We start from the raw sequence: 71,662 nt of genomic DNA, 5'->3' as shown, positions 1-71,662 counted from the left end.
ACTTGTGGGAATATTTGAGCCCCTTGCGTGTTGGCAGCTGTGAACTTTAAAGGGGGGGGAGTGAGCCAAGCAAAGGGGTGCACTCTGTGTTAGCCATGAACACCCTTCCCTTGGATGGCAGGGGAGCCAATGCGGCTGGGACGTGGCCAGCACGCACATCCTTAAAAAGGGGGGTTTTATTGGGAAATTCTGTAGTTTAACAAAAATACAAATATAATGGGGAAAGTAGTAGCAAGCAAAAAAGTGCATCTGTTGTAAATTAAATGCATTAGAAGTGTTACAGAAAAATCTAGGTGCGAGGCTGCTCAGTCACCCAGCTCGTCGGGCAGAGCCTGCGGGTCCCTGCGGAATAGAGGAAGGAGTCCAGCCACCAACCGGAGCAAATAGCTGTAGACCAAAGTTTATTGCGCAACAGGTTCAAAGAGGAATTTTGAACCCCGAGGGTGGGGTGACAAGGACTTTTAAAACATTCCCACCATATCCCAGAATACAGTTCGTACAGCAACATTGATACATCATTGGAACATCACTGACATGAGACAAAAGGGATGGGGTAGAAAGGAGTTACACTAGTTTAACCTTGGCAAACATGTCCAGAAATGTCCTTGGTAGAAGATTGGTACAAGCAGACATCAAAGAAAGACCCAGGTATAAGATTAGCATAGGCAAACACCTCTGAAGTCCCACCACTCAAAGTACAATAGAACCTCCTTTGCATGTCTGAAGCCTGAGACAAGTCTGGTGATGAGATTTGGCTTCCCTTGGAGAACAATGAGACCAGCAATTGTCACCTCTGGGTGTTTCCTGGGGTAGGAGGTGTGTATCCTGGCTTGGGGAGGTGGCAGGGGGGAAAGTCCTTTTTTCAAGGGCAAAATGGTGTTGGGTGTTGATTTTATCTGATTCATAAAGCTAAGTATATTCCCTGAGCTGTCAAATCGAAAGGATACATTCAGGCATAATATTTGTAACTGTTAACTGTTACCCTTCCGTAATTTCCGTAATTACCGTAACAATAATGAGATGATTTCTTTGTAAGTTAAGTCCTTAAACTTAATTTTTAAAGTTATTTAGGACCATTGATTACTGTCTAAAAATAATCTTTGGTTTCCAAGATAAGAGCATAATGAGAACCAGCTGGATCAAGCTAAAAGGCCCATCTAGTCCTGCCTTCTGCTCTCACAGGGGCTGCCCAGATGCCTATGGAAAGCCTGAAAGTAGGGCCTGAGTGCTAAATCACTTTCCCCACATACAGTTTCCAGCAACTGTTGTTCAGATGTAGTAGCAGCAGCAGTATTATTTGCATTTTACCCTACCTTTCCCTCCCAAAGTTCAATGTACGTAGTTCCCACGGACTGTCTCGCCAGAGTGCTGCATGTTCTGGTTATCTCTCGCTTAGACTACTACAATGCACTCTATGTGGGGCTACCTTTGAAGGTGACCCAGAAACTACAACTAATCCAGAATGCGGCAGCTGGACTGGCGACTGGGAGTGGCCGCCGAGACCACATAACACCGGTCTTGAAAGAACTACATTGGCTCCCAGTACATTCCCGAGCACAATTCAAAGTGTTGGTGCTGACCTTTAAAGCCCTAAACGGCCTCGGTTCAGTATATCTCCACCTCCATCATTCTGCCCGGACACTGAGGTCCAGCGCTGAGGGCCTTCTGGCGGTTCCCTCCTTGCGAGAAGCCAAGTTACAGGGAACAAGGCAGAGGGCCTTCTCGGTAGTGGCCCCTACCCTGTGGAACGCCCTGCCACCAGATGTCAAAGAGAAAAATAACTACCAAACTTTTAGAAGACATCTAAAGGCAGCCTTGTTTTAGGAAGCTTTTAATGTTTAATAGGTTATTGTATTTTAGTGTTTTGTTGGAAGCTTCCCAAAGTGGCTGGGGAAACCCAGCTAGATGGGCAGGGTATAAATAATAAATTATTATTATTCTCTCCCTTCTCATTTAATCCCCACAACAAACCTTGTGAAGTGGGTTAGGCTGAGAGTGAGAGTGAATGGCCCAAAGTCCCTCAGTGCACTTTATGACCAAGTGAGGTTTTGAACTCTAGTCTACCAGAACCTAGTCCAACACTCTAGCCACTGCACCACATAGCCACCATGGCTAGCAGCCATTGATAGCTTTATCTTTCATCAATTTATATAACCCTCTTATCCAAAGCCATCCAAACTGGTGGCTATCACTGGCTCTTGAAGGAGGGAGTTCCGCAGTTTAACTATGGGGTTCCATAGTTTAAATAATGTGTTCTTATTTTATCTGTAAGCTGCCTTGGGGCCCTGTCAGGGGAAAAGGTGCTGCATGAATAAATATATTATAATAACTGCAGCCAGTGGCAGAGGAAGAGGGAGCGTGGGGAGCGCACCGCCCCCAGAAACATGATCCCGGTGGGGTTCCATCGTGGCCACCTCCCGCCCACGCTTGGTGCCACGCCCCCGCAGGCAACACCTCCCGCCCCAGGACGCACACCATCCCTGCCCCCACCTGCTCTCCGCCTCCAGTGCCGGAGCATGAAGCTCCGCCACTGACTGCAGCTGCATGAATAAGTACTGTCTTTTTCCCTCTCCTGAACCCTCTGACATTCAGCTTCACCACCTGCCCATGAGTTCTATCCAGCATTATGAGCAAAACTTTTCTCTATCCACTTTCTCCATGCCATGTGTAATTTAATAAACTTCTACCGTGTCCCCTCTTGCTCATCTTTTCTCTAAACTGTTGTTGTTGCTTAGTCGTGTCCGACTCTTCGTGACCCCCTGGACCAGAGCACGCCAGGCTCTCCTGTCTTCCACTGCCTCCCGCAGTTTGGTCAAACTCATGCTGGTAGCTTCGAGAACACTGTCCCACCATCTTGTCCTCTGTCGTCCCCTTCTCCTTGTGCCCTCCATCTTTCCCAACATCAGGGTCTTTTCCAGGGAGTCTTCTCTTCTCATGAGGTGGCCAAAGTCTTGGAGCCTCAGCTTCAGGATCTGTCCTTCCAGTGAGCACTCAGGGCTGATTTCCTTCAGAATGGATAGGTTTGATCTTCTTGCAGTCAATGGGACTCTCAAGAGTCTCCTCCAGCACCATAATTCAAAAGCATCAATTTTTCAGTGATCAGCCTTCTTTATGGTCCAGCTCTCACTTCCATACATTACTTCTCTAAACTAAGAAGATGCAAAGCTGCAAAATATCATTGGGTATATGACACCCCCTACACACAATTCCAAGCAGATATTCACAGTCATTTTTTTTAAATGATATTTATTAGAATTTCAAATAGTACATAAAGACAAAAAAAGAAAACAAAAAAGAAAAAGAAAAATTCAACGTTTGCAATCCATATTTTCAATACCTTTTTTCCGCAACTTCCCCTCGCCTCCCCTTCTTGTATTCCATGACCAAAAATTTGTTCAACAAGTTCTTATCCCTAAATTTTTAACCTTAGTTTGTTGTTATATTAAATTCGATTTATATATCAAATATTAGCTTATATACATCAATCATTATACTTAAAGACTTTTTCTAAGATCGACCCAGTTTCTCTTCCACGAATTCCCCATTTTAATACTAGTAACAACACAAAAAGAAAAAAAGATAGAAAGAATCAGATTATTTTTGTACATCCTTTGGATTTCCAAACCCCACCCTCCCTTCCCCGGTTTTGATCCCCAAACCATTGTCCATTAGTCCATCTATTATCAGCCTGGCAACCTCACGTCTGAGATATTCACAGTCATGATGGCATACAAAGCGGCTTCTCAAAAAAAAAAAAAAAGGTCAAAAACTGAGATTCTCAGGGATTGAGATTATGTGTGCAAAATTGCAGTCCCCTCTCATTTATTCTTCCTTCTTTCTCTCTTTTTTATTCACATTTCCATAGAATTACAGCACACACCGGAATTACAACCAAGAGGAATTTCTGCCACCCTCTGGTGTGAAACCATGGAAACTAGATTCTGTATTGAGGGTGGAATCCTAAACACACTTGCAAGGGATTAAACTCCGTTGAACACAGTGAGGCTTTCTCCTGAGTAGGGTTGCCCAGGATTTGAGCACGAGCTTTCCTTCAAGGTGCATGGTGTGTTTTTTTAATTGATCATTCATGACATCGTGTGTCATTGATGATATCAAAGCTGTCACACATGTTCCTGCTTTCGGTACTGTGTGTACCTGGGAAAATAGCAGAGGACATTCTGCTTCTTTTCCAGTTTCGACATGTGCTGCAACTTCTTGCTGAAATCCTGGAACCTTTTGTGCCACAAATGGTCAGGGCTTTTTGTTATCTGCCTGCTCATGTTCTAACACAATACCCTATTTTTCACTCTATAGGGCGCACCCAACCATAGGACGCACCTAGTTTTAGAGGGGGAGAACAAGTAAAAGAAATTATCTCCCTCTCTGTGCAGCGCTGTGCAGCGAAGCAGCAGGAGAAACGGAGCCCCTTCAATTTCTCCTCCCACTTCGCTGAAGGGGCGCTGCGCAGAGAGGGAAAGCTGTGCAGTGCCTCTCCAGGATTCAGCGAAAGCAATGCAAAGCCTCTGGAGTGCGGCAGGAGCTCCCGCTGCGTTCCGGAGGCTTCAGGCAGCTATCACTGAAGCCAAGGAGCCTGCATTCACTCCATAAGACGCACACACATTTCCCCTTAATTTTTGGAGGGGGAAAAGTGTGTCTTATAGAGTGAAAAATACAGTAGTTCCTCTCTGCGGTAACAGTGCAGAAGCATCACAGAACGACTAATAAAACAGTATGTTGTACTGTATAACAGCTCTCCTGGTTCTCAGTAATCTCTACTTGGAGATGCCAGAATGAGGTCACCTTCTCAGATGAAAAGCATGCCTGTGTTATCTGAGCTGGGTGCCAGTTTCAGCAAGAACAGGGTGCCTGCTCTCTATCACTCAAGGCGGGGTTTGACCTGCATAAACATTCTTTACAGATTCTTAATATCTGTATTCTAGTGTTAGAAACTGAGATATGAAAGCTAGGAGCTAAATGGCACCTTAAACCGAGGTTACGGGCACAATAACGGAATGTCTCCCCACTCCCCTAACATTTTTAAAATGGTCTCTTCTCCAGTCTTCAAAGACTAGCTAGAAGTGGGAAGGCAGAAAAAGGTCCTCCTTTCCTTCCACTCTGCAGTTTTAATCTGAAATCGTAGGCGCAGTACTGCACCCAGAGCTCACGATAATGAAATCCCCAGTTGCAAAATGCGCCTAGAACAATGGGAGTTTTGAACACTGCTATATTCTTATATCTAATATTCTTAATATGCTTTGAGAAAGGTGATTCTCCTAATAGCCTTTCACACTCTTTTTTTTTTTTACAGTTTTTACATCTCTTCACATTTAGTCTATCAAAGTGTATACTATAATTCCTGTCCTGTCTATTTAGTTCAATGGATATACTCTGGATATATGCTGGTTTTGTTGTCTTTGATGCAAACTGCTCATCTAAGTTTGCGTCTTGGGGCGGTTTGCTGCTAAGAGACAATAAAGCAGAAACAAAGCAGTTACAATGGTGTCTTCTCCTTCTTTGTATAATGCTTTTAGTGTGCATGACACACTTCAGGATATAAGGACAGTTTCCTGCCCTGGGGAGCATACAATTGAAAATTCATAACATGGTGCAACAACAGGAGAAAGGGCGGTACAAGAGCGAAAATATTTTCTCAGCAGCAGCTGGGGAAAACCCAATGTCTCCCTCAAAGCAGGAAGATCTCCCTCTTCATCCAAAAATGAGCAACAATCTCAAAAAAGCTTTCTGGGTTAGTTGTAAATATGAACTTGGCCACGAGGTGTTGCTCAAGGTTAAATAATGTCTTGAACTGGAGTTGTGGGGAGCTACAGGGACTAAAGTTTATTGTGGGGGGAAGGGAACACCTGGGGCTTTCCAAACAATGTTTCTGGTCTCCTGCTCCCATTAGCCCCAAGCCAGCCTGACTGGTGGCCAAGGGTGAAGGGATTTGTAGTCCAGAAACACCTGGAGGGGCACGGTTCCTCCCACCCCAGTCTCGTTGTTATTTATTTAATGTATTTATATCCCACCTCTCTCCCAAGCTGGGATCCAAGATGGCTCTCAACATCTCCCAACCTTACAAAATCTAATGTTATAAAAACAGACCGGTTAAAAACAACAATTATAATGGCAGCCTGGTTGTCAGCATCACCTGCACCTTAGTTGTCAAAAGTGTGTCTTGAAGAGGAAGGTCTGAGCCTGCCGTCAGAAGAAAAACAAAGAGGGAGCCATCCTCTTGTGAGGAAATCTCACAATATGGAGGGAAAGCACGGAATAGCCTCTTTCTCATGTCGCCACCAACTAAGCATCTGATGTAGATGGGCAGGGGTGCCAACTTGAATAAAATATTGCGGGGGCCCAAGCAGTGGTGTAGCGTGGGTTGTCAGCACCCGGGGCAAGGCAAGTAATTTGCACCCCCTAACCCTTGGATTTGCGCTCCCTAACCCGTGGATTTGCGCCCCCTAAGCCTAATCCCCAGATGTTGCGCCCGGTGCGGCCGGCCCCCCCTACACCCCCCATGCTACGCCACTGGGCCCAGGTAAGCCCCGCCCTCCATAATCAATCACATGATGCAGTGCACACACACCATTTGAATGGGAATGACCATCAACTTTGTGGGGGCCTGGCCCCCTCAAATAATTTACTGTGGGGGCCGAAGACCCCACAGCCCCTAGGAGTTGGTTCCTATGTTGATGAGACCAAGATGAGATGCTGATCCAAGGATCTTAGCACTCAGGCAGTTTCATATAGGGAGTTTGATCTTTCAGGTAACCTGGGCCCAACCTTGCCATCTCTCCTCCTCCTCTTCCTCCTCCTCTCTCTCCCTCTCTGTGTGTGTTTCCCTGAATACCTCCATGTACACTTTGAAATGGATGTATACAAGAAGTATGCTCTCTCTCTGTGGGTTCTTTTACTCCATTATTGTTTACCATTTAGGGTAATTATGTCCTCCCATTTGTTAAAAAATTATATGGTTCTGATCTCCATAATCAATCAACACCTTTTGCTGTGTTTCATGGCATTTTTATTTCTTCAGCTGCTATTGTTAGGAGGGATAAGGGAGACATTTAATTCAGTTCACATTTAAAGGCAAACCTACCTAAGTCTGCAATGTTCAAAAGAAATATGTAAACTAGAACACAGCCATCCAAAGTTCACTCCAAATTATGCAGTGCCATTCTCCAGTCAAGCAATATAAAAACACATACAGTGGTACTTCAGGTTACATACGCTTCAGGTTACAGACTCCGCTAACCCAGAAATAGTACCTCAGGTTAAGAATTTTGCTTCAGGATGAGAACAGAAATCGTGCTCCGGCAGCACAACGGCAGCAGGAGGCCCCATTAGCTAAAGTGGTGCTTCAGGTTAAGAACAGTTTCAGGTTAAGAACGGACCTCCGGAACGAATTAAGTACTTAACCTGAGGTACCACTGTATTAATGAAAACCTTTGTCACTTGAGGCACAGGAGGCCTTGATGGTTAGGAATGCAATGTCTTATTGCTTTTTCTGTTTTTCTTGTTTTTTCTATTTTATATAATTATTTGAAAACTTTAATAAATATCTTTTTTTAAAAAAAGGAATGCGTTCTGCCAGCTTTGGCTGGTTAAGATTGCTAGGACCATTCCTGGACTGAGATGGTTTGGATGCTGTGTTCTTGGCATTGCTAACCCCAGAAATGGATTATCACAGCACGCTATATGTGGGGCATCTCTTGGGCTTCACCACTGAGAGTATCATATGCCCCAGAGGTGCACCTTGCTTGTGCTAGCAACCAGGCTTTTAGTGTGGCAGCTCCAGCCTTCTAGAATCAATTGCCAGCTGAAATTAGACAGGCACCCAGAGTCAAAACATTTAGGCAGCTAATGAAGACGTCAGAGAGAGGAGAGGGAGCCCAACAGTAGGTGGAGCCAGAGCTAAGGACAGGCACAGCCAACTCATTCTAGGGTTGTTGTTTTTTTATATTTTATTTACTATTGCATTCCTTTTACACCTTACCTCCAAGAAGCTCAAGGCAGCACATATAGTTTCCCGATTATATCCTCACAACAACACTGGGAGACAGGTTAGGCTGAGAGGCAGTGACTGGTCCAAGGTCACCTAGTGACCTACATGCCTGAGTGGAGATTTGAATCCTGTTCTCCCAGGTCCTAGTCCAACACTCTAACCACTGCACCACACTCCTCCTCCTTGCTGCTTTGTACAAGGGCAGCACTGACACTAAGAAGGAGGAAACTGACAGTCAGGGCCACCCCCTGGGTTGTTTGTAAGAAAGAAGGCAGGCAAGTAGGGACAAGCTAAGGGCAGGCTAAGGTTGGTTGGGGAGTGCCCCATTCACCCTGGTGCATCAGCCTTCACTGGCCTTGGGTCAACTCTGCTCCTGGATACAAGCACATGTATTTATATATGTGGAGGATTAGGTTGGGAAGTCCAGGGTTGCATCTTCTGGCCCAATCCTCTGACTGCAATTGACTGACACACAGCATAGTCTCCACCTGTCCAGGCAATGGTGACTCTAGGGCAGGCATCCCCGACTTTGGCCCTCCAGATGTTTTGGCCTACAACTCCCATGATCCCTAGCTAACAGGACCAGTGGTCAGAGATGGTGGGAATTGTAGTCCAAAACATCTAGAGGTTGGGGATGCCTGCTCTAGGGCCTTACAGGTGTTTGGATGAGATGTTGTTGGACCACAGTTCCCATCATCCTTGATCACTAGCAATACTGGCCAGGCCTGATGGGGAATGGAACTCGGTGACACTTGGAGGACCATGGCTTTATTTTGCATTGTTCTTTCTTTTCTTTTCTTTTGTATTTTAATCCCACCCTTCGTCATCCTATCTCAGGGCAGGTTAGGAAGCAGTTAGAAAAACAAACAATAAACCTAAAGCAAACTGAAGAATACACACACACACACACACACATATATGGTGTGTTGTGGGTGTGGGGGTATATATATATATATATATATATGCAGGTTTTGGTGTCCTCGGGTGTCTTCCCGTGTAAAAGTTGGGGTGTCTAGGCGACGTTTCGACGAGGTCTCACTCGTCATCTTCAGGCTGGTGCTTTCGGCTTCTTGTTACTGGAACAGAAGCCGAAGTAACAAGAAGCCGAAAGCACCAGCCTGAAGATGACGAGTGAGACCTCGTCGAAACGTCGCCTAGACACCCCAACTTTTACACGGGAAGACACCCGAGGACACCAAAACCTGCATTCCTGTACCCGTGAAAATCTACGAAAGCATATATATATATATATATATATATATATATATATGACCCAAACCCAGTACTTCCAGCAGCAGAAACTAATGCTATGAAGTCGAAGAGTCTGACCAAACACATAGGTCTTCTAAACCTGCAATGGAGGTTCCCAATCCCTGATCTACAGACACACCTAAATGCAATGAAATCTGATCCATTGTGCCAAATAGGGTGAGACAAATCCGAGCAAATCAGGATTAATGTGAGATGAAAGCTCAATGACCTATAACCTTCCTGAAAACAAATAAAAACAAATGCTGAATAAAGAGCAGAAATTGCCTAAGCTCCATGTAAGCTTTGGAAAGGGAAATCTGGGGGGAATGCTCAATGAATGTGTCATCTAGAGGAGCCCTCACAGAGAGGAGAAGGAGGGGTCCTTGAATCAAGTCCACATCCACCCCCCTACCCAGTTGCAAATTGGCATAACAAAATATAAAGTGTGTGCTAACTGCAGTCACACAATTTCACAATCTCATCTAGTTTGTCTCAGAGTCAAAGCAAAGCCCAGCTTGGCCTGTCCAGCCATGATAATTGCCCCATTTGCACCAAGCAGCAATTAAAGGCTCTTTCCTAATGATCGCAGAGCATTCTAATTAGGGTCTCTGTAGATGCAAAGAAACCACAAGTGTTCCTTCCTGCCAAGTAAGGAAAAATGGGGGGAAAGTGGGTCAGACCCACAGCTCATGGCTACAGTGCTTTCTTTTCTTTTTTAAAGTACATAGATGTGTTTCTTTGTGAACCACCTGCTGGAAGGGGAGTTGTGCATAAACCCACATCTACAGACACTGGGACAGCACCCTGCTGAAAGTGGTGGTTAGAAATGAATGGGGCAGTGAGCAGAGTAGCTAACAGGAGCTAGAGACAGGGGGTTCACTGGAGGTGGAGTCCTCTTATTCTGTTTTTCTCCCCCATCCACCTCCTCTACAAAAACACAGGGGATGCTTAAGCAATTATCAGATGCAAGCATCAGATATTTAAGACCCAAACACCAAGCAAAACAGCCAGACACCAATGAATTTTAGAGTTCTACAAAGTCGGCATCAAATGCCTAGATGTACCTGTGGTTATTCAGTTCAGCTGATCCCAGGCTTCTGAAACTAGAAGTATTACCGTATCTCCTGGGATCCTTCTTTGTTGCTGAGCTGTTTTTACATGGCTGCTTCTTGCTAATATTTAACCTACTTCTTCCTTCCTCAGAGGCAATTGGGAGCAATTAACTTCCCTCTCCTCCAGGGTAAATGGTAGTTACACTAAACCATTACCTGATTCCATTGCAGCCTGATTTGCTCATAAACTCCTTAGCCAAAAGAGTTTACCTGGTCTGAGTGTCCTGGACAGGGTTGTGAGCATTTTTATTTTTCTCTTTGTGCCAAAGACAGAGAGGTAAGTTTACAACGGGAGACACCATGCAGCACACACCTTGTGTTATATTCTTATAGTTAGAGGAAGGCACAGAAGGGAATGTGAGCCTGCAATAATAATGATTTGAGTATCAATTCTGCAACCATAGCTTCAGCTTCACTGGTGAAGCAGGATTTCTACTACTGGTATATGGGCAGGAGAGGGTTGTGCATTGAGTCTGATTCCTTGCATTTCTGATTAAAGACTTTACCAGCTTGCAGACACCAAGTTCAATGGCATTTAAAGGAAGCTGGACTCTGGCCCCATCTGCACTATACATTTAAAGCAGTACCATGCCACTTCCCCCAGTTCTGGCTTCCCCCAAAATAATCCCGGACACTTTAGTTTAAAGTGGTATGATACAGCTTTATCATGTTGATGGAGCCTAATTCAGGGGTGCGGAATCTCTGGCCAATGGGCCAAATTCAGCCCACAAGAGCTTTGAGTCCAAGCCACACTCATCTGATTGGTAGAACTTGCCCAGGCAGTTTGTTTTCAGATCATACAGGCAAAACCTGACACAACTGTGACATTAGGTGACTGACAGGTGACTGACAGGCCCACCAATGATGTGGGAAGATAAGGTCCTGGCCAACTAGATCCAGTTCCTTGTTGTTGTTTAGTCGTGCCCGACTCTTTGTGACCCCATGGACCAGAGCACGCCAGGCACTCCTGTCAAAACTGGATAATGGGCAGGGAGCCACCTACTTTTCAGGCACATGACATCACTGTGATGTGACATAATTTGACAGGTGGGCAGGGCTACTCATTTGTCAAATTCCCTTTCTGGGGTTCCTTCTTGGAAACCACACCGCAAGGGTTGTTGTCAGCCCCATGTCTGGTGCTTTGTGATAAAGATTGAGGCAGGGTTGGTGGCTTAGATTCTGTGCACATTTGGAAGCAAACCTACCTAAATCTGCACTTTCTGAAACAATGCATGAACCAAAACACAGCCATCCTTCAGAATACAGACTTCTCCAAACATTGCTTTGCAGCTCTGCAGCCAAGTAATGTGTACTAATTCGCACACAGAAGCGTGCTGGGATAAATTCATCCATGAAACGCCGGTGATTTTTCACTAGGGCGTTAAAAAAAAAAAGAATTTGCAGACTGATGCGGAAAGGTGAAGAACAGAAGATTAGAAGCATGAGAAGCAAGGAAACCTGCTGACAGATTCACCCATTCCCACTCTGCTGGGAGCTGAACCTGGGACCTTCTGCATGCAAAGCAAATGATCTTCCACTGAGCCATAGCTTTCCCTCTGCGGTGAAATGTTAGGCAATTGATGACACCTGTAGAACCTGACACTATTCAGAGCAGAAATGAAAACTCTAATCAGGGTGCCTGTGTTGTATCAAGTCCAACAAATCATTAAAAATATAATAGCAATAACAATAGTACTAACAGCTCACCTGGCAGCCTATGAAACAGCCCCACCCAAAGCTGATCTCCCCATCTGCCAGATTGGGTGTTGACCTGACAATGTCTCAAAACTTGTTGGCTGCTTAATTCTTCTGAAAAACATAGATGATGGACACCTCCCTTGAGCTTTCTACATCTGCAATAGGTGTGTCCTGAATATAACCTACTTGGCCTGGGAAAACAAGAGAAGGAGACCAATGCTAGTCTTGTAAAACAACAGCAACAGCAGCACAATGTTATCTTGAGAAGAGTCTAAGAACCCTTATAGATTAGGCCAAAGGCCGAAATTAGTGTCTGGGAGAATTTATGGAGTGGGGGGGGGCAGATTAAAATTTACTGCATGTTACACATTGAAGGAAAACTATATGAAAATTATCTATAGGTGGCATTTAAAACCAATTAAATTAGCTAAGATATGCAAGACTGAAACTGATAGTTGTTGGGAATATAAAGAAAAAAGAAGGTACATTTTATCATTTGTGGTGGACATGCAAAAGGTTTAAAAACTTATGGGAAATGATAAATAATGAGTTGGGGGGATGTTTAAAAAGACATTTGTCAAAACTCCACAAGCTTTTATTTTAGGTATAACAGATGTAAATATAAACAGAGAACACAAACCTCTTTTTATGTATGCAACTATAGCTGCGCAAATAGTGTATGCTCAGAGATGGAGGAAAGAAGAATGGCAGACAAAGTTAATAGAATATATAGAGATGGCAAGACTGACAAACAGAATAAGAGATCAGGATATAAAAAAAAAAACTATTTGAGGAAGACTGGAAATATTTTATGGAGTATTTAGAGACATATTGTAAACATATTAAGAAGTTAACAGTAACAAAATAAATTCAGCAGTAAAATAAAAACCAAAAATTGGGTGCCTCCTTTTTTTATTTTTTCCTTCTCTGCAATATTATTGCGTGTCACCCCAATCTCTGAGCAGTGTGAGATTCCAGGGGTTCCGGACACTTCCAGGGCTCGTGTTTCCTTTGGAATTAGAGACACAGCAGAGATGGTGGTGTCTTTTGGATACATGGTTCATTTACACATTAAAGAACCTGAGCCTGCAATGGAGGAGTTCACAGCGTTAACACTCCAAGAGAGACTTGCTTCCCTCCTAGCTGCAGCCTTGGGTTCAAACAGAAATCCGACTGATTTTAAGCCAACAGCTTTTCTTCCAACTTCTAGCTCCCATCATTCAACTCTTATCTCTGGCCTTTGTCTTTCTAGCTACCTGCAAGTTGAGGGAGGCATTTGCTGCCTGGCACAGAGCTACTCCCTTTACTTCATCAGGTCCATTACCTCACCAGGAAGCTAGCCTGGCTATTCCAGAAATTGGAAGGGGGCCCAGGCATTAGAAAGGTCTCAACCCTACCCACCCATCCCCAAAACACTATCCTTTGTGATAGTGCCCTGTGATAGGGCAGCCTGGGGACAATGTTAAGAGGAGACATTGTGCCTTGTGGCAGTGAAGACTTATTAAAGAGCCCTAAGATAATGTTGTCAAAGGAATTTACATTATTGCCCAATGCTAGGCTCCCCCACAGTTCCTCACCATATTTTAACTGCACAAAATTAACTTGTTTTTAATGCTTCTAGTATGGATAGTGGAGAAATGTGATGCAGTTTGCATTTACAGTGGTACCTCAGGTTAAGTACTTAATTCGTTCCAGGGTCCGTTCTTAACCTGAAACAGTTCTTAACCTGAAGCACCACTTTAGCTAATGGGGCCTCCTGCTGCTGCTGTGCCGCCAGAGCACGATTTCTGTTCTCAACCTGAAGCAAAGTTCTTAACCCAAGGTACTATTTCTGGGTTAGCAGAGTCTGTAACCTGAAGCGTCTGGAACCCGAAGTACCACTGTAAAGGTGAATCTGTTGATGTTGCACTTTCTGAAATAATATACAAACTGAAACACAACCATCCTCTGAAATATGCACTAACCTGAATTTTGCAGTGCAGTTCTCCATCCAACCAGTGTTAACAAAAATGCATATATCAGGTAAAAGTGTGTATATAGATGAAGATATTGTTGAAAGCAACATAGCAAAAATGCATTAGATTAAAAAGAATTGCCTTTTTTTTTTTAAAAAAAAGTCTGGTAGTGAAAGCAGCATAGGAAAATGGGTGTTGAATGTTCAGGAGGAGAATTGAATTTAAGACTGGGGAAATCTTTCCTTTGTTCTCTTAAGGACTCATCACCCAGGCTGGCCTGGCTATTCCAGCAACTGAATCCTTGCTGGATCCAGGAATCAAAAGAGGACTCAAGCATTCAGCCTAACATGCCCCCCCCAAAAAACCCTAACACTCTTTAAAATCCATGGAGTGAGTCAGGCTGCCAGCCCCCACCCCAACCTTTGTTCCTGCACCTTTACAGCAGTAGACCATCTGCAAAAGTTTAGTAGTTGAAACCTTTTAACTCCTATCATTCTTGTTAGACCTCTAGGCCAAGAAGTGATTTTCTGGCTAATCTTCTCTGTGTTTGGAATGCAACCTTGATTGTATTTACAGCATTAAACCATCACACAAGGACAACCTTTCCCATGGATACTATTGCAAGCTTCGGGGGGGGGGGAGGCAGAATTTGTCTGCCTTTGCACCATACATTTAACACACAGTTAAAGAGTGTTCACACACACACATGCCCAATAATTCGTGGACCCCTGACCATTAGGTCCAGTCGTGGCCGACTCTGGGGTTGCGGTGCTCATCTTGCTTTATTGGCCGAGGGAGCCGGCGTACAGCTTCTGGGTCATGTGGCCAGCATGACTAAGCCACTTCTGGCGAGCCAGAGCAGTGCACAGAAACACTGTTTACCTTCCCGCCGGAGCGGTACCTATTTATCTACTTGCACTTTGACTGCTAGGTTGGCAGGAGCAAGGACCGAGCAACGGAAGCTCACCCCATCGCAGGGATTCGAACCACCAACCTTCAGATCAACAAGCCCTAGGCTCTGTGGTTTAAACCACAGCACCACTCGATGTACGATATACAATACGATATATGATATCTTTATTATCATTGCCCCATGCAGAACAATGAAATTGAAAAACTACATAGAACTACATAAAATCTACATAAAACTACTATAAAACTACATAAAAACTACTTAAAACTACTAAAAAACTACATAAAAACTACATAAAACTACTATAAAACTACATAAAACATTCAAAAATCCCTAAAGAACTAAAGAACATCCGCCCTCAGAACTACAATTCCAAGCAACCGTAAAAAATTAGTAGTTTCTGGAGTTGGGGAGGTGTTTTAAAGTGTGTTTCAAATGCATAGTCTGTACGTACATGGTCTGCCTGGTGGTTCATGGTCTGCCTGGTGCCTAAAGATCCTAACATCATGTATTTTAGCTTCAAATCTATGGCTATGCAGAGGCATGAAACAGCACCATACAGGAGCGAGGCCAAGGATGCAAGGCAAGCAGGAAGGGTAAACCCTGGAAAAACATGACTAGCTTGTTGGAACTCAGTCACACTTCAACTGCATGCTTATTCCACTGTATTTCCCCCTGATTAGCCCTCTCCAGGAAAAGCTGCCATCAGGAGACACTTGTTGTGCAGCCTGAGGCTCCCAAGGTACTTTCCTGCTCCCACATGGTGCACTGTCAGGACCTGCACGGTTGTAGGAGGTTCTGTGTGGGCATCACAGATGCTGCTCATCAGACTAAGCATCACTGGTTCCCTTTGCAAACATTTGCTCTGCATTACCTGCTGAGGTTGTTTATCAACTGACTGGGGGAGAAACTGATCTGCTCTGCTCACAGGTCTTCAACAAGCACCAATGTGCAGAAATGTATGCATGTGTCTGCATCATTTAATCATTTAGGATCAGTTTAAGAAGGATCTTGACAAGTTGGGGCATCTGCAGAGAAGGATGATCACAACATGGGTGTGGCCAAGGGGGGGCAGGGGGCAGCTGCCCCCCAATCAATACAAAGCTGAGCTTCTGCCCCTCCCCCCAAAAATCCTGGCTACACCCATGGACCATGATGATCAAGGGTCTGGAAACCAAGCCTTATAAGGAACAGTTGAGGGAGCTTGTCATGTTTAGCATGGAAAAGAGGGGACTGAGAAGAGATAGGAAAGCCATTTTCAACACACCCAAACCTACCTCACAAGGTTGTTGTGGGGATTAAATGAGAAGTAAGAGAACCATGTACACCATACTGAGCTCCGTGGAGAAAAGGGTGGAATATAATGCAATGAATAACAACAACAATTTAATTTTCAGCACCCTTAACAAACTACATTTCCAAGATTCTTTGGTGGGAGCCACATGTTTAAAATGTGATTTCCATGTACGGAGTGGATTTGATCAGATCCTCTGTTCTTCAAAAAACAACAGCCCTTCCCCATCATGTTAAGACAACATAAGCATCAGACCAAGACCCTTAAAAACAATGAATGGAGGGACATTTGCCTCTGTGTTTTGTTCCATCCTCTCAGTGATCTCTTCCTGCTTCCTGCTTGCTCGTTAGACAATCTGGGCTGAAACACGGAAACATGCTCACCTGTGGGCATAACATACATACACTCCTCCCTGGAGCAACAGGGTGAACAAGTTTAACAGTCCTGTGAGGTGTTGGCCCCACCTTTGAGCAGAGGCATCTTCTGGCCTCATCCATTGCAGAAGAACATGGGCATGGGTGCATGAAAGCAGGGGTGACAGATTCACCTAAGCTGTTTGGAGGGATGGGTGCCAATCCTTATGGCATCTGGCTGTTTCCTGGAAAAATTCACAGCAATCTGTTACCCTGATCAGGAAAGCTCCACTCTGCAACATTCTAATGCATTTTAATACTTCTCCCTGTTTACCAGGGGCAATCCCTATTAGAGGGGCTCTGTCCTGGGTAAATCATGGTTCCTATTTATTGTATTCTAGCCTTCTGGGGTAGGGACGCGGGTGGCGCTGTGGGTTAAAGCCTCAGCGCCTAGGGCTTGCCGATCGAAAGGTCGGCGGTTCGAATCCCCGCGGTGGGGTGCGCTCCCGCTGCTCGGTCCCAGCGCCTGCCAACCTAGCAGTTCGAAAGCACCTCCGGGTGCAAGTAGATAAATAGGGACCGCTTTCTAGCGGGAAGGTAAACGGCGTTTCCGTGTGCAGCTCTGGCTCGCCAGAGCAGTGATGTCACGCTGGCCACGTGACCCGGAAGTGTCTTCGGACAGCGCTGGCCCCTGGCCTCTTGAGTGAGATGGGCGCACAACCCCAGAGTCTGGCAAGACTGGCCCGTACGGGCAGGGGTACCTTTACCTTTAGCCTTCTGGGGTTGCTAGGAATCTTTGAGTTGCTAATATTGCTAAGCTTCGGGATTCAGTTTCTCCCTCCAGGGTGTTTAGAAGGTAAATCTGTGGGTGGCTGAATGCGCATGTAAGGGAAGATCATGCATATGAACACTGATGCAGTTCACAGCCTGTTAATACTAACACAAATACTGGTCATTGACCGTGATAAAGAGATTTTAAATTTAAATACTTTACTAATACAGTAGAGAGCCTGCCTGGTAAACATGAACCAGCAGCCCATAAGCAGCCAGGTGAATATGAACACTATGAAGCATACAGACTTTTAGGTTAAAGTGCGCACATCAGTACCAAGGCTGCACACACACTAACCTGTTCACAGCACAACAAAGCAGCTTTTATCAATCCAGAATACTTCGTACTCATCCTCAACAAGCTGTTTTCATTTAAAACACCTTACCCCTTCCCTGCAATAAGAATCACTGAGCTGCAGTTCCCAAGATTTTTTTTGTTGGGGAAATATGCTTTAAATGTATGGCGCAAGGGGGGATGTGACCTGGCTTGCCAGTTGACCAGACTTGCAGGGTGGGGTGGGATGGGGAGAGAGACAAAGAAAAACTGGAGACAAAGACTAGCAAAACAAAAACCCACAGACTTTCATTTCTTCTTTTGGGAACATTTAAGAGCAGCAGCAAAGGGACTTTCTAAGTTTTGGCAAGAGGTTGCATTACTTGTTTGCTTGATCTTAACGTCAGACAAGACAGATAACAAGGATGGAAACTCCTTGAGGCAAGCTGTCCTCTGACAAACAACAAGCAACTCTTGTGACAGCAGAATAAGGGCACATTATACTCTGTATTAATTATACCAGCTGTCGGTGTTTACCAGGAACTGCTTCGTACATCTCCTGTGTAGTCTAGACGTGCTGGACTCAAGGTCCCATCTGCACTTAAGGCATTTACAGTAGCACCATACCACTTTAAGCAGCAATAAGGTAAAGGTAAAGGGACCCCTGACAATTAGGTCCAGGCGTGACCAACTCTGGGGTTGTGGCGCTCATCTCGCTTTACTGGCCGAGGGAGCTGGCGTACAGCTTCCGGGTCATGTGGCCAGCATGACTAAGCCACTTCTGGCGAACCAGAGCAGCGCACGGAAATGCCGTTTACCTTCCCACTGGAGCAGTACCTATTTATCTACTTGCACTTTGACATGCTTTCGAACTGCTAGGTTGGCAGGAGCTGGGACTGAGCAATGGGAGCTCACCCCGTCGCGGGGATTCGAACAGCCAACCTTCTGATCGGTAAGTCCTAGGCTCTGTGGTTTAACCCACAGTACCACCCGCATCCCTTAAGCAGCAATAGATTCTCCCAAAGAATCATGGGAACTGTAGTTTGTCAAGGTGCTGAGAATTGTTAAGGTAAAGGTAAAGGGACTCCTGACCATTAGGTCCAGTCGTGGCCAACTCTGGGGTTGTGGCGCTCATCTCGCTTTACTGGCCGAGGGAGCCGGCGTACAGCTTCCGGGTCATGTGGCCAGCATGACTAAGCCGCTTCTGGCAAACCAGAGCAGCACACGGAAATGCCATTTACCTTCCCTCTGGAGCGGTACCTATTTATCTGCTTGCACTTTGACGTGCTAGGTTGGCAGGAGCAGGGACCGAGCAACGGGAGCTCACCCCGTCGTGGAGTTGTTAGGCAACCCCTATTCTCTTCACAGTTCCACAATTCACAGAGTGCGTTGACAACAAATTTCTCTTCCCAGGGGATCCTCTCTTTCCTCCTCCCAGGGAAAGCTCTCTGCTTTCTATGAATGGTCTGCATTTGGGCACCTCCTGACAGTGGCGGAGGAAGGGGGACCCCGGGTGTCATCCCTGGGGGGGTGATATCGCCGCGCCACCCCCTGGAACACTTTCCACAGATGGCGCCCCCCCCCACCCTGGGATGCTCACCGCTCACAGCAGGCAGCTAGCCCTGCCTGGGGTGCACACCATGTGTGCCACTCCGGGTGCCAGAGCAGCTCCGCCTTTACCTCCTGACCAAATTTTGCATGATGGTTCCTGAGGTGAAACCATCTATATCTGTCTATATCTGGATACAATTGGGCACCCATTTAACCACGATGTCCAGGCTCCCCCTTCGATGAAGAACTCGATACCAGATTACGTTTTCTGCCTACAGCACTAATGTTCAAATCAGTATAATGCAAAAGCACAACAGATGCAATGCATGTCTAGGCAAGTTAAGGCATTGATCCAACAGCTAACACACTCCATGGACTCTCCTTATGTAAAGGTGGTGTGGGCATGACTTTAGCATGGCAAGTGGGCTGCATCTTTGGCCTGGGTAAGCAGATGAGAATTCCTTCTAGCAGACTAGGCCTGAGCAGTAGGTCCCCCGTACCTACGGGACCGCCTCTCCTGGTATGCCCTACGGAGAGCCTCAAGGTCCATAAATAGCAACACCCTACTGGTCCCGGGCCCTAAGGAAGTTAGATTAGCTTCAACCAGAGCCAGGGCCTTTTCAACACCGGCTCCGGCCTGGTGGAACGCTCTGCCTCATGAGACCAAGGCCCTGCAGGATCTGATTTCTTTCTGCAGGGCCTGTAAGACAGAGTTGTTCCGCCCGGCCTTTGGCTTGGAGCCAATTTGATTCCCTCCCCCTTTCTTTTTCCTTTTTACTTTCTCCTCCTGTGATGAGGCTGCATTTTAATATTTTATTGTTTCAATATTTTAATGTTGTATTTCAATCTTGTTTTTAAGTTGTATTCATTCAACTTGTTTTTATTATTGCTTGTTAGCTGCCCCGAGCCCGGCCTTGGCTGGGGAGGGCGGGGTATAAATAAAAATTATTTTTATTATTGACATCTCCATGTCCTACTTGACAGAGGTAGAGACTCAGCCAGCTCAGAGCTAGACTTGTAATCAGACACCTTTGTAGGCAGAGACTCGCCAGCAAGCGCTGGCAGGAGGGAACGATCTGGCAACATGGGAGGCAGAACAGGGGCTTCAGGTTGAATTGGCATGAACTGATCCAGTGACAGCCCCCTGAGCCCCTCCATAGGGAAACTCACCATACTAATAATTAGGGCTTTTTTTTTTCAGTCGGAACTCACTGAAACATAGTTTTGGCACCTCTCAGGTGGGCACCATTGCTATTCTAAGAGAACAAGGTACCTCTTTTTCTATAAAAACAGCACCGCTAACAATCCATTTCAGAGATGCACAATCTGAAACATTTCCTGTTAATTTGTTACAGTTCTTCGTATCTTTAATTTCTGCAGCAGCAAAAAGAGAAATCAGTTCCATAACTATTTCAGACTAATATGTCTATTTCTCTCTCTGAATGATTTGTACTGATAGGGTGCCTGAAAGAAAGCAAGAGTCAGTACATGACCGAATTCTCAAGGAGGTCATTCCAGAGTCACCGAGAGTTATTTCTGTGTATGCAAAATTATATAGGATAAGATGATTAATCAAACTCCTAAAATCATTCAGCAGAGAGGCCTTTAATCAAACAAAAGATCTAAAACATTTCAAAGGAGAAGTATAAATGGAGCTGAAGTCTGCTTAGGCACCTGTCACAAGGGCACTGTCGCTGCCAGCTCTGGTTCTCCCATTCCTCCTTTCCAAAGACAGCCGTTACATACTCAGTTGCAGTTAATTGGTAACCGTTTCCATGGTGATCCCCAAGTTGCTTCAGATGGAGAAGGAGGAGGGGGTTGAGATGACCAGCAGTTTTCTGCATAGAAGGCAATGTGGAAATTGGAAAAGGGAAGTTTTCTCCAGCAGGGTGTGAAACTCATGCAATGATATGACAGATACAAATGTGTTTTGAACAGTAACACAATATCTGTGGGAGATGGAAAAAAAACACTTAAGCACTGATGCAAACTGAAGGGGGAAGTATTGATTTAGAGAGGAGTGTCATATATCTGGAAATTGTTCCTGAAGCTCAAGTCACCCATGAACTGGGAGATACCAGCCTGTCTCATTAACAGCAGGTTGAATATTGGGCATTGACCATAATAAAGAGATGGATTGAATGGCGGTGGTTGATATTGCTGCTGCTGCTGCTGCTGTTGTTAATAATAATTGAATTTATATACCACCCTATACCCAGAGGTCTCTTAATCTGGTTAGCAGCAGATTAAGCAGAAACTTAATGGTTTCTGATTTGATCCCAGAATGTCCCACTTTTCCTTAGGACATCCCTATTTTCACCAGAGAGATGTTGGAAAGTATGGTAGAACATCAGTGGGTATAGAGTTATGTGACCCCCCAAGCCAAGGAGATAAGTAACTATACAACCTTTAGAAGACATCTTAAGGCAGCCCTGTATAGGTTTTTTTAAAATGTTTAATGTTTTGTTATGTTTCTATATAATGGGACGCGGGTGGCACTGTGGTCTAAACCACTGAGCCTCTTGGGCTTGCCGATTGGAAGGTCGGCGGTTCGAATCCCCGTGACGGGGTGAGCTCCTGTTGCTCGGTCCCTGTTCCTGCCAACCTAGCAGGTCAAAAACACATCAAAGTGCAAGTAGATAAATAGGTACCACTCCAGCGGGAAGGGAAACGGCATTTCTGTGTGCTGCTGTGGTTTCACCAGAAGCAGCTTTGTCATGCTGGCCACATGACCCAGAAAAACTGTCTGCGGACAAACGCCAGCTCCCTCAGCCTGTAAAGCGAGATGAACGTCACAACCCCAGTGTCGTCTGCGACTGGACTTAACTGTCAGGGGTCCTTTACCTTTACCTTTCTATATATGTTGGACGCCGCTCAGAGTGGAGCAGAGTATAAATATGATGATGATGATGATGATGATGGAGATGATGATGGACATCCCTTTTTTCATTATAAAAATGTTGGCGAGCCACTGCCGGTTGGTGTTGACAGTGCTAAGTTAAATGGACTACTGGTCTGATCCAGTATAAGGCAGCTTCCTATGCTCCTACATTGAGGAAGGGCCAGAGTTCAATGGTGGAGCATCTACTCTGCAGGCAGAAGCTCACAGGTTCGATCCCCAGCATCTCCAGACACACTGGGAAAGGATCCCTGTCTGAAATCCCAGGGAACCAGTACCAGTCAGTGTTGACAGTACTGAGCTAGATGGACTGCTGTTCTGACTCCATACAAGGCACCTTCCTATGTCCCTCACCTGGGTCTCTATTGGAAGACAGTGGAATGCACTGCTGAAACACTTTGTGCCCCTCAGGGGGTCCCTGATACATGCTGGCTCTCTTACCATCTCTGCAATGCATAATGAGGGTTATGTTGCCACATGTTCCTAAGCACCCTTTTCTTCTGAGTAAGATAAAAAGTGTTGCCCTTAAGCAGCCTCAAAGGCAAGGTCAGCACCTCTCTGTTTTGCTGCATTTCTTTCTTTTTCTCTCTCTCTTTAAAACAGGCTTAACAAAGAACGCCTCTGTGCAAAGCCTGGGTGTTTCCCTTCTCAAAGAAAATCGGAGAACAAAAGCAAAACTGTCCTCTTTCATGCAGATTAACTTACACTCATCTTATCCTCAGCTAATATTAAGCAAGGTTTACGTAACTCACCTCAGAGCACAATCAAAGGGTTGTGGGTCAGCAAGCAGGAGCACATGTGAAAGTTTCCCAGTTCAATTCCCAGTGATTCCAGCTGTGGCTGGTGGGGGGCAGGGGAGGCTCAAAGTCTGAAACCTGGGAGAGTCACTGCCAGTCATTGTAGACCAGGTTTCCTCAGCCTCCACCCTCCAGACGTTTTTTGGCCTACAACTCCCATGATCCCTAGCTAGCAGGACCAGGGATCAGGGATGATGGGAATTGTAGTCCCCAAACATCTGGAGGGCCAAGGTTGAGGAAGCCTGGTGTAGACAGTGTAGAAGCCCCATCTGCACTATACATTTCAAGCTTTGTGATACCACTTTGTAAAGGAATGGCTTTCCCATTATATTATTATTATTATTATTATTATTATTATTATTATTATTATTATTATTATTAACAACTTGTACCCCACCCACCGGACTGGGTTGCCCCAGCCACTCTGGTCAGCTTCTAAACACAACAAAACATGATACCTTAAAAACTTATGGGAACTGAAGTTTGTTAAGTGTATTGAGAGTTCTAAGGAGTCAATCCCTCTTCCCAAGGAACTCTGGGAACTGTAGCTCTGTGGGAGGAACAGGGGATCTCCTAACACTTTTCAGCACCTAGAACAAGCTACAGTTCCCATGATTCATTGAGGGAAGCCATGACAGTTTAAAGAGGCATTCCTATGTTCTTTTGAGCATATGGCACACTGGAGGTTCAAGGTGCGGTGGCATCTGCTTCCCAGGAGTGGACCCCCAACCTCTGAAATTTCTTGCCCCTAGATTGCACCCGGTGCCTACATTGAACACATTCTGACAACACTACCAAGACATACATTTTCACCTAGGCTTTTGCAGACAATAAAAAAGAATATAGCAGATGGACTAGAAACTTTAGCAATATGTAGCTGGTGGCTACAAGGAAATCGGACAGCATACTTCAGTCTAGTGCTCTTGCCAGTTTGTAATGTTTGTAGCTGTGAATGCAGCATTGGGGAACCCATGGCCTTGGGCTAAATCAGGCCTGCCAAGATTCCACATTTGGCCCTTGATGCCTATGTAACCAAGCCACACTTACCCGCCATGTAACATCCTTCTGCATCAGCTTTGTGGAAGCACAGCAGTGCTCATTGTCCTGCAACTTCCTTTGACAGCTTGGAGGCGGCTTGGGAATCGCAGCATGCTGAATGTTTGCCATGGGTGGTTTGCTCCACCCCCATGGGCAGCTTGGTGCGCCCCTGGCTGCAGGGTGCATGTGCCGCTCTGGGCACCTGAGCAGCTATCCCGTGCCTGGGAGGGAACCCTCTATGCTACGCCCCCTTCAGGAGCGCACCCATCCTGGGCGGCATGGGCATATGCTCCGCCGCTGGGATAATCTTCATGCAAACAAATCAGGATGAATGCTCAATAAACAATTGTCCAGAGGAGTCCTTAGTTCCTATGTTCCCCAAGGATGCTCCAAGCCCTGCTGGGAATGGGATAAGTTGGCAACCTGAAAAACAGAAACTGCTCCCAGGTTGCTGACACCCTCAGTTCTCTAAAAAGGTATTTTCTGTTCTGAGTGTATGTATCAGGCTTGCTTCAACAGGCTGGCTCGAGGGCATCTGCTGGTTTTTCAGTTAATCTCCCCTCACATCTGGAGTTTGATATAAAGGTTATGGTCAAAGGACGGAAGGAGGAGAGTGAGCTCCTGTGGCTAGGGTGCCGACTCTGAAGCAGAAGACGAAGAATTTCATGATTTGCAAAGTGAGCCTCGGTGTGGGAGAAAGAAGAAAGGGTTTTTGCTCTTTGGCTAACTTCCTCCTACAACTCAAAATAAACATTTTTTTCGAAAAGGATAAGGGGAAAAGTCAAAGGGCAGGCAAAGGGGAAGACTTGACCAGCATAAACATCATAAAAGGATCAGAGGGTGAGATAACCTTCTCAGAAAGGACTCAGGATGATGGTACCCTCAGCTCCATGCTATGCATGTTTACCTGAAAGGTAAATCAAGCTGAGTCAGTATGCATAAGATCAGTGGAGGCTGGTACATTAGGGTGAATGGGACATTGCCCCACCAAGCTCAGTCTCTCTTCAGCCAGACCCCACCTGCTCACCTTTTGCTTACAGTCAGTCCAGGAAGTGGCCCTGGATACGATTCCTCCTTCTTAGTCTCAACTCCGCCTCTCACAGAACTCAGCAGGGAGCAGGCTGGGGAGAAAACTAGAACGGGTTTGCTCAGCCTGCCGGCGGCCCTGCCTCTCTCTGTCATTGGCTTCTGCTCCACCCACTTTCCCAAGATGTCCCAACAAGTTTCCCTGTCCTTCCTGCCAAGCTTTTAAAGATAGGGCATGGCACACTCCTCACTCACTCACTCACTCACTCACAAGACTTCCTTGACCTGTGGGAATGTCAGGATTGCAAGGACATTGGGATGGGCCAGTTCTGCTCCCACCTGAGAAGGCAGCAACTTGGTTGCAGGTGACAAGACTGCATCCCCCCTTCCCTGCTCAAGCTTCTGTTTAGCCTCCCCTCTTGACTGATTAAAGATATCCCCAGCCTCCCACTCTTCAGGAAGTTTGTCGTGTGGTGAGCTGGAATCCCTGTTTCTACTTCCAAAGCAACTGAAATCAGGATGGAAAAAGGAGACCTCCCCTCCTCCGACACAAGTTCCTACCATTCAACCCCTCACTTCCTTCTCATCCACCTGTCTCCCAAGCCCTATTCTAGCAACATTGCGGGGCTTAGGATACCTGGGACATTCTACATGCAAGGAAGATGCTCTGCCAGCAAGCTTAAGCCCTCCCCAGATTATTTGTGGGGGGCAGAGGGATGCAGGCTTGTTACACAAAATTGTAGCTGACTCCCACCCACAAAATAGAAACCAGAGTGTCGAGCTGCTGGGATCTCTCTGGGTGTGACTGACTTGTGTGAGCAATTGGGGAGCTGCAGGCAGCAGCCTTTTCCAACGGAGTCTTCCTGAAGGATTCTGCCCACTGATTTCTGGGTTCTTTTGGGCAGGAAGGAGTATAAAGGTCTCTCTTTCCCAACCAGCAGCCATGTTTCAGCAACATGGCCTGAGACCTGTGGGATCAGGGCCAGCCTGCCCATGAGGTGGGCTAAGGCAGCTGCCCTGGGCAACTGAAGCACCTCTGACGCGGGTGGTTTATCATGAAATCTTGCTGAAATCTCATGAGATCTCACAAGAGCTCTGCAAGATCTCACTGGACCCACTGTTGCTGTTTTATGGGTGCTGCCACCCAGGCGAGGTAAGAGAAGCAGTGGTGGTGGGTGGGTCAATGTGGCAGCCCCCATGTGGGATGTTCCTGCATCCTTAAGGCCAAGGCCACCCTTTACGGCTGAGTGCAGGGTTCGAAACACGGCCTCCTGGCCCATGGTCTAGCATTGTAACCACTGCCCCACACTGACTCATCCACAGTTTATGGTTCCCAGATCCTTACCCTGGATTATGGCCCACAGAGCCCAGCCCTGACACAAGGGACTTCCCCAGACTTACATGGAGATGCTAGGAACTGAACCTGGAACCTTCTGCACCCAAAGCATTTGCTGTATCCCTGAGCTGGAGCTTTCCCCGGACTTCTTCCCTTCCACACCAGATCACAGAATCAGGCTTTTAGTTTTTATATTTCAATTTATCTCTTCAGTTGTTGTTTCCTTAGTGCCCTTCATCCCAAGAGATCCCAGGACAGATTATGAAATGTTATTATATGGTAGGGAACCTCAGACTCAGAGGCCAAACAAGGCCCTCCAGTTCCTTCTTTCTGACCCTCAGGACTCTCCCCCAAGCCCAACCCAGCTTTGCACCCTCAGTCAGTGTTTTTGCCTGGCTAGGATGTATCTTTGATTATCCTCCAGGCAAGGAAGAGGCATTAAATAGGAGGCTGTGTGCAGAAATTGTTGTTGTTGTTTAGTCATGTCTGACTCTTCGTGACCCCATGGACCAGAGCACGCCAGGCACTTCTGTCTTCCACTGCCTCCCGCAGTTTGGTCAAACTCATGATGGTAGCTTCAAGAACACTATCCAACAATCTCGTCCTCTGCCGTCCCCTTCTCCTTGTGCCCTCCATTTTCCCAACATCAGGGTCTTTTCCAGGGAGTCTTCTCTTCTCATGAGGTGGCCAAAGTATTGGAGCCTCAGCTTCAGGATCTGTCCTTCCAGTGAGCACTCAGGGCTGATTTCATTCAGAATGGAGAGGTGTGATCTTCTTGCAGTCCATGGGATTCTCGAGTCTCCTCCAGCACCATAATTCAAAAGCGATCAGCCTTCTTTATGGTCCAGCTCTCACTTCCATACATCACTACTGGGAAAACCTTAGCTTTAACAATACGGACCTTTGTCGGCAAGGTGATGTCTCTGCTTTTTAAGATGCTGTCTAGGTTTGTCATTGCTTTTCTCCCAAGAAGATTTAGTGCAGAAATTAGCTCACCATATAAAGTTACAATTTTCAATAGCTGCCAGGGCCAGCCCACCCATGAGGCAAGGTTGGGTGATTGCCTCAGGCAGGAGGATCCACAGGGGCAGCAGAGCCAATGCAGATCTTTATTCCCCCCATTGCTCCTGCTGTAGATCTTCGCTCTCAGCTTCTTCCCTGGAAGGAAGGGAGGCATCATTTTGTGGTTTGCCTCAGGTGCTAAAATGTATTGGGCTGGCCCTGATCATTGCCTCTGGCCTCTCCTACCCCTAGCATGTGGCCCCCAGAAGGTTGCCCAGAATAGAATACAGGTCTTTGGTTGAAAGAGCTCCAGCCTTTTCTCAGATAATGGCTCAAGAAACACTATTCAGCGGCTCAGAAAAAGAGGATCATAGATCACTGATAGAAACTGTCCAGGACTAACAACCAAGCATTAGGCCTGACTGATAAGCTCAGAAACTGAATAGATCTTTCCCTTTCATCAACAGGAACTAATAGCCAGTCCTGACCAGTTTCTTAGTGATGATGCTTCTAGAGTAGGCTTGTCAGCAAAGAGGCTGATTCACGTGAGGTTACTCATTCAAGCCACATACATCAGCATATCTACTAGGAACTCAATGAACTTAGTGCCTTTTGTTTTGCAGCAAGCATCTTCGGGTGCCTCCAGTCCAGACTGTCAATAACTGGAACTTGAGGTTTTGTGCATTTATAGTGGATTAAAGCACTCTGGTGCTCTTGTGCAACAAATACCCTGAGAACACTGGCTTTTTGTGGGGGGTGGGGGGTGGAAAGTGTTGCAGAAATGCATTGAAAGGTGTGGAGTGGATGGATGGCTATCAAGAAGATGTGTAAACACCCAGCAAGTAAATCAGGATGAATGCAGGTCAATGGCTCATCATCGTGTTACCTCCCACAGACATGCTCAGCAATGACTGGACATAGTCTGACCTCTGTGAAAGCTCTGTGCAAGCAAATCAGGATGAATTTATAATCAATAAACAGTCTGTCTGGAGGAATTATTTGTTTACATATATACTTCTTTGAAGCCTCACAGACTGCGTCATCCTTCCAACATGTTCAAGGTGACTTTGCAACCTACATAATAAAATCACAAGCATTTTGGAACAATATTTAGAAGAGAGCTATTACTACTACTACTAGTACTACCCCACCCATCTGGCTGGGTTTCCCCAGACACTCTGGGTGGCTCCCAACAGAATACTAAAAACACAATAAAAATCAAACATTAAAAACTTCCCTAAACAGAGTTGCCTTCAGATGTCTTCCAAAAGTCAGATTGACATCTGATGGGAGGACATTCCACAGGGAGGGCGCCACTACCGAGAAGGCACTCTGCCTGGCTCCTTGCAACCTCACTTCTTGTAGTGAGGGAACTGCCAGAAGGCCCTCAGCGCTAGACCTCAGTGTCTGGGCAGAAAGATGGGGGTAGAGACTTTTTTTCAGGTATACTGGGCTAAAGCCGTTTAGGGCTCTAAAGGTCAGCACTAACACTTTGAATTGTGCTCGGAAACATACTGGGAGCCAATGTAGGTCTTTCACGTCCAGTGTTATATGGTCTCAGCAGTCACTCCCAGTCACCGGTCTAGCCTCCGCATTCTGGATTACGTAGTTGTAGTTTCCCGGTCACTTTCAAAGGTAGCCCCACGTAGAGTGCATTGCAGTAGTCCAAGCAGGAGATAACTAGAGCATGCACCCCACTCTGGCAGGACATTCCATGGGCAGGTAGGGTCTCAGCCTGCGTACCAGATGGAGCTGGTAGACAGCTGCCCTGGACACAGAATTGACCTGCGCCTCCATGGACAGCTGTGAGTCCAAAATGACTCCCAGGTTGTGCGCCTGGTCCTTCAGGGGCAGAGTTACCCCATTCAGGACTGGGGGGGGGGGCATCCAAATCGGTCCCACCTCCCTGCAGAGAGGAAGGGTCGCAGAGAAGTCCAGTTGCACCAGGAAGTGATGCGACCATGGGACTTCTTTTGTTTAAAACAATAAAAGTGTCCCAGTGCAAATCCACAGTGCGTTTGGCCCCCTCCTACAAAATATCATCTGGGAAAACCCATGGGCATAGTGTGGTGGGTGCAGGGGGGGCCGTGGCCCGGGAGCACAGTTTTTGAGTGGGCGCAAACCAGGCGCCCCCATGCAGGCACCCCAGAGCAGTGAGGCCCAGTGCTCCTTTCAGCCTGCCCAGGGCCCCATTGGCCGAGTCAGCAGGTGGGCTGGTGGCTCAGCACCGCGTCCCTGCTTTACTCTAGTGAGGGGAGGTGGTTGGCAACTGGCTACAGGGCTGGAAAGACACAAAGTAAACACCAGCAATAACAAAAGCAAAATTACAGGAATTCAGACTCACAGGTAAAACTTCAAGTTCCATGGCAGCATCAGCAGAACAACACACCTGATGCACTGCTGACACATCTGGTTCAGTGTCATTTGTTTTTTTCACTCTTGGAACCCCAAGATGTTGCTGGACTACAACCCCCATCATCACCAGAAAGTTTAGCCAATGGTCAGGGATGATGAAAGCTGTAGTCCAACAACATATGGAGACCCAAGGTTGAAGAGCACTGCATTAAGGAACCATCAGGCAAGTGTTCCCAGGGAGAAGTCTATTTGTTGCACCTTCTATCCTTCAGCCAGGAGCCCCTTAACATCTGTCAGCAAAGATGCCCAGAGAAGGGCTTTTGATGATGAGCTTAACAAATGGAGAAGCTAGCCAGAAATAGATGCCCAGTGACTGTTGCCACCTTTTTATACTGCTCCTGCTCCTCTGCCTTTAACAGCAGAATGATGTATTGAAACTAAGCACAGAAAATGTTTACCAGACCAGAATATTCATCTTCTATTATTATTATTATTATTATTATTATTATTATTATTATTATTTCTATCCCGCCTTTCATCTGAGGATCACAGGTCATTTCACAGCCCCACTTATAACGCATTGCAGTAATCTAACCTTGAGGTTACCAGAGCCTAGACAACAGTAGTTAGGCTATCCCTGTCCAGATAGGAGCGTAGCTGGGTCACCAGTTGAAGCTGATGGAAGGCACTCTGGGCCACTGAGGCCACCTGAGCCTCAAGCAACAGCAAAGGATCTAGGAGTACCCCCCAAGCTACGTACCCGCTCCTTTAGAGGGAGTCTAACCCCATCAAGAGCAGGCAATCTCCCACCCAACTGGTCTAGGGAACCACCCACTAATAGTGCCTCAGTCTTATCTGGATTGAGCTTCAGTTTGTGGGCTCTCATCCAGTCCATTACTGAGGCAAGACACCTGTCCAGCACTTCCACTGCCTCACCTGCAGATGTAAAGGCGAAATAGAGATGAGTGTCATCAGCATATTGGTGAACAACGTACTCCATAACTTGGAATGACCCCACCCAGTGGTTTCATGTAGATGTTAAACAATCTGGGAGATAAAATTGAGCACAAAGGAACCCTGCATTGAAGGCTCTATGGGGCAGAACAACACTCCCCAAGCATCACCCTTTGGAAATGATGATCCACGTAGAACCAGAACCATTGCAAAGTGGTGCTACCCACTGCTGATTTGGACAGCTGCTCCAGAAAGCTACCATGGTCAATGGTATCAAAAACCACTGAGGAGTTGAGGAGAATTAACAGGGATACATTTCGCCTCTCTCTCTCCCAACAGAAGCTATCATGCAGGGAGACCAAAGCAGTTTCTGTGCCAAAACTAGGTTAAACCCCCAATTGAAATGGATCTAGAAAATCAGCATCCTCCAAGAGCACCTGGATCTGGCCCGTGACCAGCTGCTCAGAAACCTTGCCCAAGAAGGGGAGATTAGCAACCGGCCAGTAATTACTTGGATTTTCTGAATCCAGGGAGGGTCTCTTGAGGAGTGGTTTTATCTCTGCCTCCTTCAGGTGGGTAGGGACCAGCCCTTCTCACAAGAAGCCATTAATCATCTTCCTGGCCCAGCCAGCTGTCCCCTCCCTGCTAGTTTTTTCATCAGCCATGAGGGGCAAGGGTCCAAAGTGCAAGTGGTCACCTTGACCAATCCAAGCACCTTGACCTCAAGCCTTACCCACCGCAACTCATCCAACACAACAGGACCAGACAGTGCTCTGGACATCCCATGAGATTCATCTGCTATAACAGAGGAGTCAAGATCCTGGTGAATGCAAGTGATTTTATCCTCAAAATGCTTTGCAAATAAGTGACATTGAACTACCATTTGTTCTGTCACCTCCTTCAGACTGCAAAAGTCCCTGCTCTACCCAAAATAGCTGTGCTGGACAGCACAATGAGGATGCAATGGAGGCAGCAAAGAAGGCATACTTTCACTGCCACTAGGGAGGCTCAATGATGAACCCTCACTAGTGTTCAACTGCATTCAACTGGTGTTTTCCTCCACTTATGTTTAAGCAATCTCCCAGCTTGTTTCTTGCCTCTGGAGTATATCAAGGAGCCAAACAGGCTCCATGAAGCAGGAAGAGGGTTCTGGGGCCATCGTGTCAACGGCCCAAGCCACTTCCGATGTTCCAGAGGTCAACCAGGGCTTTGACAGAAGTGCCAATTATATCAGCCAGAAAATCCCTTAGAGAGGTCCACCAGCCTCCAAGGTAAGATTGCCCTCAAAAGTTCTCCGCCTCTGCGAAGGGGAAAAGGTGCTGAAAGCCTAAATCAGGCTTTCTCAACCTCGGCCCTCCAGATATTTTGAGACTACAATTCCCTGACCACTGGTCCTGCTAGCTAGGGATCATGGGACTTGTAGGCCAAAAACATCTGGAGGGCCAAGGTTGAGGAAGCCTGGCCTAAATATCAGCTAGAGGTGGTCCAAAGGCCCTCCAGGGTCTCAAGAATATGGGAGGATTTCTCATCACCTGCCACCTGATCATAACAACATAAGAAGAGTCCTGCTGGATCAGGCCAGTGGCCCATGTAGGCCAGCATCCTGTTATCTCAGAGATCAACTAGATGCCTCTTTGGAAGTCTGCAGGGATGCGGGTGGTGCTGTGGTCTAAACCACAGAGCCTAGGACTTGCCGATCAGAAGGTTGGCGGTTCGAATCCCCACGACGGGGTGAGCTCCCGTTGCTCGGTCCCAGCTCCAGCCAACCTAGCAGTTTGAAAGCACACCAAAAAGTGCAGGTAGATAAATAGGTACCGCTCCTGCGGGAATGTAAACAACGTTTCTTTCTTTCTTTCTTTTTAATTTTTTATTAAAGATTTTCTTGTTTTACAGAAGTATGTGTCGTGTCTCTCATATTTTTTCCATGTAACATTTTTACAAATCAGTTTCCTTTGTTGAGGGTAAACAATGTTTTTATGCGCCGCTTTGGTTTCAACAGAAGTGGCTTAGTCATGCTGGCCACATGAACTGAAAAAACTGTCTATGGACAAATGTCAGCTCCCTCGGCCAGGAAAACGAGATGAGCGCCACAACCCCAGAGTTGTTCGCAACTGGACCTAACTGTCAGGGGTCTTTTACCTTTACCTTTTTTGGAAGTCTGTAAACAGAACCTGAACACAACAGCACTCTGCACTCACTCAAGTAGGGCATGGAGCAGGCCCAGAGACAGCTGTGGCCTGGGAAGAAGGGGTGTTGCCCGGGGAGATTACTGATGGCTGGACCACAAGCCCAGAGCCTCAGGATCACAGTCCCTGGTCTACAATGACCTAATGATACAATGGCCTTCCTCCTCTTTCAGTTGCAGAGAGCCTCAAGCAATGTCACTGTACTCATTAGTCTGGTAAATGTTGGTGCTATTCACATTCTTATCTCGGATGAGCAATGCTTCATTGTATAAAGGCCTGCAACTGAATGTGTGAACAAACTCCGTTTAAAAAAGAGTAAGTGCAACATCTGGACTTGTGTCTGCAATTCCTTATTCAGCCTTGATGCAAATTCAGTGTGATGAGTGATAAACAGGACTGTATGAGTCACCCCGTACAAACAGAAAAAGGAAGTCTAACATCAGTGACCCACTGCATCAATAAGGCTACTGATGCATGGCCAAAAAGGAGGGCATTCATTTGCATAAAATATTCAGATGCTAATTAAGGTCAGGTCCACACCACACATTTAAAGTATAGTGATCACACATTTAAGGTTGTCCCCCCCCCAAAAAAATCCTGGGAACTATAGTTTGTTAAGCCTGCAGTGCACTGTAGCTCTGAGGGGGAAACTGCAGTTCCCAGGATGCTTTGGGAGAAGTAATGTGCCTTAGATGTGCTTTAAGTGTATGGTGTGGATCTGATAGAAGCACATTTAGAAATTATTCTAAATGTGGTACCTTGGGTTACATACGCTTCAGGTTACATACGCTTCAGGTTACAGACTCCGCTAACCCAGAAATAGTACCTCAGGTTAAGAACTTTGCTTCAGGATGAGAACAGAAATCGTGCGGTAGCAGCAGGAGGCCCCATTAGCTAAAGTGGTGCTTCAGGTTCAGAACAGTTTCAGGTTAAGAACGGACCTCCGGAACGAATTAAGTACTTAACCCAAGGTACCACTGTACTACAACTGAAATACATCTCAAGCTAACGGGAAAGACGTCTGAACAGGTAACATGTGTGCCTGCTCAGTTTCCTGTTGAGGTGCTCATGAATGATGGGCAACTTCCCTACCATTGGTTTTCTAAGAACATTTAAACTAGACTAGGACCAGGCTTCAAATAGAGCAAGGATGGAGACTCCAAGTCCCAGAACCCCAAGAGGCCAGCAGGGCTGACAGCCAGCAATGGAGGGCCACCATAAACCTGGGAGAAGAGTTGAGCAGCTTCAAAGAAAACAAATGGGAAGGGCTCAGGGGCAGGGCATCTGCTTGGCATGCAGAAGGTCCCTGGTTCAATCCCCGGCATCTTCAGGTAGGTCCAGGAGAGCCTCTGTGCCTGAAATCCCAGAGAACTTGCTGTCACTCTGTGTCAACAATACTGAGCTAGATGGTCTGATTCAGCAGAAGGCATGTCCTGGTGTTCCTAAATGAGGCTGAAGTTGGCGACTAGTTGTCTCCGGACTGAGGTCACTTTCTGCAACCTCCTCGCAAAGAAACAACAAAAGGCTTTCAGGAACACCCCTCAATACGAAGCCCCCTTTGGCTTCTTATCAATCTCTGCAAACCAGACCAGTCATTAACTGCCAAGCAAACAAAGCAATTCATTTTCATATTTGATCTGAACAGCATGAGCACACAGACACACATGCACACACACACCCTCACCCTTTCTCCTAAAAAGGAGAAGCCTGGGACAACTGGGCCTTTTGCAAAGGGGGAGGGGGGAAGCGAGGCTGTCTTTCCTCTGACAAGGTTCTTTTTCAAGATTTAATCTGTCTGACCTTTTGCCAAGAGGAGGGAACACGTTTGTTTCAGTTCTGGCTCCACCAGCATGTCTCTCCATGCGACCTTGGGACCAGTGCCTTGAGCCACACTTCGCTCACTTGCTCTGCTTTCAAGTGTAATATTTGCTGTACCTGCCTGGCCACAGCACCTCTGAGCTCAATTCATTCCATGTTGAGATCACTGGGCAAGACAATTTCTTTTACCTGCTTATCCTCTCTGCTTTTCCCCTTTCACAGCACAAATCCTCAGTACAGTGGTACCTCGGGTTACATATACTTCAGATTACATACACTTCAGGTTACAGTCTCCGCTAACCCAGAAATATTACCTCGGGTTAAGAACTTTGCTTCAGGATGAGAACAGAAATTGTGCAGTGGCGGCGCGGCGGCAGCAAGAGGCCCCATTAGCTGAAGTGGTGCTTCAGGTTAAGAACAGTTTCAGGTTAAGAACGGACCTCCGGAACGAATTAAGTTCTTAACCTGAGGTACCACTGTAGACGTAAGACTCAGTGAGCTCAAAGGGACTTAAAGATAAAAGTAAAGGACCCCTGACAGTTAAATCCAGTCATGGACGACTCTGGGGTTGCGGCACTAATCTCGCTTTACAGGCTGAGGGAGCCGGCGTTTGTCCACAGACAGTTTTTCTGGGTCATGTGGCCAGCATGGCTAAGCCACTTCTGGCGAAGCCAGAGCAGCACACGGAAACGGCATTTCGCTTCCCGCCGGATTGGTACCTATTTATCTACTTGCACTGGTTGTGCTTTCAAACTGCTAGGTTGGCAGGAGATGGGACCAAGCAATGGGAGCTCACCCCATTGTGGGGATTCGAACTGCCAACCTTCTGCTCAGCAAGCCCAAGAGGCTCAGTGGTTTAGACCACAGCACCACCCGCATCCCATCCAAGGGGACTTAACCACCAGTAAATATGTATGTTTCAAACCATGTCCACACCACACATTTAAAGCACATTTAAAACTGGAGAATTATATTTTGTTGTGGGTGCTGGGAATTGTAAATTTGTGAGCGGGTGAACTACAGTCCCCAATATTCTTTAGGGAAAACCATGGGCCTTAACTGTATGGTGTGGAGCCACATTTACAGAACCATGATTCCTCTAATTGTAGCAGATGATTTCAAACAGCTGGTTGCCTTATGCCTTATTGAATAAAGAGGTACCTGAATTCACCATGAATGCCTGCCTTGTTCTCTTATAAGGGCAATGGCACATACCTGAAAGATGCCAGAACTGAGTTCTGGTGAGTTCCAGCTGAAAAAAAAGCCCTGTCCTTATCACCCTTTACTTTCCGTGGTGTGTGTGTATGTGTGGTTGTTGCCTGTTTCAGTACATATGTGCCTCAGTGTCTAAGGTTGGGAGATGCAGGGAAGCAGACAAGTCAAGATAGCAGTGTTTGTGGTTCCGTGGCTTCCATGTTGTGTTCAATCAGAGAGGTAAAATGTATGTCCAGGTGAGCTAAGGACTAATGGTCTCTGAACAGTATGAGGCTGTCCTATGTGTTCTGATTTTTATTTTAGGCATCTGATGTTAGAACTGAAAACAGAACTTGGGGCATTATCTGAAAAAAAAATTGGTTCTAATGATACAAAACAGTAGCAACAGCACTGATAGAACACCAAATATTTCCTAAGTACCGTGCCTATTGTTGTTGTGTCATTTAGTTGTGTCCACCTCTTTGTGACAACATGGACCAGAGCATGCCAGGCACTCCTGTCTTCCACTGCCTCCCGCAGTTTGGTCAAACGCCATGCCTATAGTTAAAGATTAACACAGCCCCTTCCCCCACACTCACAATCTAGCTGCTGCTGGTGTAGTGGTTACCTAACATGCAGTGTTCGAAACTCCCATTGTTCTAGTCGCATTTTGCGACACAGAATTTAATTAGTGCGAGCAGTTTCTGAGCTCTGGGCACAGTACTGCGCCTAAGATTTCAGATTAAAACTGCAGTGTGGAAGGAAAAGAGGACCTTTTTCTGCCTCCCTACTTCCAGCTGCTCTCTGAAGACTGGGGAAGAGACCCTCTTGAGAATACTAGGGGGGTAGGCAGGAGAAGGTCTAGACCATGTGAAAAATGAACATATTTTAGCTGTAGCTCATTCATTTTCAGCTTTGTATTCTTCTTACAAAAAAGCGCACCTAGACATTCCATTGTTGTGCCCGTACCCTAGGTTTAAGGTGCCATTTAGCTCCTAGCTTTCATATCTCAGTTTCTAACACTGCTCACAAGACTGTTGTGAGGATAAAAGGAACTCTGTGTGCCACTTTGAGCTGCTTGCAGGAAAAGATAGGATACAAATTAAGTAAGTAAGTAAATGTAAATAAATTGCAGTTGTCCTCAACTTTTTCAGGCCTGAGGTCGACCTTTAACCCAAATATATAATTGAGGTCCCATTTCTTAATCCTGCACGCATATCTTGATGGTTATAGTGCTGCAGTGGTAACTTATTTTGGATCAGGCCACAACCCAGTCATGGATCCTGAACCACCAGTTGAAGACTATTGGATACAACACAAAAAGAAAAAGGAATGGGGAGAGGAGAAAAGAGAAGAGGCAAAGAAACACAAGCATCAAGAGTAGCTCTTCCATCTCTGGCTATTGGATTAAGGCAAAGTTAGCCTCCCCTTACCATGACAGTGTTTCTAGGAAGCAGGAAGTGGCCTGGACAGTGGTGGCAGAGAACATACCATGCCTCCCGTTAGTTCTCCGGACCTTTTTATTTATGGTGGTCATTATTACTCCTGGTGTCTCAGCTCCAGCTGTTAAAGGGACCAGATTGTTACTTCCCAGGCTGCCTCTAGACCCCAGAGCCAGGAAGCAAACCTTTTATGACATCATGGCTTTCCTGCCCTCCTCCCTCTAGCTTCCCCCAGTCTGTCTCCACCTGAACCACACACCTGGAGAAGGCAACTCACCTGGGCACCCTAGTGCCACCCAACAGCCATCATGAGGGAAGCTGATCAAATCCTGGTTGATTGACTTACTTGTTAAGCAGGGAACCACCTCTTTCATCAGACACAATGAAATCAGGTCAGTAGAGTAATGCAGTCCCTGGGGACTGGTTCCTACAGTAGAAGACTGTACATCCAAGCTGCTGGGTTTTTAAAACATAATGTATGAATGAGATGAAATTGTGCGTCCTATAGGTCAGGAGAGGGGAACCTTTTTCTTCTGATAAGGGCCAAACTCCCCTTATAGACTCCTTTGGAGGCCATAACCAGAGCACAAAGTGCATGGACCCAGAAACAGAATAGGGTAGAGACAAGAACAGAAGTAGCTAGGGCACCCCCTCCTGTCTCTTTCTGCTGCCCCTTTCCCCCATTCTCCTCACCACAACCATCTGCATGACATCAGGCCACAAGTTGCCCTTTCTATGATTTCTGCTCTAAGTACACACACATCAGGGAGTCAGGATTGGCTGGAGCTGCTTGTCAGGTGTGTACACTCCTCAACACATCCTCAGCTAACCAGCTACTTTCAGGTGGAGTGGATAATTCTGGCCCATGGCCCATTGGCTTCTGTACTATTACAGTGTTTTGTGGGAGGGGGAGATTTTTGCCTTTGATGTCAGGTGGCCAAACTTATTTACCTGCTCTTTCATTAAGCTACCTGGGCCCTGCCATCATCATCTAAGGCCCTTTTCCATATACATCCTCAAAAGAAGGTGCAGAGGGTGGCAATGGAAGAAGAGGCCTTTTCCGTGGGGCCTTCCTGTCTGCAGTAAACTCTCCCCAGAGTCCAACTTTAGTTAGTATTTAGACACAAGACCAATATATTCCACTTTGGTATTTAACCTAGAAGAGTTTGGATTTGACATCCCGCTTTATCACTACCCTAAGGAGTCTCAAAGCGGCTAACAATCTCCTTTCCCTTCCTCCCCCACAACAAACACTCTGTGAGGTGAGTGGGGCTGAGAGACTTCAGAGAAGTGTGACTGGCCCAAGGTCACCCAGCAGCTGCATGTGGAGGAGCAGGGAATCGAACCCGGTTCACCAGATTACGAGTCCACTGCTCTTAACCACTACACCACACTGGCTCTCAATCACACTGCAGGGTGATTTGTGGTGCTCATCTTTTACTGGGGTGCAGGTGGGGTGGAGAGTAGGATTTGTACCTTATATTCTTTTTGGATGAGCACCTCTGTTCATTTTGTTTCTGTTCTCTTGTCACAAGAACATAAGAAGAGCCCTAGTGGATCAGGCCAATGATCCATCTAGTCTGGCATGCTGTTATCATGGTGGCCAACCAGGTGCGTATTGGAGGCCTGCAAGCTGGAAGTGAGCTCAACGGCACTCTGCCCACCTGTGACCCCCCCAGAAACTGGTATTTGGAGGTACAATGCTACTGATAGTGAAGCTGGAATATAGGCTTGTCCTCCATGAGTATGTCCAACCCTCTAAGTTTGGTGGCCACCACATGAAAAAGTACTTTTTCCTCTTTGGGCAAGAGTATTCCAACACTCAGCGTCATTGGATGTTCACAAGTTATACTATTATGAGAGAGGCATAAAAACTTTTCTCTATCCACTCTCTCGGGACGCGAGAGAGTCTAAACCACAGAGCCTAGGACTTGCTGATCGGAAGGTCGGTGGTTCGAATCCCCACGACAGGGTGAGTTCCTGTTGCTCGGTCCCAGCTCCTGCCAACCTAGCAGTTCGAAAGCACACTAAAAAGTGCAAGTAGATAAATAGGTACCGCTCCGGCGGGAAGGTAAACGGCGTTTCCATGCGCTGCTCTGGTTCACCAGAAGCGGCTTAGTCATGCTGGCCACATGACCCGGAGGCTGTACGCCGGCTCCCTTGGCCAATAAAGCGAGATGAGCGCCGCAACCCCAGAGTCGGTCACGACTGGACCTAATGGTCAGGGGTCCCTTTACCTTTACCCACTCTCTCCATGCCGTACATCAGTGCTTCCCAATTAGCTAAGTACTGTGAACCCTCTGTTTTTCATAAGCCGAACCATGGACCCTCTACATTTGAAAATTTTGATTATCTCTATGATAGTTTTTGTTACGTGAATGGAACCCCGGGTGAATTATGCAGACCCTCTGAGATCCACGGACCACCAATTGGCAACCGCTGCCATACATTACTTCGCAGACTCCTATAATGTCTAACTCTTCTTGCCCTATCTCTAAACTAAAAGGGCTCAAACGCTGCAGCCTTTCTTCATTTCGGCTGCCCATTTCCTGAATCTTTTCCAACCCTACAATATGTTTTCCCCTCACTGTCCTAAGGATTTGTTTAAAAACATACGGCTGTATCCAACTAAGTTTTACTCAGTCAGCCTATTGAAATAAATGTACCTACGTTAGTCAGTGGGTCTACTCTGTGCAGGACTAGCATTGGCTACAGCTTGGGGGAAGAGTCAGGCTGGACCAGGCAAAAGGCTTCTCTCTTCCAGCATTCTGTTCTCACAGTGGCCAAAAAGATAGCTTTGACTGTTGTTGGACTTGGAAGAGACCAGGGTTCAAACTCCCCTCCCTCAAGGAGGCTCACGGGGTAAACTTGAGCCAGTCACTGCCTTACAGGCTTGTTGGGACAATTGGGGAAATCGCGTGCGCCACCTTGAGGTTCTTTGGAGGAAAAGCGAGCGATAACCGCAACGAATAAATATTATTAATAATAATAATAATTAGAAAGTACTGGCGATTCCCACCAACTGGCATTGAGGCGCGCACACAAAGGCTCTGACACTAGCAGTAATCAACCTGCGTCTTTGCCGCTGATAGCCTTCGCCCATGAAAACAGTATTTCCAACGCCGCACCCACACTGGTTTTGGGGCGCCCGCCCTCTTCCCCGCCCCTCGCTCCGCCTCCGGCCTCTGGTCCGCAGGGGGCGGCTATAAGAAAGGTCGGCAGGAGCTGGTAAAGGTGCAGCTGCTCCGCGAAGCTTGTGGGTTGGGATCGCGCTTTTGAAACCATCCGAGCGCGCCAGAGACGCCCCCCACAGCCGGAGGTAAGTGCGCCGCCACTGGGCAGGCGCCCCCGTGCGCTCCCGCCGCGTTCCCCACGACCCTCTTTCGAAAAGCGCCGCGACTCGGAAGTCAAGTCCCGGAGTGAATCCGTATATTGTTTCCGAGTAAAGCCTCGCGGGCGCCGCAGCCCCAGAGCCGCGTTCCGCCGGATAGAGAGGTTAATAGGGGTGAAAAGGAGATGAGATCGGGGTTCTCTTTCTCCTTTTTAGAGGGGCTTCTTCCATTTCTCGCCTACCCATCTCTGCGTCGTGGTTTACGCGCGCGCTCGCACCGGGCTCGACCCACTTCCCAGGGGGGAAATGCACGGTTTTCGCCCAACTTCTGACCCACGAGGGCTCTTGAGTGGCGCGGTTTAGGGGGCGTCAAGTTGCTTTCTTCCGAGTAGCCTCCACTAAAATCGCTTGGGGCGCCCCCGCGTAAAAGCACCCAGGGGGTTGCCGTTCAACAAGACTTTTGCTTTTGTGTCCAGCCAAATTCTTCTCGGGCTTGAAGTTGTAGTTCTCGGGAATGTAGGCGAAAATCGCGCCGGCATTTTCTGCAGCTGCGTGGCGCTGCCGGCTGGTGATTGACCAGCCCTGGGGCCTTTTTCAAAAGGAAGCTGAGCGTGAAAAACTCAAAACGTATTTAACGTATTTACATTTACTGGTGTTGTTAGTGGTTATATTGGCCCTTTAGCGGGTTTCATGAGGGGGCATGCTTTTTTTAAAAAAATTAAAATTAAAAAAAGATCTTATTAGTTTACAAAAGTACTGTACATGGATTGTTTTCATGTTGTTTTCTACAGATCAATTACATTTGTGGAGAGACATTAGTGTTATATGCAGTATAAGGTTGGAGAAAGGGCGGGAGGGTGGTGGTAAAACCTATATTATTTTACTCAGTGTTATGTGTGGGGTTTTGTGTCAGTGTCCCTTGGGTAGGTTCCCTGTCTATTTGCTTGTTATATTTCCTTGGTAGTGAGAGGTTGGAGGGGGGCGCGTTTTGTAAGTCACTCAGGCATCTTGTGAAAAGCTATGAATTAATGTAATTAATCGTAACAGCAGTGAGTGAGATTGTGAATTCAGTAAGACTCTTTTATCAGGCTGGATATTGATTTAAAAAAAAGTTATTAGAAATTTATTTGTAGTTTCTTTAAAATATTACCTGGGACGTGGGTGGCACTGTGGTCTAAACCACTGAGCCTCTGGGGCTTGCTGGTCCCAGCTCCTGCCAACCTAGCAGTTCGAAAGCACACTAAAAAGTGCAAGTAGATAAATAGGTACCACTCCGGTGGGAGGGTAAACAGCATTTCTGTGCACTCTGTCTTCCGCCAAGGTGTTCTGTCGCACCAGAATCTGTATTTGATGCATATTTAAAACTTAATGTAGAACAATGGTTGAATAAAATCACCACTTAAATGAGTGTTTTTTAAAAAAATATACAAACTAAATTCTGCCACGTCATCAACACAAACTGTTAGGCTATTTGAATGCCTCTGGGAATAGGTTTTAAGTGCCAGGAAAGAGAAAAGCCGGATGAATAACCATTGAATACAAAAGATAAATTACTCTTTAGATACCTTTTTGAAAATATGTAAAAATTAATCAACCCCTGATTTCCCTGGAAAGAGTGGTAAGCAATTCTACCATCATCATGAAAATGATATTGTGGATTGTATAAAATGTCAATCTTAATTCAGAATTGACTTGTTGAAATAAATGGACGCAACAAACTTAGATACTACTCCATCTCTGCTAATTTTTAAAGTGTAGAGTCTTTTATTACTATTATTTAGTTATGATTTCTTTATTTAGCTTTGTACACAGTCCTATATCTGTAGATTTCGGGACAGTTGACAACATAAATTTGCAATATAAAAAACACAAAATACATAATAAAAATTGAAACAAAAACAATCCAGAAATCCCCCTTTTATAGGGTCGCAAAGGAAGGTCTCACCCCCCAAAAGCAAACAACTTTAAAACATGGCCATAAATATGGTAAAATTACAAATATTTTGAAAACCTTGTATAAACTGCCCAAGAACAGGGTGAATAAATTGAAATAGCTAATCATCAAGAAGAGCCTGACTGCTGGGTTGAACAAAAGGCCCCTCTAGTCCAGCTCCTTGTTCTCAGATGCCCCAATAGGAAGCCTGCAATTAGGCCCCAAGCCAACAGCAACTCCCCCCCCCCTCGTGACTTCCAGCAGCTGCTACACAGAGGCACATAAGGAGTGCAAAGACGTCTTGCTGTTTTTCTGCTGCACAGGTGAAGCAAGGGACCCCATCCAGGAAAAGAGACCTGTAGCCCCTGCATTATTACTTTTCTCACATTTTCTCAGAATGCTAGAACACTAGAAGGGAAATAAATGGCTTTGTTGCTTGGAGTGTTGGAAGAAGCCCAGAGAGGGAGCCTCCACTACAGTGGTACCTGGGGTTAAGAACTTAATTCGTTCTGGAGGTCCATTTTTAATCTGAAACTGTTCTTAACCTGAGGTACCACTTTAGCTAATGGGGCCTCCTGCTGCTGCGCCGCCGCTGCACGATTTCTGCTCTCATCCTGAGGTAAAGTTCTTAATCCAAGGTATTATTTCTGGGTTAGCGGAGTCTGTAACCTGAAGCGTCTGTAACCTGAGGTACCACTGTACAGTTACATATGCTTCAGGTTACATACGCTTCAGGTTACAGACTCCGCTAACCCAGAAGTATTACCTCAGGTTAAGAACTTTGCTTCAGGATGAGAACAGAAGTCGTGCTCTGGCGGCGCGGCGGCAGCAGGAAGCCCCATTAGCTGAAGTGGTGCTTGAGGTTAAGAACAGTTTCAGGTTAAGTACAGATCTCCGGAACGAATTAAGTACTTAACCTGAGGTGCCACTGTATGGCTTGTTCTGCCTCAAGGCCCTGGAATGATTGTGCAAAGGGCAGAAAGCCTCAAAGGCTGACCTTAAGGCACTGGTTTAGTCTGTGGGGGTGCAGTTGGTTTTTAAGGTAACAAGAGTCCTAAATTATTTACCTCAGGATTGTGGCATCTTGGATGTAGTTGGATGACAGCTCTCTTCATCCCCTGACCATTGGCCATTTTAGCCAGTGCTGGTGGGAGTTGGAGCCCAATGGGGGGGACGAGGACACAGCTTCCCCATTCAAATTTTCAGCCTTAAAAGCCCCCATTATTTCTGTTTAATGGATGGAGGAGGGGGCAAAGCGAGAAGTCAATGGGTGTGATTTTTTTGCCATGCCCCATAAAAAAAATCTTCATCTTTCACTGGCTCCATTCTCTTAACATCTTCTTTGCCTGCTTTGCAACATAAGTTCAGTCGGCCCTAAGATATATATTTTGCCCAGAGGTGAAAAGAAGATGTAGTAGCAACCAAGGAAGAGTGGCTAATTAAATTAATGGGATTGTGCTTAAATGGCAAGGGTAATGGGTGTAATAAGAAACCGAGAAGGGGGGGGGGAGTTATTAAAGATTGGGGGAGAAATGTGGAATATTGGAAAAATTCATGTATGCAAATAAGTTCATTAACAGGGTTAATTTAAAACAAATTAAACATGTTACTAAGAGAAACTACAGAATATTTTAAAGATGGAGTAATGTGGAAAATAGGGACGCGGGTAGTGCTGTCGTCTAAACCACAGCCTAAGGTTTGCCGATCAGAAGGTCGGCGGTTTGAATGCCCGTGACGGGGTGAGCTCCCGTTGCTCAGTCCCTGCTCCTGCCAACATACCAGTTCGAAAGCACGTCAAAGTGCAAGTAGATAAATAGGTACTGCTCCGGCAGAAAGGTAAACGGCGTTTCCGTGCGCTGCTCTGGTTCGCCAGAAGCAGCTTAGTCATGCTGGCCACATGACCCAGAAGCTGTACGCCAGCTCCCTCAGCCAATAAAGCGAGATGAGCGCCGCAACCCCAGAGTCAGCCACGACTGGACCTAATGGTCAGGGGTCCCTTTAGCGTTAATGTGGAAAATGCAGTATAAAAAGTAAAACAAAACAAAAAACCACAAAGGGGAGGGGAGGGAAGCCAGACGTGTGTACAGTATTAGAAATGTAGGTGATTTGTCTTTTTGTATGTTGTATGTCTGTTAATTTTTGAAAACCCCCCCCAAAAAATAGATTGAAAAAAAGAAAGATATTTGCCTAGTGTCACCTTAAGGTGGGCTCTGCTTCTTCCTCCAGAGTTAAATTGGCCTACAAATTCCAGTGTTTGTTTTCCTACTTCCTTGCTGGGTGTTATCTTAGTGGCGGTTGGCAAGTTCCTGGATCTCTACTGACTGCTGTAGGAGAAAAAAAAATTTTAGGCTGAAAACTTGTTTAGGAAGCCAAACCAATACTTTAATAAGCATAGCTGCCACCTTCTCCCAGTTCGGTTTAGTGCAGGGATGCAGACTTATTTCTTGTTTTGATTAAGCTCTTTATCCATTTTAATGCACCGGCATCAGCTTTCCTCCTCTTCCCAGTCTCCAGGTGCCAATTTGTACCCTTATCCAGGGATGAAAGGAACCTGTAGCCCTTCATAGGTTGTTGGACAACAACTCACATCGTCCCTCACTATTGTTCACGCTGGGTGGGCCACTGGTGGGAGTTGGCACCCAAGATCTGGAGGGTCAGAGGTCTCCGCCCCCCCCAGTGAAACTGAAACTGTGGATACTTACATTGCTTAATTTTAAAAATTAAAATTCTGTGTGCACGCAGAGTGCAGTTGTGGAAACTTTTTGATATTACTGCTTATTAGCACCATGTGGAATTTCATGAGTAAATGGGGAAGGTTTTTTGGGTGGGGGAGGAAAGAGACGGGGGGGGGGCCCTCCCAGGAAGAGTCCGTTATATAATTCTCCTTCCAAAAGTTACCAGCTTGTATTAACCCAATCTTCAACCACTGTAAAAAATGGACCTGCCTGATATCTCTTTCATTGTCCCCCCTGCCCGCAAATCAATCTAGCATTGCCCTAGAGCAGGCTAGCTAGTAGGGGTGGGGTTGATTCACAGCTGATAACTCCTTCTCAGCTGTGAGATGTTTGAGATAACAATCCTATTCATTCCACCTCTGATCTGAGCCCCTGCAGCCACACTCTTATGCCTGGGGTGTGGTTAATCCAATCATACTAAACACCCCCTCCTCCAAAGCGTCTATCTCCTTCACCTCTTTCAGGGAAGACTGCTGAGGTTCCAGCTGCTTAATGAAGAGTGAGGCTGGGAAAGGAGATGTTGAGGGGAAGAGACCAGTTGTGCAAGCTTGGTGATGCTTTCATTTGTCTAGGAATACAGGGAGCTGCCTTATCCCAACCGTTGGTTCATCTATCTCAATATTGTCCACTATAAGCAAGCCTTATTATCGCTTTGTTCACCTAGCAGCACAAGGAAGGTTTGGTCATTTACCCCAGCAGATGAGCTCTGAAACTCCCACCCAGAGTTTGAAGGGGATCTAAAACATCTTCCTTCCTCTCCTTCCCTAGGTTGCCACCATGTCTGTGTCACACAGTTCCAAGCTGAACAAGGTGGTCAGGGACCAGTACATGAAGCTGCCCCTGGGAGACAAGGTGCTGGTCACATACATCTGGATCGATGGAACTGGCGAAGGCCTTCGCTGTAAAACCAGAACACTGAGCCAGGAACCAAAGACCATTGAAGGTAAGGCTGGGCGGCGGTTGCTTTCATCCTCTCTTGCAGGGGCAAGGAACCTTTTATTTCAATTCCCCTCTGGAGAACCTTCCAGGAGGCCACATGCAAGTGGCAGGAGGAGCCAGGGGCAAAAGTGGGCAGAATTTTGGGTGTTACATGTCACCTCTGTAGTGTAGGCTAGTTTCTGCACAGCAAAGAGCAAGGACGCATCCCACCAAGGCAAAAACACTCAGGGAATGGTGCAAAGCAGAGCCAGGAGGAGGTGTGGTTTGGAGAGTCCCAAGGGCCAGATAGAAAGGCTTTGAGGGTCACATTCAACCTCTGGGCCTGAGGTTCCCTTATTCCTGCTCTCTTTGGTGGCTCTGCTTGTGGTTAAAAGTCGTTCCAACACCTTGTGCAGTGTGGCTTCCTCTGTTCTCTCTACCTGTTTACAGTCTAGCTTTGGATCTGTCGACTCCCAGCATAGTCACACCCAGGTAGCAATCTAGTGTTAGGAGCTAGAAACTTGCAGAATCCTTTTTAAACTGGCAGGTCTCCAGACACCTGGCATAATTATTATTATTATTTTCTACTTTGCTTCCTGAAATGTTTGCCAATGTAATTGGAAGCGACTTTTTACTTCCTTTTGGGGATTCTCAACTGCAGGCTGGGCTGCAGTTAATGTGGATGCCACTTGGCCTATGCAAATCCTCAGCGTCAGGTACATGAATGAACTGGCCAGGCTTTGTTTACAGGAAGTGGAAGAAGCAGGGCTGGGTTCCTTTTGATGCCTTCTTGTGCATCTTAAGGAGACTTATCTGTTAGGCTTTTTTACAGGGAAATGTCACCCCAAGGTGAATAACCCGTTCATTTAATCATCTGTGAGGAACCTCTAGACTGCAGGCTTAATGAGGCCTACCAGTCCTCACATATTTGGCAAGGTCTCATCCACCTGACGTCATAGGAACATATGAGATTTACTTGCAGTGTATCAAGGCACTGGTCAATGTAGTTTAGTTTTTTTTACACTGATTTGCAGCAGTTCTCCAGAACATTCCCAACTCTTCCTAGACATCCCAGGAATGGAACCTGGGGCCTTCTATGTGCAAGACAGATGTTCAACCTTCCCTCTGAGCTACAGCCCTTCCCTCTGATGCCTGAGGTGTGGAAAGGCAGCTGAGTTGGCCCAAAATGGGCTTATAAAGTGCCGCTGAACTGTTGATCATCGGGACTTCAGGCCACAGCGAATGGGTCTTTTCAAGCCCCTTCCTAAGCATCATGCTTAGAAGACTGGATGATCAGCTGGTTTTTCAGGGCTCCGGAGTGCAAGGCAGGGCTCTTTACAGGCCCCTTGCAAAGTGACCTATGCTGTTCCGTCAGATTTGGACCATAGCAGGTAGGGGTGATAAGTATCTGTGTTGCTGACCAGGTCCAGTTTTCCCAGCCAATGGTCTGAACTGAACCGAGAAAGCTGCCTTATACCACCTAATGCCACATACTGTTTGCTGTGCGCTGGCAATGTGTTGCATCTTTTAGTGCAGAAGCACCTCCTCTCTGGAACTCACTGCTTCTTGTTATTATGCAGGGTGCCTTTAATGTGTTGTTCTTGGAACCTACTAAAAACTGGCCAGCTTGCTTAAGTCAGGCTCCCCAGACATCTAATTTATTATTAAGCATAAATGTGTGTTTTTTAAAAAAAGTTTCTGCTTTTCTGTTAGAGAATAGTTTTTCTGTTTTTTAAATTTTTTTTACTCCCTTAAGTGTCTTTTCTTTTTGTTCTATGCAAACCGCTTAGGGGTTTTAGTTTATGTATATATAAACTGCCCACTCCAAGGAGTTGATTAATTAATAAGCTAGTTAAATAAATAAATGCAGGATCTGTCTATGGCATGCATAGGCAAACTCGGCCCTCCAGATGTTTTGAGACACAACTCCCATCATCTCTGACCACTGGTCCTGTTAGCTAGGGATGATGGGAGTTGTAGGCCAAAATCATTGGAAGGCGGAGTTTGCCTATGCCGATCTATGGGCTCACGTACCTGAGTATTATTGCTGCTCACTGGAAGCGACTCTCCAGGATATTTCCACACCTGGGACAAAAGCAGGGTGTCTCCCCTTGTCCTACCTGGAGATGCCAGGGATTGAACCTGGGTTCTTCTGCATGTAAAGCAGGTGCTCTACCTCTGAGCTATGGCCCTTATTCTCACCAAGGATTTCCCCCCTGCCAGCCTCTAATAGGTCTGGATTCAGTGGAGTGATACCTAAAACACCTTTATTTCAATCCCTCCTGCAGATCTCCCAGAATGGAACTTCGACGGATCCAGCACAGGCCAGTCTGAAGGCTCCAACAGTGACATGTTCTTGATCCCCGTTAAGATATTCAGAGACCCTTTTACCCTTGACCCCAACAAGCTTGTCTTATGTGAGGTTCTGAAATACAACCGGAAGCGGGCAGGTGAGGTCTTATTCAGTGTTCTGTGCCCTCCAAGTAGGACAACCAATAATAGCCTTTGCACACCTGCAAACCTTGGGCTTGAAGCAAAATTCCGTGTTGACATAACTTTTCTTCCTTGCAGAAACCAATCTGAGGAGCAGCTGCAAGATAATCATGGACATGGTCAAAGAGAGCCAGCCTTGGTTTGGGATGGAGCAAGAATACACTTTGCTGGGTGTCGATGGGCACCCATACGGCTGGCCTAAGAATGGGTTTCCAGGCCCACAAGGTAAGAAGAATAAGGCTTTCAGCTGAAATGGATGGATGCAGCTAGGGGTATGAGAGGACGTGCCTTCTGGCTGGCACCATATCAGATATACCGCAAGACTCTTTGGCTTTAATGTTGTATTACATATATACTGCAAGAATGAGGGGCATCCTGTAAATTGCCCTTGGACTAGGTAAAGGTAAAGGGACCCCTGACCATTAAGTCCAGTCGTGACCGACTCTGCGGTTGCGGCGCTCATCTCGCTTAATTGGCCGAGGGAGCCAGCGTACAGCTTCCGGGTCATAGGGCCAGGAAGACTAAGCTGCTTCTGGTGAACCAGAACAGCGCATGGAAATGGCGTTTACCTTCCCGCTGGAGCGGTACCTATTTATCTACTTGCACTTCAACGTGCTTTCAAACTGCTAGGTTGGTAGGAGCAGGGACCGAGCAACGGGAGCTCACCCTGTCGCAGGGATTCAAACTGCCAACCTTCTGATCGGCAAGTCCTAGGCTCTGTGGCTTAACCCCCTTTGACTACTTGATTAATTTTTTTGAAGCATCCTGACCTGCTCTTCAGTCAAATAAGGCTCCCAAATTTCATTTCACCCTTCCTGACTTCAGGCTTAACTATCTAAAAGGCCTGGCAGAAAAGTAAAATGGGATGGGGAAAGGGAGGAGGAAAAAGAACCTTTCATGTTGTTCTTGGTCTAATTTAATTAGTATGGTGAGGGAGGGAAGGAAGTGGCAAAGCTACAGACAAAAGATGCTGCTTTGCCAAGCTTGGTGAAAATGCCATTGCAGCAAGGGTGGGGTTTTCTGACGGGGGGCAGGGGAGATCAGTCTTTGAATCTCTGCCTGTTGCTAGCAGGAGAATTCACAAATAGTCTCCTTTCCCCTAAAGGTTTTGGTAGATGTTTGTTATGCCATAAGTCAAGATGGTTGCCTGCCAAGATCCTATATAACTCGGAGATGAAAAACATTGGTGGTAGTTCACCTGCTTTGCATGCAGAAGGTCTCAGGTTCAGTCCCTGGCATCTACAGGTAGGGGTGGGAAACCGTCCCTGACTCAAAACCTGCAGAGCCGCTTGCAGTCACTGCAGACAATAATAAGTTAGATGGACCAAAGATCTAACCTGTACGAGGCAGCTTCCCACGTTTCTATGTTCCTGCCCTGTGGGACCAAATGCACTGTCCAAGCCTCTCCCTGGTTTTCTGTTTGCCAGGATGGATGATGGAAGAGATGTGAGTCAGTTAACACTTGTTGCTTCACCCACTTTTGGCTTTTGGCTCCTGCCACTGGCAGGTGGCTCCCAGAAGGTTCCTTCAGGAGGGAATGTGGGCGTTGTCTAAGAAATGTTCCCCAACTCTGTGATGAATTGATGGGCCCCTGCTGCTGAGTCACAGATAAGGGCCTCAGAATAATCATGTGATCAAGTACTGTCTTGCTGATGCAAGCAATACACATACATACGCGCGCACACACAAACAGATATGCATGCTGCCCTGCAGTTGCCATCTGTGCATTGTGTATCTTGCAAATCATCTGACCTTTCCCTCCCTGACCGGGCATTGCACAAAAGTTTCCACTCGCTAACCGGTTTGGTTGCGAAATCCTCCTTCGTGTGAGGGATTACTGAAAGGTGCATGCCAGGCCCTTTCAGCAAAGAGTGTTCTGCCCTTGCCATGCGCCTTGCAAGCAAGTCTCTGAACTGGGGCAACCAGTGGAGGCGGCTTTGTTAGGGCAAGTAGGGCACTACCCTACCAAATTAAGCCTGCCCTCAGCCAGCCCCCTCAACATTTTTCAGTCACTGCTTTCCCCCTTCTCAGTGCACCTCCCTTTCTCCCATGCCTTTGCCACTGCTGTTCTGTTGTAGTCTGCCTTCGCTTTTGCTCCACTCCTCCTGCCCTGACTTCACGCAAATCCAGATTGCGACACAGTGCCTCAAATCCTCCAATGGGGAAACCTTATGTTTTTATTATATAGAGATAAGTTGCGGGGCCCCTCTCGCCCTCCATATATTGTCAAACACTTTCTTCCACCAGCCCTGGCCAGCTTGGCCAATGGTCAGGAATGATGGGAGTTGTAGTCCAAAAAATCAAAAGGGCCACAGCTATAAACAGAGGTAAAGTCTGGAGGTGTTACTTGCTATGTCATAAATAAATCTTGGCAAGTGCTGGGACCCAATGTTTTTTTCTGGAGGTACTCAAGGGTACTCAATACAACACTTTCTATAACTAATTCATGTTGAGTACTGGCACTTTTTTCCTTTTTCTTTTTAAAAAGCAAAGGATGGACCTAACATTTTAACAGGTGAAGACTGTGTGTAAGGAAGAGGAGATAGATCCCAATGGCGTTTTTTCCAACTTAGGGGAGACATTCCCTTGTCCCTGTCTCTCTGTCTTTGTTTCTTATGCAGTTCTTTCCTAAGATGGCACCTCCTGTTGGATATGCACATATCTCCTAACAAAGCAGCAGGCTAATTGTATGTGCCATGTGCTTTTTCTTTCCTAGGACCTTATTATTGTGGCGTTGGGGCCGACAAGGTGTACGGGCGTGACATAGTGGAGACCCATTACAGGGCCTGCATTTATGCTGGTGTGGAGATCTGTGGCACCAATGCTGAAGTCATGCCTTCTCAGGTATGTAGAAAGAGGACCTATGGGGCATATGTTTTGCATGCAGGAGTCCCAGATTCAACCCCAATGGCATCTCCAGGTGGGCCTGGGTGAGACAGGAAGCTGCTGCTGGTCAGTGTAGACAAGACTGAACTAGATGGGCTAGTTGTCTGATTCAGTATAAGGCGGTTTCCTGCATCCCTGTGATGAGGAAGTGTGCATTCCCTGTGTTCCTGTACAGAGGGTGGATCAGGAGCTGGATATGCCCACTAAATGTGGTCTGCCAGTTGCTGGCTCTTACTACAGCTTATTGCTTCCCCTTATTGCTCTGACTTCCCAGCCTGAAGCTTTGATCTGCCACCTGCTCCAGCCCTCTTTTCTTTTGGGGGGGCCTCTGCCCTGGCAGGGTGTGTTTGGCAACCTTGAAGGTTTCTTTTTGCACTAACAGCATCTCTTTCTAACTGCAGTGGGAATTCCAGGTGGGGCCTTGCGAAGGTATTGAGATGGGTGACCACCTGTGGATGGCGAGATACATTTTGCATCGGGTCTGTGAAGACTTTGGGGTCATCGCCACTTTGGATCCGAAACCAATAACCGGCAACTGGAATGGCGCTGGGTGCCACACCAATGTCAGCACGAAAGAAACAAGGCAGAAAGGGGGTATCAAGTGAGTGGACTTTCCCATCTAGGGCACTTGAGTGGGTCATTTGAGGGTCTGTGGGTGGAGCTGGAGTCTCTCCAAAACACTGCAGCAATATCTCTGTTTGCTTGCTTAAGTTGTTTACCTTCTGGCGGTTCCCTCGCTGCGAGAAGCCAAGTTACAGGGAACCAGGCAGAGGGCCTTCTCGGTGGTGGCACCCACCCTGTAGAACGCCCTCCCACTAGATGTCAAAGAGAACAACAACTACCAGACTTTTAGAAGACATCTGAAGGCAGCCTTGTTTAGGGATGCATTACTGTATTTTAATATTTTGTTGGAAGCCGCCCAGAGTGACTGGGGAAGCGCAGCCAGATGGGTGGGGTATAAATAATAAATTATTATTATTATTATTATTATTATTATTATTATTATTATTATTGCCCCGGTGTTTTTGCTGTAGCCCACCCATTCGATCCTTTCCACTGCTGCCGTCCTCTCGCTCCCTTTGGGCAGAGAAGATGAGTGGCGACGCCAAGCAGAATGCCAGACCTCTTGGCAAGCAGGGGGTGGGGGGCATTCTGGAGTATGGCTGAAGTGGTGTGGGGCAGCGGGAGTGCCCAGGAGGTGGCGCTTTCCCATTTTGCCTCAGGTTGCAAGACAGTGTAAGCCACCTCTGGCTATTTGACTGTCAGGTGTGGTTCTGTATTTGCCAGGCTTGTAACACAGGCTGCCTTGGAGGTGGTGCCTCCGCTTGCGCCTACATAATGAACAAATGCCAAATTGTGCAAAATGTGTCTGGAGGCTCCTGCTCCTCAAATCATGTGTAATTTTCCCCATAAAAACTATATTGCAGAGGGAGTGCCACCAAGCTTCCAGTGTAAGATTTGGTGCTGTTCCTTTCAGGGGAAATACATAAATTAATATAATAAAAGATTTCTAATGAGTTCCAGTTACAATTCAAGTTGCCAAGATCATACATAGTATCAATTCTTTTGACAATATCTACCATTTGTACAATCAAAAATATTCAGAAGCACTAATTTTGGACAGTGATCGGTGGTTTGCTTTTGTAAAAATTATCGTCACTGTCAGAATAGTGATTCCAGAAATCTTTTACCAACATATTCCCATCTTAAAGTTATATACAGTGGTACCTCAGGTTAAGAACTTAATTCATTCCGGAGGTCCATTCTTAACATGAAACTGTTCTTAACCTGATGGGGCCTCCTGCTGCCGCCACGCTGCCAGAGCATGATTTCTGTTCTCATCCTGAAGCAAAGTTCTTAAACCGACGTACTATTTCTGGGTTAACGGAGTCTGTAACCTGAGGTGTATGTAACCCAAGGGACCACTGTATACAAAATCTCTCTCTCTCTCTCTCTCTCTCTCTCTCTCTCTCTCTCTCTCTCTCTCACACACACACACACACACACACACACACACACACCATTTTTGACATTTGCAGAGGAGAGTGTGATGCCGTCTATGCCATAATTTCAAGAAGTTTTCCTGAACGTAAATACTCTTTGTCTTGCTTTTCTAATGTGCTCCATCTGGTTCTTGAGTCTGTGGTTGTCCTGCTCTCCAGAAGCGCACTGTCTCTGCCCCGCCATCACAGTCGCCCCCAATACTTTTTTTGCTTATTTTTCCTTGGTGTGCCTGCAGTTTGTCAACACATCTATTTTTTTCTGCCTCTCCTCTTCAGGTTCATCGAAGCTGCCATAGACAAGCTGAGCAAACGCCACAAGTACCACATCCGCATGTACGACCCTCGCGGAGGCCAGGACAACTCCCGGAGGCTGACAGGCCAACATGAGACCTCCAACATCTTCGAGTTCTCGGCCGGCATTGCCAACCGTGGGGCCAGCATCAGGATCCCCCGCCAAGTTGGGCAGGATGGCTGCGGGTACTTTGAGGACCGCCGCCCCTCTGCCAACTGCGACCCATATGCCGTTACGGAGGCCATTGTGAGAACTGTCCTCCTCAATGAGTCCGGGGACGAGCCCGAGGTTTATAGCAATGAGGAGCGGTTGCAGAGCGAGGCCACCAAAGACTAAGCCCCCATGCCCCCCTCACTCCCTAAAGTGTTGTCCCGTAGCAGTTAGTAAATGGCTGACATCTTTGGAACTCCTCGCATCGTGACATGTTGACTTACAGAACATATTTCTATATGTATACATATATATTTTTAGGAGAGAGAAATTATTTTCCTAGTGGGCTTAACGAGTTCCCTGGTTGTTGTTGTTGTTGTTGTTTTAGATCATAATGTGGGCTTTTGAAGTAAGGGTGGGGGGAACTTGTGGCCCTCCAGTGGTTGTTGGGCTCTCATTCCCGCCAGCAGGGCCAGCGCTCCTGGATGATGGGAATTGTAGTCTAGTGGTATCTGAAGGGCCTGCATGCTCCCCAGCCTTGCTTTATGGTTGGGCTTGTTACTTTGTTTAAATTGACTTTGTTAAGTGGGAAGATCAAGTTTTGTATAAATTTCTACACTTCTCCCACCCTTTTTCTGTCTCCACTACAATGAAATAATAAAGTGCAAGATCTTAGCTGCTGTCGGCCCCAGTGTTTATTTGGTTTGTGCATCCTTGAGCCAAATCATTTGGAACAACATCCCCCACAATTGCAGAGGTGCAGTCTCCCATTCTCTGGCCTTGCACCCTGGGTGCATTTGCCAGGCTGGAATGTGTCCTTTAAACCTGATCGTGCTGGTGCAGGTGGAGGACAGAGGGGTCTCTGAATGTGTGCAGAAGCTAGCCTACGGACATAGGCAAAACTTAGATTTGTTGTTCCACCCACTTTTGCCTCTGGCCCCGCCCACCTTTGGCATGTAGCCAGAAAGGGAATGCGGCCCTCAGGCAAAAAAACAAAAGAAACCCTTCTGTACCCTGTGAAGATGATTGACAGTCAACAAGTAAGATTGCTGCTGCAGCCAAGAATTGAATTGGGGAAGCATATTCTCCCTCACAATCGCATATAACAAACCACAACCCTGGGAGATATGTTAGCGTCTCCACCCTCATTCTTCTACCCGGACACTGAGGTCCAGTGCCGAAGCCTTCTGGCGGTTCCCTCGCTGCGAGAAGCCAAGTTACAGGGAACCAGGCAGAGGGCCTTCTTGGTAGTGGCACTCGCCCTGTGGAATGCCCTCCCACCAGATGTCAAAGAGAACAACAACTACCAGACTTTTAGAAGACATCTGAAGGCAGCCTTGTTTAGGGAAGCTTTTAATCTTTGATGATGATTATTATTGGCTGTGATTGGCCCAGGTCACTCAATGAACTTCATGGTCAAGTGGGAAGAGTTGAACCCAGATCTCCCAAGTCCTAGTCCAACCCTCTAAACCAAGCAGACACCTGCAGCGCTGTGCTATGACATTAAGCCCTCATAGAACAAAGGGTGCTAGAGAATTGGGGGAAAGGGAATAACTGAAAACTCTGCAGGCACCTGATGGGAGTTTGCCAAGGAAGTGAGAGGGCAGTGCTGAGTTTTCAGAAAGACTTGCAAGCCTTGTAAGGAAACTACCACCTGTCCTGTCAGCCCATGGGCAGGGGACCGAATACAGGCCAGCAGGTACCCACCTGCAATCACCTGACGTTACTATTGCAGCATGTAACCAGTTTATGTTGGCAGCCTGGCTTGAATTCAAAACAACTGGGTTCCTACCACGTGTAATAAGATTAGCATTTAGTCCTGCCAACAAAAATTGTGAGGGTGTGGATGTTTGTGGCTGTGTGTCAGGATTTCCTTGGGTCCAGCAGCTAGCTATACTGTTGGTTGGAATTACTACACTTGTATTGCAGGAGTTGAGAACTTTTTTCCCACCTTGAAGGGCCACATTCCCTTCTGGGTTGTCCATGGGGCCATATGCCAGTGTTGGGCAGAAAGAGAGGCAAAGGTGGGCAGTTAATGAGTTCAAGGACATAATTCCTTTTTTATTTATATACATTTTTATTGGTTTTTTAACATATTTCCAACAATCATTTAACATAACTTCTTATCTTATACAGTATTTTAGACTTCCATCAACAACCCCTGAAGATTTTCCATTATCACTTACTCTGCATTTCTTAATTTCTCTAGTACTTTTAATTATCATTAACTAATAATTCTCTTCATAATCTTCCTTGTAATATTTCACATAATCCTCCTTACAGAACTTCTTGCAGTCCTACTAGCGTAATCTCTTTATTATAATTGCTTTTTAGATAGTTCAAGTATTTACTCCAGTCTTTTAAGAATTTCTGGTCCCGCAGGTTTCAAATCCTTCCTGTTAATTTGTCTGCCAAGGACATATTCCAGCAGGGCAAAAGCAATCAAGGAATGTGTACAGTAAATCATGGCTGAGTAAGAGGTGTGGCCTTAAAGTTCCAAAAGCCAGATGGAAAGACCAGCAGGCTGCATTGGACTCCCGGGTCTAACCCTTTCCATCCTCAGAAACACTTTTAAAAAATCCAAACAATAGGTTATTGTGCAAGAGTACACCTAGAATAATGGCCTGAACCAGCTCTGAATTTTCCCTGCTGCCTTTTTTAAAATCTCCCTTCGTCAGAAAACTAGCAGTACACAGAATAAGCCATGTGCCAGAATGCTCCCTTTTGGTGGGCTAGTTTAGAAGCACTCCAGCTGTGGTCCATGAACTTCATCCAGCTCACACTTGGAAAAGTTGCAGAACAAGAGAGAATGTGTTTACTTGGCCTGAGACCTCCTTTCCCTCCCTGGTGGCAGAGATAAGAAGCTCTTTAGATCAGGGCCAGATTAACAAACAGGTTTAACAAAGCCCTGCCCAGGGGACTCCAATACTCATATTACATTTGCAGGTGAAGTTGACTCATTGGTCTCTTCCAAATGTACCAGGGACTAGGGCACTTCTCAACAGCCCAGGCTCAGGCATGTGGTTTTCTGCACAGCAGTCAAAAGGGTATTGGTGGTCCACCAAGACATGTGGCAATTTCCAAGTGGTCCACAGTTCATTAGGATAGTTTGATAGAATATCTTTCTATATACAAAGAAGTACAGCTGTTGCCACGCTCTGCAGTGTGGCCACCACTTGATAGTGTGGCCGTACCAACTGCGGCATAAGGAATGGCAGGCAGACCCAGGCAAGCCGTTTAACAGAGTGAGGGAGGCACCTACAGTGAGATTTAACAGAGCAGGTGCGTCACTCAGCAGTTTAGCAAGCTGTTGTGTGAAGAGCTCCATTAAACAAGCCTGTAGAGATGTTGAAGAGTGAAGCTACACAGGGCAGTTTAGAAAGTAAGCAGCGTTAGTGAGTGGAGCAAGCAGTCTCTAGCAATATCTTTCTACCTAGGAAATCATATATAAATGGCATTCATTCCCTGCACCTTGAAGGGGTGCAACCTGTTCTATCACCTCTGGATATCCACCACATTCAGAGGCAACTTTCGAACACCATAACCAGTCACTGGAGAGACCTGTCAGGAGTAAGCATGGACCAATGGTACCAAATAGTATGGGAAACAGCCCTAGTAGAAAAATTAACCAACAAACTGAAACTGACACGGGGACAAATAGAAGAAGATGCCTTCATCCCGGTATGGCTCCCCTTTATCACATACACAGCCCAACAAGACAATGACAATAATCCACCAACAGCATACAAATCAATATGGCTAACCTGATCCAAAACACCCACCCACCCAACTCACACATGAAAACTAAGATCACCACAGCCAATCACAAATGAACAGCCACACCCTAGGCCAACCCCAACCTCTCTCACCACCAAAGAAACCCAAGTGAACAGCAGAGAACCTGCACAAGCAACGCTGACACAAAACCCCACATATATTAAGCAAAATAGAAACATCGCCACCCGACCCCACCCCCACCCATCTTCCCCCCCTCCACCCCTTTTCTTCCTAATGTCTCAACAAATGAAACTGATTTGCAGGGCACGCTGTGTGGAGCCTCTCTGCAGCCTCCCCCTCAGTTGTAGGGTGGCTGAGGCAGTGGGCAGATACAAGCCCTGCGCTGCTCGAAAAAGCAGCACAGAGCTTGCAGGCAGTCCGCCCGCCACCTCCCCCTCAGGAGATTTGCCTGGCTCAGCCATGCTGCAGGCCCCGCAGTGTGACACCCAGTGCGCCCCGCCTCACCTAGCTACCAGGTTTGTAGGTAGGGGGTGTGGTGGGTGTGGGAGTTATTTTTTTTCAAAAAAAGTGCCATGAGCCTAAAATTTTTACCAACAACCAAACACAGTGAAACCCCCCAGGCGGCTGATACATTGGGTATACATAATCAATAATAACATATTCAAATCAACCATATGTACAATTTTATATACCTTAACACTCCTCCATCCACAAGGTTTATTTAACTTTTAATATTTTAATTTCCCCAAATTTTTCAAACCTACCCAAATAATTCAATATCTTCTCAAACCATTCCTCCTCTTTCTCGCTGACCTTAAACCTTTTCATTCTGTGTATCTTCACAGTTAGATATTCTAAAATTATAATGTTTTTCTGTTTTTTCCTCCATTGGTTTACCCCTAGCTCTTCTGCATTTTTCCAGTTCCTTGCTATAACCTGTCTGGCTGCAGTTACCATCAATTTTACCCATTTACATTCCTCTTTTGTTTATAACTTGGTACTACTCAGACTAACAAGAACCATTAATTTAGATATTCCCACCTTCATACCCTCAATTCCCGGTATTTCTATACCAATCTGTTTCCAAAATTCATTAACTAACAGGCAATCCCACCACATATGACTGTACGTTCCCATCACTCCACATTTCCTCCAACAATTCTTACTTCCAGATTTTGTAATAGGATATAACCTTAAAGGTAAAGGTAAAGGTACCCCTGCCCGTGAGGGCCAGTCTTGACAGACTCTGGGGTTGTGCGCCCATCTCACTTAAGAGGCCAGGGGCCAGCGCTGTCCGGAGACACTTCCGGGTCACGTGGCCAGCGTGACAAAGCTGCATCTGGCGAGCCAGAGCCGCACACGGAAACGCCGTTTACCTTCCCGCTGGTAAGCGGTCCCTATTTATTTACTTGCACCCGGAGGTGCTTTCGAACTGCTAGGTTGGCAGGCGCTGGGACCGAGCAGCGGGAGCGCACCCCGCCGCAGGGATTCGAACTGCCGACCTTTCGATCGGCAAGTCCTAGGCACTGAGGCTTTAACCCACAGCGCCACCTGCGTCCCTGGATATAACCTTACAGATGTATAATACCATTTTTGTACCAACTTCAACCCTTGTTCTTGGATTATCCTAGAGGTCGCAACAAAGGGTTGCACCCTTTGGTGTGCCCAGTTTTTAAAACACATATTTTTGCCATTTTGTCACCCCCTCAGTGATGACACCCGGGGCTGCCCGCACCCACCACACACCCATTCCTACGCCAATGGGAGTTGGATGCTGCAGAAACGTAGACAAAGTTATTTTCCCCTAAGCATATAGGCGTGTAGCTGGATCTGAGAAATCTGCAAAGTGCTTGGGATGTGGAGGAGTGAGGACTAGCTGACTGACTCAGCCAAGGGAAAGAGCTTCTCAGAGGCTTCCTTCATGTCACGTGGCTTCGTCCTGCAGTCAGATGAGAGCCATGGATTGGCTTCACCCCTCCTTAAGCACATCAAACAAACCAAACAGGAGGCAGCCTCAGTAAGGATGGCCACGTGTTCACACACCAGCTGTAAGTGGGGTGGGGAGAGTTTGTGTTATTTTAAAACATGTATATTTTTGCCTTTGCTTTTGAAAAAGAAAGAAAAAGACATTCAAGCAGGTCAACTGCAAATTGCATAATAAAAACATAGGACCAAGTTACTAAAAGGAAAAGGAAAAATGACAAGGATTTGGCATAAGAAGAGCTCTTAGTCCAGCCTCGTTCTCAGCCAGGTGCCTCTGGGAAACTAACAAGCAGGATGCAAATGCAACAGCACTCTCCCCATTTGAGACTCTGAATAGCAACTGCAACTCAGAGGCATGTTTCCTCCTTCCTATCTAGGAAAAGGAAAACTGATCCTATACCTTTGCTGCCCTATGGGTTATCTTCGGGAGAAGAAAAGGTTCAGGAGCAAACTGTACACAAATTCAAAGTGGAGTCCCTAAGATGGTTGGAAAATAATAATAATAATAATAATAATAATAATAATAATAATAATAATAATAATAATAATAATATATTTATACCCCGCCCATCTGGCTGGGCTTCCCCAGCCACTCTGGCTGGCTTTCAACAAAATATTTAAATGCAGTAATGCATCAGACATTAAAAGCTTCCCTAAACAGGGCTGCCTTCAGATGTCCTCTAAAAATCTGGTAGTTGTTGTTCTCTTTGACCTCTGGTGGGAAGGCGTTCCACAGGGCGGGTGCCACTACTGAGAAGGCCCTCTGCCTGGTTCCCTGTAACTTGGCTTCTCGCAGTGAGGGAACCGCCAGAAGGCCATCGGTGCTGGACCTCAGTAGAACAATAGGGATGGAGACGCTCCTTCAGATATACTGGACCGAGGCCGTTCCTTGTATGTATGTTTCCGTCTAGCAATTCCTGCAACCAAGCTGGTGCCAAACGTATTGTTCTGCTTTCCTTTGGACCACATCAGGGAGGTTGAGAGGGGAGATCTTGTCGCCTGAGCAGCCCAGAACCCCCATATACATTGCCCAGGCTTCTGTTTTGAGAAGGTCACTACAGGGCTGCTAACATAGCAGTTCAGCTTCAATCCATTGAGACAGATGGATGGCAACAGCTCCCTCTGAGAGTGGATGGAGAACGTAGCCATCATTAGTCTTATCTTCCTCCATGAATTTACTCAAGGCATCCAAGTTGGCGGCTCTCCCTGCTTCTTGTGGGATCAAATGACATGCAGTCATACCTCATGTTACGTCCGCTTCATGTTACGTTCTTTCAGGTTATGCCCCACGGCGACCTGGAAGGACCGAAAAGGGTTTCTTCTGGGTTTTGCCACTCACGTATGCGCAGACGTGCAAAATGACGTCATGCACATGCGCAGAAACAGTGAATCACAACCCATCCGTACACAGACGTGCCACTGCGGGTTGTGTTCTTTTCATGTTGTGAACAGGCCTCCGGAAGGGATCCCATTATCAACCAGAGGTACCACTGTAGCCTAAATATCCTTCCTTGTGCCCTTCCAGCAAACAGGTATGGTGTACAATCAACACCAAAGATTCGTATTTGGCAGTTAGCCATCACCCAGAAGACATTACCAAAAAAGAAAAGAAGAAGAACACCAAGCCAACCCCATCTCTTCATAAAGCACCAATCTGTGAGCAAAGACAGCTGCCATCATCACTCACACCTTGGCTGCCAGATGTGTGCACTGCAATCCCACAGGAGAATAAGAAAGAAAAGGAAAGAAGAAGAGGAGGAGGAGGAGGAAGAGGAGGAGTTTGGTTTTGATATCCCATTTTATCACTACCCTAAGGAGTCTCAAAGCGGCTAACATGACAGAGTTAATGTCAGAAGGGTTAGGAAATTTAAAGCTTTGTCCTGTTGCAATAATTCCTGCAAATTTGCAGAACAGTAGCAATGAACTTTTTTTTCAGCCAGAGGGCTGATGGGAGTTGTAGTTCAGCAACATTCGGAAGGCCAAAGGATCCCCACACACCTGTCCTCAAAGCTGAAAATCCCACCCTCTTCATTTAAACTTCCTTTAGACATGCTAATTTAGGAGATCTGGGCAAGTGGAGGTAATTTGCCTGAAAAACTTCCCAAGGGTTTTAGATTTCAATTAGTGGTTGTTCAGTCTGTCCCTCAAACACGAATCTTTTCTAATTCAGAAGTTGGTTATTTCAACATGAGGGATTCCCATATCAGTCACAAATATTAAAAAGCAGGTGCTGTAATATTGTCTCTGCCCACTGGAGGGAGGCAGTGGTGCTTTTTTTAAAACAAACAAACCGATGCTCACCTTTCAAAACCAAAACACATGGGCTTGAGAGACAGGAAGGTGAGTTGTGATGGCGAAGGCAGCAAAGTTCTCTCTATGTAGGATCAAATATGTGGAAATGCTTCACCCTCGTCAGTTGATGCTGAATGTCTTTGTTAATTTTTAAAATGCCAGGAGGCTGCATTTTGCTAAATTAATACAGAAAATTGTGATCCCTTAATTTTAAAGACTAAAAAAATCTGCTCTTCAGGTTATGCATGGATATTCTGACTTCCTGGTACACACACACACACACACACACACACGGGTGGGGAAAGTTGTAAACAGCAACATCAAGAGGAAATAAAATGCAGAAAAACTCCAGATGGTGATAATTAAGTTATTAATGGTGGCCATTCGCAGGCGCGCACACACTTAATGATGTTGTTGATAACACAGCCATCTTGGCACTGGCAATCCTGTTGACACCCGTAGTGTGATTTTAAAGAAACCTTCATCGCAATTCAATACTCATCTGAATCCAGGAACTGAACCTAAGAGGAAATCACATTAGGGTATCATTGAGCAGAGATGGGAAACTCTAGGCCATCCAGATGTTGTTGGACTACCACTCCCATCATTCCTGGAGATGCCGAGGCCAATGGAAGTTGGAGTCCAGCAACAACTGGAGGCACCACATACCCTGCCATCACTTTCAACAATCAAGAGGGGGTTTTTGTATGTTTGCCCAATACATTTCAAGCTTTTTGTTCTATCTCCCGGGGGGGGGGGGAGCAGGACTTTTATTGGGGGTGGCGGAACTGACGTGATTGGTCAGTTCGCAGTTCGTTAAGTATTTCTATTGTTTTACTTGATCAAGGGAGCAGCTGCCTGCCCCACCCAGCCCCCTTGGCTACACCCATGCAGGGATGGGGATTCTCAGGCCCACAGGCAAAATATGGCCCTCCAAGTCTCTCTGTCTGGCCCTCAGGACTGTCCCCAGGCCACACCCCTCACCAGCCTTGCTTCTCACCCTCCCTGAGTGTTTTTGCCTGGCTGGGATGTGTCCTTGAACTCTGATGATGCCTCTTGCTTGACTGAATAGAGAACAGAGAAGGGAATACAGTGGTACCTCGGGTTAAGTACTTAATTCGTTCCGGAGGTCCATTCTTAACCTGAAACTGTTCTTAACCTGAAGCACCACTTTAGCTAATGGGGCTTTCTGCTGCTGCCGCTGCACCACCAGAGCACGATTTCTGTTCTCATCCTGAAGCAAAGTTCTTAACCCGAGGTACTATTTCTGGGTTAGCGGAGTCTTTAACCTGAAGCATATGTAACCTGAAGCGTATGTAACCCGAGGTACCACTGTATTTGAGTGTTGTAGGAGCTGGCCTACTGCACAAAGGTAAGGTGTGCATTCATTGCTCTACCCACCTTAGTTCATAGCCCTGCCCACCCCGGGATGTGTCCCCCTCCCAAGGGATTGAGGCCCACTGGCTGAAACACGTTCCCCAGCCCTCTTCTATACCAAGAAGCAAAAAATATATGCACATCCTTGAAAGATAGAGACATTATTCTACTTATCATGCCTAAAGAATGTGCCCAATATATCAATATTTGTGTTTTTAACTAATTATGGTCACTGCAACAACAATTATAAAAAAATAAAATGGATGATCAACAATACTCAAGAACACTCTGCCTGTGGAACAGAGAGAATTGAAGTCAATATGCCTCAGCATTCAAGATACACAACAATCAAGGCATCTGCATTGATTTAAAACAAAAACAAAATGGATTTAAGGAGAAGTTATTAAAATGACTGGATCATTTTTATTACAGTGAATGTTATAAATACATACCTATTGATTTGCACATAGATTGGAAGCTTCTTTAGACGTGATAAAGGATATTCTTTCAGCTGTGTGTATTCATTTTGATTCCATGGAACCCTCATTAAAGAGCAGAAAGCTTTTGAAAGAGATGTGGAGCATGTGTGTAAATTAACAAATTGTCCTTGTTTTGTCCTCCAGCACATTCTGGATGTCCTCTTCTCTTTATGAACAGAAGGGTGGGGTGGAATTTTTACTCCCAAATTGGCATTAAAAAGGTAAAGGACACATCTGACAGTTAAGTCCAGTCATGAACAACTCTGGGGTTGCAGCGCTCATCTTGCTTTGCTGGCCGAGGGAGCCGACGTTTGTCCGCAGACAGTTTTTCTGGTTTATGGGGCCAGCATGACTAAGCTGCTTCTGGTGAAACCAGAGCAGCGCACGGAAACACCGCTTACCTTCCCTCTGGAGGGGTACCTATTTATCTACTTGCACTTTGACATGCTTTCGAACTTCTAGGTTGGCAGGAGCTGGGACCGAGCAATGGGAGCTCACCCCATCACAGGGATTCAAACCGCCAGCCTTCCGATCGGCAAGTCCTAGGCTCAGGGGTTTAGACCACAGTGCCACCCACCTGCCCTTTGATTTCACCACCAAATTATGCCTATCCGTCTCACGTAAAGAATACCTAAAGCCATTCAATCAGTGATGTAGCGTGGGTTGCTGGTGCCCACAGCACGGCAAGTGTTGTGGCTCCCTGGTGGACTGGGCAGCTGGGGGAGCAAGACAGGGTGGTGTGCCAGGGCAGCCCATGCGGAGGGTGAACTGAACCCACCTCCAACAGACTCCTTGCCTGTTGCCTCCAATAGGGATTGGGTGGTGCTGTGGTCTAAACCACTGAGCCTCCATCATAAGGACTACAGGATCCAATAGGGCTCTTCTTATGATTACTTTAGTTGGTGGGTCGGGCATGAGAAACCTTTAGTGGATTCATGGAGGTTAAGGCTATTGGTGGCTAGTAGCCACAGTTAGTATGTTCCCCCACCCTACTGTCAGAGGTGGTATGTCTCTGAATGATGGGAACTGCGGGTGGGGAGAGGACAGAGGTTGGACGGCCATCTGTCAGGGATTCTTTAGTTGTGACTCCTGCATTTCAGGGGGTTGAGCTAGATGGCCCTTGGGGTCCCTTCCAACTCTACAGTTCTGTGATTCCACATTACCATCTGAAGAAGCACACATACTGCCTTGAAGACCGTTAAACTCTGATCTACTCTGAAACTAAAATCACCTAGCTGTAGCACTGGTTCTGAGTTCCCCTTTGAAGGGAAGGTCTCCCGTTTTGTAATAGCCTAATAACAGTCCTTTCTGCTTCCCAAAGCCGGCCTTATCTCACCAAACGCTAGAGGATCACCTGTGTTGAATCATCAGGGTCATATCCTGCCTTCCTCAGTAGAATCCAATGCATTGAGTTGATCATGAGACTGGACACCAGGAGGTGCTACTCAGCAGTCTGAATCACTCTGCAGGCTTGGGGGAAAGAGCATGTCTCCTTTGTGCCTCATCCTTCCCACCTGGGAAATGTGGAGAGTAGCACTTGTCTGTTTCATAACCAGGGGTTACAGGTCATTCATGGCCATCAGCTTGGGTTCCTGACTCATAGGGGTTGTTTTAAGGATCATCCTATGTGTGTCCCAGCCCTACCACCCACCACCCACCTCCCAAGCACCAGATTCAGGTATCTAACTGGCAATATGAAAGGTGTTTTTCCAAAGCAGCATTAGTTTATTTTTCAAAATGAGCAATTCATCACAATAAGCTGTAGTTTGGTCCAGCAGCTCAAACTTCACAGATCTTTCTGAGTTGTCTACAACCAATGCTATTTTTCTAGAGAAAAAGGTGTTGGAACTCACAATGAATACCTCCCTTGTTCTCTTAGAATGGCAATGGTGCCTACCTGAGAGATGCTGGAACTGAGTTCCAGCTGAGAAAAAGCCCTGTCTACCACCATTTAATTTAATTGATCCTTATTAGTCATGTCCATTAATTTTAATGGGCTTGCTCGTGGCAAACATTGGCTACAATCCTGTTTTTTGAAGAATAAGTGCTGATGTCAGCCTCAGTCAGTGCCCTTTAGCCCTTCAGGTAGGAATTAGGTAGGAAGATGAGGCAGATAAGAAGAGTAACTACTCTTGATTTTGCTATATTCCTGCCGTTACAAAGACAACTGCAACAATTTACAAGCAGAGGCAGCAGCATTTGTATATGATATTATGAGGTTTGGGGGGGACTAGATCTCCCTAAATGTGTTTATGATTTAGTAAAAATTAGAATTAATCAAAGTTTGGTTAAACTTTGTCAAGAAGGGAAACCCCCTGGATTTATGCTAGTGAGCCAAGCCAGCTCCTAGAAGTATCTGAATGGGCCATGATTAGACAAAGTCCAATACTTGTCCATCCAGGAAACCATCAGAGGGCAACAGCCAGGCAAGGGGGAGTTGGGCCCCTTCTTTGCAGGGTGCTAGTTGTTGTTGTTGTTTAGTTGTTTAGTCATGTCCGACTCTTCATGACCCCATGGACCAGAGCACACCAGGCACTCCTGTCTTCCACTGCCTCCCACAGTTTGGTCAGACTCATGCTGGTAGCTTCGAGAACACTGTCCAACCATCTTGTCCTCTGTTGTCCCCTTCTCTTTGTGCCCTCCATCCTTCCCAACATCAGGGTCTTTTCCAGGGAGTCTTCTCTTCTCATGAGGTGGCCAAAGTATTGGAGCCTCAGCTTCAGGATCTGTCCTTCCAGTGGGCACTCAGGGCTGATTTCCTTCAGAATGGAGAGGTGTGATCTTCTTGCCGTCCATGGAACTCTCAAGAGTCTCCTCCAGCACCATAATTCAAAAGCGTCAATTCTCCGGCGATCAGCCTTCTTTATGGTCCAGCTCTCACTGGGTGCTAGTAGGCAGAGGCAAAGGCCAGGTTTAGTGTTCCAACATGATATATTCTGAAGGGAGGTCCTGGGAGTCACTTAACAGCAAGAAGGAGAAGGAGAGGCAGAACTCCAAGTGAGCTGGGGATGATATATCGCCAGAGGCTTGAACAATGAGATACAGAAGATGGCTTTTTGCTGTCCTTTGAAGTAAATGCTGCCCTTATGGGAGACGCAGCCAGAACCTCATAGCACGTGAATGCTCAGAAATCCCTCCATCTAGGTGCAGGTTGTATATATGTGTAAATAAAACCATGTATTACAAAGACTCACTGCAGATGGTGACAGCAGACACGAAATTAAAAGATGCCTGCTTCTTGGGAGGAAAGCAATGACAAACCTAGACAGCATCTTAAAAAGCAGAGACATCACCTTGCCAACAAAGGTCCGAATAGTTAAAGCTATGGTTTTCCCAGTAGTGATGTATGGAAGTGAGAGCTGGACCATAAAGAAGGCTGATTGCCGAAGAATTGATGCTTTTGAATTATGTTGCTGGAGGAGACTTGAGAGTCCCATGGACTGCAAGAAGATCAGACCTCTCCATTCTGAAGGAAATCAGCCCTGAGTGCTCCCTGGAAGGACAGATCGTGAAGCTGAGGCTCCAATACTTTGGCCACCTCATGAGAAGAGAAGACTCCCGGAAAAGACCCTGATGTTGGGAAAGATGGAGGGCACAAGGAGAAGGGGACGGCAGAGGACAAGATGGTTGGATAGTGTTCTCAAAGCTACCAGCATGAGTTTGACCAAACTGCGGGAGGCAGTGGAAGACAGGAGTGCCTGGTGTGCTCTGGTCCATGGGGTCACGAAGAGTCGGACATGACTAAACGACTAAACAGCAACAACAACAACATTACAAAGACACCACAGTCTCTGTTACACCTCATTCTCAAAAGGGAACACAGGCCCTGGCAAGTGATTCTGCAACCCCTGGAATCTTGCACTGATCATGGAGCTTGGGGTTGCAAGTAGCAATACACAGGCACATGCCTGCAGCGCATTGATCTACAATCCTGTGTCAGGTAAAATGCACTTGTGCAACAAGTACTAATTAGCTAAACTTCTGCTAATTACAGGGAGGAGCTATGACCACCCCTCCCACGAGTGTTGGTGATTTCATCAGTGACAGCTCACACATTTCTTTCACGAGGGCCAGAAACTTGAGCAGTGAGTTTTTCAAGATTGCTGAATTCTAAGCTTGATATCAAATGCAGTGCTGCCCTGACCCATTGCATGGGCAGAACAACTTCTGTGGGCCCCCTTATCTTGCAAGAAGCAAGGGGGTGCCAACTGAGAATGTGCCCAAGCTGCCTCCAATCTTGAACAACCCTGTGCAAAGTTAGAATCACAGATGGTGGGTTGGAGCACTGGTTTCGTAGCCTCAGTTATTAGTATTGAACCTGTTGGCTGATTTGAGAAACCTTGATTAATCACTGAGGATCATATTCAAGTAAGCTTCACTCAGAGTCAAGCCATTGAAAATTATGGACCAAACTTTGTCATGTTCATTAACTTCAATGGGTCCACTCTGAGTAGAACTTAGTTGGTTAACTGTTTCATTGATTAATCCTGTATCCCTTTTTACCTGTCAAAAACTACAAAAGGTCCAAAGTGAGGAGAGCATCCTTTGTTTATAAAAGATGGACACATAGCGGCACTTAAGTTGTGGATCAAGACAACAGTGTTGTTAATTAAAGGGGTGTGTGTGTGTGAGAGAGAGAGAGAGAGAGAGAGAAAGAGACAGAGAGAGAGAGAGAGAGAGAATAAAATGCCTCTTTTCATATGTCACCCAGTCACCCATCTCCCTGTGTTGCACAGTTATCCATGCACATGTGAGTGCAGGCATCATATTAGAAGAGGTTTCCTCTCTGCTAAAGGAAGAGGGAATGTCTTTTCTTGGAAGTGACTGTGCTGTGTGGGGTTCTGTGTATGTGTCACAGCCTGCATCCTCTCTCTTCAGATAGCACCCTCCACCCCCACACCCCGCATTGCCTGTAGGTCTCACAACAAGCCTTGTCTATGAAGAAGCATTCTCTCTTCTAAGGGAATAAAGCCTCCAAGACAGGGCTTGTCGCCTGAAGCTCTTTCAACTCACAATAGTCAATTAATTTTGTCATTAATTGATATGGTTCCATGTTTATTTTATGATTTTTTTTAAAAAATTGCTAGGGGCTAACAGCTCTGCTTGCATCACTTCCCATGAACGTAGCCAGGATTTTTTTTTGGGTGGGGGGACAGGCCTTTTGTTAGAGGGGGCAAAAAGGTAAAGGTAGAGGGACCCCTGACAGTTAAGTCCAGTTGCGGATGACTCTGGGGTTGCAGCGCTCATCTTGCTTTACTGACTGAGGGAGCCGGCATTTATCCGCAGACAGTTTTTCTAGGTCATGTGGCCAGCATGACTAAGCCGCTTCTGGAGAAACCAGAGCAGCACACGGAAACGCCGTTTACCTTCCCACCAGAGTGGTACCAATTTATCTACTTGCACTTTGACATGCTTTCATACTGCTACATTGGCAGGAGAAGGGACCGAGCAACGGGAGCTCACCTCATCGCGGGGATTCGAACCACGACCTTCTGATGGGCAAGCCCTAGGCTCTGTGGTTTAGACCACAGCGCCACTCGCGTCCCAATTAGAGAACCTCAGTTTGTATTTTTTTTTTATTGGCGGGCAGCTGCCCCTCCCTGCCCCCCTTGGCTGCACCCTATCTCTTTGCTATCCCCTCACACCTGGCCAGACCTTGCTCCCTTTACACCTTGCCCACTTCCTCACCTATTCCCCCATTGCTGGCTTGGCTTGGCCCAAGCTCCACCACCCAGCCTACCTTTAAAAGACCTGGAGGTGCTTCACAGAGTGGCTTGCTAAACGGGTGTGTGTAGTGCCCCACCACTCACCCTGCTGCAGGCATATTTAACAGAGGTTTGGAAGAGGCACATCTCAGCATGCAAACCACAGAGCATGATGGCACCTTAAATTTATATAGTAAGATAAGAATATTTGTATACTGCAATTTCATTTATTTTTTTAAAAATGTAGCTAACAACAATTAAAATAAGAGCAATGCAAAAATTAAGCAAGCCACCAGCTGACTGTTACAGGACAGTATGTTTTTCTTAATTGTCCTCATAATGGTCATATAAATCAAACCGAGTTGCTTGCTGGATTGTCGAATTAAAGTTTCAAAATGATTTAGTATTTGAATGTTATTGTAACAATTGACTTGCATTTTTATTGCTCTGTTGTCAGTCACTTTGAGCCTGTTTATAGGGAATGTAGCATTCAAATTTAAATAATAAATTAAAAGTTTCCCACATTCATCTTAATCATTTGGGTTGTTTTTTTTTAAAAAAATGTTTATGATTATCTGGGAGTGATTTTTAGCTGATCAAAACCTTTTAAAAATTGATGTTGTTGGATTACAACTCCCATCATTCCTGAGCTCTGGCCTTGCTGGCTAGGGGTGGTGGGAGTTGTAGTTCAACAACATCTGGGGACCCACGGGTTGAGAAAGGCTGGCTAGCTGATGAGCCAGCTCCAACATGGGAGCTTTCATTCCTTTACGTGTCCCATGTCACGACACTGATAGATAGCAGACCGTTCAGAGCTGACTCAGGTGAAGAGATGACATAATCTGCCATCTCTTGTGGGTCACTGTCTTGTGGGTTGTGACATGGTAGGAGTGTGCCCTTTGTAACTGGGCCACACAGAGAAACAGGTTCCTCCTGCGTCACCTCACGAGAGCCCTCTGGCAAACACAGTTGTGAGCTCTGGAAATAGACCCGATCATCCCTAGTTGTTATTCCATGCCTACTCCCAGTCCCAGTTAGTCCTACCTAAGGAAGAGCTACTGGAATTTATGGGCAACTAACTTAGGTTCGGAGGACGTGGGTGACGCTGTGGGTTAAACCACAGAGCCTAGGACTTGCCGATCAGAAGGTTGGCGGTTCGAAACCCCACGACGGGGTAAGCTCCCGTTGCTCAATCCCTGCTCCTGCCAACCTAGCAGTTCAAAAGCACATCAAAGTGCAAGTAGATAAATAGGTACCACTCCAGCGGGAAGGTAAATGGCGTTTCCGTGTGCTGCTCTGGTTCGCCTGAAGTGGCTTAGTCAGGCTGGCCACATGACCGGGAAACTGTATGCCGGCTCCCTCGGTCAATAAAGCGAGATGAGCGCCACAACCCCAGAGTCGGTCACGACTGGACCTAATGGTCAGGGGCCCCTTTACCTAACTTAGGTTCATGAATTCCAGTGGGTCTGCTTTGAGGAGGACCTAGTTGGGATACAAATCACAGCTGCTCTGGAAGACGAGGAGCCTTGGTGCAAAACTGAACTGTTCTTCCAATGTAGGCACAGAGAGCCTGAATTCAGATTGAAGTCATAGTCTCTCTGTGTGTCTGTGTGCATGAGAGAGAGGAGGAAGGATGAAAGCTCCCTACCACCTGGGACCTGATATACATTGGGGTTTGTCTACCCCCACTATTTGCCTTTTTAAAATTCCATGCAGTTGCCCTGCATACATTGGTGGAAAGGCAGGGTAGAAATCTATTTTTATTATTAAGTAATATTAAGGTTGCTGCAGACCCATGACAGAGCCTTCTCAGTGGTGGCTCCCTGGTTGTGGAATGTCCTGCCTAGTAAGATGTGCTTGTTTCCATTACAGTCATACCTTGGGTTAGATGTGCTTAAGGTTGAGCACTTTCGGGTTGCGCTCCACGGCGCTTCTGGGCAATCTTCTGAGGGCCACATGCCTGGGGTTGGCAGAGCAAAAGGCAAAAGCGAGTGGAGCAAATTAATGCTAGGACCAATGGGTGTGGCCTAGCAAGAGTTCTGAGTGATACACAGACAGGCCTGGAA

General features: G+C 46.4%; 1 protein-coding gene and 1 long non-coding RNA gene across 3 annotated transcripts; one reads left to right on the top strand and one right to left on the bottom strand.

Annotated features, from left to right (window-relative positions):
- Positions 1–16,314: 16,314 nt before the first annotated feature.
- LOC309361568 lies at positions 16,315–28,485 on the bottom strand. Its single transcript, XR_014164512.1, has 4 exons — positions 27,327–28,485; positions 24,996–25,089; positions 20,909–21,072; positions 16,315–16,823 (listed from the first exon to the last, which is right to left on the bottom strand). It is a non-coding gene; the product is annotated as an uncharacterized lncRNA (long non-coding RNA).
- A 9,051-nt stretch (positions 28,486–37,536) lies between these two features.
- Positions 37,537–54,697, top strand: LOC309361496 (glutamine synthetase-like). 2 transcript variants are annotated; one of them, XM_081896572.1, is made up of 7 exons: positions 37,537–37,673; positions 46,049–46,223; positions 48,487–48,648; positions 48,770–48,916; positions 51,408–51,535; positions 51,979–52,178; positions 53,857–54,697. In XM_081896572.1, exons 2-7 carry the CDS (start codon positions 46,058–46,060, stop codon positions 54,206–54,208), a joined length of 1,155 nt encoding a protein of 384 aa, XP_081752698.1. In that variant the 5' UTR covers positions 37,537–37,673; positions 46,049–46,057; the 3' UTR covers positions 54,209–54,697. The 2 variants fall into 2 exon arrangements, with proteins under 2 accessions (XP_081752698.1, XP_081752699.1); XM_081896573.1 differs by lacking the exon at positions 37,537–37,673 and adding an exon at positions 40,452–40,600.
- The last annotated feature ends 16,965 nt before the right edge of the window (positions 54,698–71,662 follow it).

Source organism: Podarcis melisellensis (genome assembly GCF_964234715.1).
Source record: "Podarcis melisellensis genome assembly, chromosome: Z".
Classification (NCBI taxonomy): domain Eukaryota; kingdom Metazoa; phylum Chordata; class Lepidosauria; order Squamata; family Lacertidae; genus Podarcis; species Podarcis melisellensis.
Note: the sequence above shows the minus strand (reverse complement) of the source record. Positions and strands in the feature narration are given on the sequence as shown.

Coding starts and splice junctions, on each gene's coding strand:
- LOC309361496 (XM_081896572.1), top strand. CDS start 46,058: ATGTCTGTGTCACACAGTTCCAAGCTGAACAAGGTGGTCAGGGACCAG. Junction 46,224..48,486: donor GGAACCAAAGACCATTGAAG/GTAAGGCTGGGC, acceptor TCCCTCCTGCAG/ATCTCCCAGAATGGAACTTC. Junction 48,649..48,769: donor ATACAACCGGAAGCGGGCAG/GTGAGGTCTTAT, acceptor TCTTCCTTGCAG/AAACCAATCTGAGGAGCAGC.